Raw genomic sequence first — 72,089 nt, 5'->3', positions numbered from 1 at the left:
AGGAAGAATGCGGGGCTGTGTTGAGAAGGAAGCCTGGTGAACACCGATTTCATGAAGCTGCATTGTTGAGAGGGATGTAGTCTGAGTAAGTCACTATCAGGCATATAAGTCTTCTGTTGTCAGGGAGTATGTCCTCCGAGCAAGGCACGGGATAGAGTGTTGCGTACAAAATTGAATGAATTCACTGTTGTATGAAAATGTCTCTCTGACCATGTTATTATAAGTTCTGTTCCTGATGAATTTAGAAGTTGTACTGATTTTCTGAAACTTACAAACTCCTGCTTTTCCTTTTTTTTCCCCCTTTTACTCTAATTAAGCTAAATAGAAAAAAGTAAAAAAAAAAAAAAAAGGATAATCTGGGAAAGGAGAAGGAAGATGGGAGGTCAATCATTTATCTGAGAAAGAGAAAAATTAAGGGTGTGGGGTAATACCATCAATATAATTTTTAATTAACACATCTTGTAAGTGCTCTGAGGAGAATACAGGTAGTTTATTTTCTTTTAAAGTTTATTTATTTTGAGAGAGAGAAAGGGAGAGAGAGAGAGAGAGAGCACATAAGCAGGGAGGGGCAGAAAGAGGGAGAGAGAGGATCCCAAGCAGTGCACTGATAGTGTAGAGCCCGATGTGGGGCTCAAACACATGAATCAGGAGATCACGACCTGAGCTGAGATCAGGAGTTGGACACTCAACCAACTGAACTGTCCAGGCACCCGAATACAGGTAGTTTATATTACTAGGTATCCCAGTCTTTTTTTTTTTTGGTAGCATTTCAATTGTTTTGTCTTTTATTTTGAATTGGAATACTTAAAGTTATGTAGCTATGTAAGTGAGTTATTGAATGGGCTAGACCTGAGAGCATATAAATCATGAAAACCTTTTTGCCCATCGTCTTTCAGGTTTTCCATCCCAGGATGAGAGATCCCATTGCTTTTGAAGTTACTTTTAGGAATTACGTCAGTATTTGTTTTTCCTAGCTATTAAAAAATATTTAATTAAAATCAAAACCAAAATTAGGCCAGCACTCAATTCAACTGTGGCCTGACCCAGGAATGGCTTCTACTCCCCCAGCCATGAGAAGGAGTAAAGGCCTGTTGTGCAAAGGCCAGGTGTCAGCCTTCTTTGGGGTAGGTGCCCAATGATTCCTCCTTTGCCAGGTGTGTTGGTGGGTTCTTTGGGAAGGCCCTTCTGGGGATGTCCACACTGCAATTTCTTGATATGGGTGAGAGTTCCTCTGGTTCGCCTCTCAGAACTTTCCTTCTGTCTTACTACAGATGCCCACTCCAGGGGTTTCCTCCAGCTGGCTGGTAATCCTCTCCATTGGGATCCTTTCAAGCTGTCTAGAGTCTGGCTACCTTCTGCAACTTTCATTTGGCCTGAAGGAAAACTCCGGAAGTGCAGATCTCCCCCACTGCTGTGCTCTCTCCTCATCGTCTGTTATAGTTTCCAGCCAGCCTCCCATCCTTAGACTTCTCTAGCCGCCTCACTGTCTATCTCCATGCATGGCTTCCATTTCCTGAAGACACTCAACAGGCAAAGTTCTCCCCAGCCTTCTCTAAAGGGGCAGGTACCCACGAGTCTGCAGCTCAGCAAATATCCACCTGGAGGCTGAGGTGCCCATCGGATCTTAGAGAAGATGATTTCAGTCTCTATCAGAGCTTCCCTCAAGTCCCTCACTTTTAGTTTCAGAGGTGTGTGTGTTTGTGTGTGTGTGTGTGTGTGTGTGTGTGTGTGTGTGTAGGAGAGGATGCACCCCAGGAGGAGTCAAGGGAAAACATCAATTGCTTTCCATTCCTACTAATGTCTTTCAGGAAAAATCTCCTCTATTGCATCTTCAACTCCTCCAGGCTGGCGTTGGCTGATTGACTTGGTAGTTGAAGAAATCAGTTTAGCTACCTCGTAGTAAGTTCTATAGGAATGTGTCTAGGACATCTTTTTTGAATGTGGGAGATGATGGTCACCTTTGGTTCTTAGATTTGAAGCCAAACTTCTGAAACAATAGGAAAGGCTTCATTCCATCTCTTGCTACATATTTCGAGTCTTGGACAGAATTAAATAGCAACAAATAATGAACAATGCATTTAGAGAGTTCCCGATTTTTAGTTTTGAAAGGATTTTTATGTAATTCATGACTATAATAATCGGTACTTCCTTTTCTATGACCCTTTCACTATTTGAATCCTGCAAGACTCTCATTTCAGTTTATTACCACAAAAAAATATGGCCTATCCCTTCCTTGCCTTACAGCTTCCCTTTTTTTCTTAATTTTTTTTCCTTCCTCCCTCGTTCCCTCCATCCTTCCCATCCTTCTTTTCCCCCCATCTGTTTCCCATCTCTTCCTCCTCCATTCTCTCTTTACCTGATATCTCCTTTTGGTAACAACTGAGGTATTTTACAATGAGATATAACATAAATTATAAGTAGTCGAGAAAAGAAAAAGCAATCTAGGAAGGTGGATAGCATGGAACTAAGAACAAACCAAGTTGAAAAAAAAACACATCCCATAAAAGCCTCCACAGTTTGCACAAAAGGACTGTGAATCTGGTACTAATTGGCATCCTAGCAGCCAGGAAGAAAGAGAAAGCTGCTTGATCACTTACACAACTTATAGCAGCCATGGCATAAAGAGAGACTAATTGGACAGGAAAAACCAAAGTATTGTAATAAGGACAGGCAGGAATTTCTCCCGAGGGAATAATGTGACGAACAACAAACCCAACAAACTACCTCTTAGTGGGCATAAGAGTGGGTTTTGTGGGGCTGTTTTCAGAGGGCAACCCTCCATGTGAGTGGATGGCATCTTGCCAAAACTCAGTTTAGTAACGAGTTGGTGAGCCATAGTCACTGCTCTGCCTTTTCTTATCCGCTGGGTAGACAAGGGTGTGACTCAAAAAGCGCAGGAGAGGAAATGAAAGCGGACGGTTTAGGCATCCTAGTTGGACCAGAGGCAAACACCTATAGGTCCTCACCTACATGAAATGTGAGCTAACAGTCATACTCGACCCAGAGAGGAAGAAAGCAGGTCTGGAAAATTGAGCTCCAGAGAAGATAAATCAGCATGTGATGTATTTTTGTGCCATCTTTCCTCAAGACCAGCACCCCAGGTGATAAATAATGGCCAGAGTGTAGCTGGACCCTTCTGAGATGTGGAAAGGCCAGGTCCAGCCTGGAGTAGTCCTACGTTTAAGTTCAAAGAATATACTTAAAAAAAATTTTTTTTTACATTTTTTTTTTGAGAGACAGAGCACAAGTGGGGGAGGGGCAGAGAGAGCAAGAGACACAGAATCCGGAGCAGGTTCCAGGCTCTGAGCTGTCAGCACAGAGCCCGACGAGGGGCTCGAACTCACACACTGTGAGATCATGACCTGAGCCAAAGTCAGATGCTTAGCCGACTGAGGCCACCCAGGCACCCCAAAGAATATACTTTTAATTCAATAACATCAAGAAAACTTTCCAAGAAATAAAGTTATGTTTTTGATGGCAGCTGTTAGGCAGGAAAGAGTTTCTAAAACATTTTAGGTGTGTTGTTTATTTTTTAAATCTCTTTAGGATGTCTCATTACCAGAGCCTCAAATTCCTAAGTTCAACGTCTCAATATGACATTTTATTTGTGGTGTCTTTCTCCTTGGTATTCTTGATCTGTTTCTTAGTCTTGATTGGAAAAGAGATTCTGATTTGGGCAGTGTTTTTCAAAACATCTGTGGCCGGGATCAGAGTATTTCCCCCTTCCCCCTGTCTGTCATGAACTCATATTTTTATAAAATCCAATGAAAATGAATGACTAGAAAAATGATCATGTAGTTGGATATCATGGCAACAGCAAATTGTAAAAAAAAAAAAAATCTAAATGCTTACTCTCAGTTTCTGTATTTGCTTCTTGGAGGATTAACAGTTTGCAGATGGGCTTGACATGTCTGGGCTCTATATTTGGAGGACCATGGATCCAAGGTACCTGATACTGTTCAAAGTCAAATTCTAGTTGGCGTGTGATCAAGCTGAGATGCTGTTTGGCTTAATATCTTATGACAGTTTTAACTCACCTTCCTGTCCATTTAGAAGGTATTATGCTGACTAGCACATAAGACGATGGATATAAGGCAGCTACTGGGGCCAGCAATGGCTACATAATGTGTGGGGCTCAGTGCGAAATGAAAATACTCCTTATTTTGACTCCTTATTCAAAATTATTAAGAATTTCAAGATAGTGACAACAGAGCATTAAACTAAGTGCGGAGCTGTTCTGAAGGCAGGGACTTCAGGTCACATACCTATGATGCTGTCCCTGAAGAGGGTCCTTAAACTGCTGTCACTGAACTTGACACCTTAGTAAGACGTCAGGTGCCTGCCCTACGGATGCTCTAAGAGGCATCCTAGTGCAGCTGATCCTGGTGTCTACTGGGCCCCACGTGGTATATAAACTCAAAGGTGCTGTTGCTGACAGAGTGGTCCCTTAATACATGTGCACGACGTAAAAAATAAACAAACACAAAAACCAAAAAAAAAAAAAACATGATCAGCAGTCATTTACACATTGAGTTCCCATGAAGTCAGGTCCACTTTAGAGCCTATTGTTAATATCATTCCAGCTTCTTAGCCCTTTAGAGAGCTTTTGGCTTTTATCTTTCTCTGCTATCTGAATGCCGGGGCAACAAGGATAAATAAAAATGATTATCTTGGTGGCAAGATAAAAATGAGTTTTAGGGAACAGACTGTTTTCTTTCTTTCTTTCTTTCTTTCTTTCTTTCTTTCTTTCTTTCTGACCAAAGTTAAATGGGTCACTAGGATGTGAAAAAACAGAGACCTGCTTTCAGTCTGGAAGGTCAGGACAGAAAAAAAAAAAGGTCTTTAATGTACACGGGCATTTACAATTCAATTTTGAGTTGTTTTAATGGCTATAAGGCAGACTTGCTCCATTCATCTTTTTGAACCTCTAATAAAGTCAGTTAGACACATACATATCTCGTGTCATAATCTTTTCTTTTTTTGGTCTATCAAATAAAGGGGTTGTTCCATTTCCAAGTCCGTGAAGTAGACAATAGACGCAATGCATGCAAGACAGGGCAACATTACGTCAGCAAAACTCCGTGGATGAGAACGCGGGCTCTAGAACCAAGCTGTCTGGGCTTGAACCTCACACCAGCACTCACCAGCACTGCTTTCTCAGGAGGCTATTACCTTCTCTGTGTTTCCGTTTCCTCTGGTAATAGTAATACCACCCACACCCCCCACCAAGGTTGTTATGAACAGTAAATGAGTTAGTTTGTAAAGCTCAGAGAAGAGTACCTAGCTCAAAGTAAGTAGTATGTGTGTTAGCTATTATCATGAATCCATAAACTCCATTAATTTGATGAGGACCATAGCGACATAAATCTACTGGAAAGACATGGAAATCTTAACAGGGCATTGAGCCATGAGAATTTAGTTTATATCACTCTCATCTAGATCTTTTACTTTAATAATTTTTTTAAAAGTTTATTTTACCTTTTTGGAGGGAAAGAGAGAGAGAGAGAGAGAGCACAGGAGGGACAGAGAGAGGAAGAGAGAGAGAGAGAATCCCCAGCAGGCTCTGCACTGTCAGCACAGAGTCCGATGTGGGACTCGAACTCAGACACCATGAGATCATGACCTGGGCCAAAACCGAGTCAGTCATTTAACCAACTGAGCTAACCAATCTCATCTGAATCTTAAGAGACCAGGTAATGGCAGTGGCCCTTGTGATTGTTCTAGCTCAGATTCTTCCTTACTTTGTCCTCGTTGAGTCTATAATATCTTAGCACGGCAAGAGTATTTGATGAGGCCCTTTTGACAAGGCAGTTTGGTCACAGACTAAAACAAATCATTGAACTTCCCTACTTTTTAAATGTACTGAAGTGATGGTGCCATCTTTGATTCCTGACATTCATCTGGTCATCCCTGATCCTCCCTCCTTCTTTATTACTCTTTCATTTGTAGAAAATATCCTGTTTGGGTCTCCAAAGCTAGACTGAGCGGCTTACTTTTGTTTTCCTATACAGCTTATTTCTTCAATGTGTCTTTACAACTTTTCCCTTAGCTGTTTGTCATCCATCATTCATCTCCCACTTCCCCAATAACTGAACGTCTGTTTGAATAAGTCTCCTGTTCTCAGCATCGTGTCCAGCAAGGCTGGTTCACAACATCCTTTTCACACTGCACCTGTGAGGAGAGGCTGTTATCACTGGCTCTATTAGGCTAGACAGTGAAGAACCATGTGTAGAGCCTACCTTGGGGTTGAGAGTTTACTATCATTGCGACAAGTACAAAAACTTCCCCACAAAAAGAATTTAAGAGCAGTTAATGGCATCAAAGTTCAGTGGTCCCAACATAGTTTTTAAATGATGCTCATGAACCATTTCAAAAAGCTGAATATCTATAATGCTAGCAATGGGAATGATAATAAACTAATATTTAGTAGCCACATATGTGCCAGGCTTTGTTTTCAGCATTTTATATTAGTTGTCATAGCACTCTTGTAAAGTAGGTATTGCTATCCCATTTTTAGATGACTGAACTCTTGATTCCTGAAGTTGGGCTCCGTGTTTGTGAAATGAGAGGGCCTCTCAACTCAGAATGATCTGGCCGGAGAATACAGTGGCACTGTACTCTAAATCAGTGGTCCTTAAACTTTGGTTTGCATCAGAATCACTTAGAGGGCTTGTTAAAAGATTGCCTGGCCCCACTGCCAGAGTTGCTGTTTCTGTGGGTCTGGGTGGTGCCTTAAGAATTTGCATTTCTTTTAAGTTCCCAGGAGATGCTTTTACTGCATTGGGCTCGGCCCAGTAATGGGGGATTGTGATGTCATTCAAAACCAGGGAGAACTAAGGCAGAAATCCATGGCTATGGGATCACTTCTCATGTAAATGAGTATGTTGCAAGACTAGTGATATATATACATAGTTCTGTTTATTCCACTGGAATGAGGAAAACATTATTTACTTCTTTGTCAACCTAGGAGCACATTTAGTTTCATCATGCCAGTATGTTAAAAAAAAAAAAAAGAAAGACTTTTTTAAAAGCAATTTTAACTTCATGGCAAAATTGAGTAGAATGTACAGAGTTCCCATTACCCCTTGCCCCCAAATGCACACAGCATCCGCCTCTATCCACATCCCCCAGCAGAATAGCACATTTGTTATGTCTGATGAACTATATTGATGTATCATTATCAGCCACAGTCCATAGTTTATATTAGGACTTGCTCTTGGTGTTGTGCATTCTTTAGATTTTGACAACTATATAACGCTTGTATCCAAAATCCTGTCTTAAAAAAAAAAAATTATTTTTAGCTACTGTTAAGTAGTCAAAATGTCTTTGCTTTTATGGGATGTACTGTAGTTCTTCTCAGAGGTAAAATAATATTCATTTTGCTGGAAGAATCCATCTGCTTCACCCCTCCATCCTCACTCTCCCAAACACACAGACACACACACACACACACACACACACACACACACACACTTTTTTTTTGAACGTTAAGGAAGGAGCAAAAAGAAAATCTTATTGGCTAATTTAAATTTTTTTTTCAAAGTTAGGAAATTCCTGGTAAACGACGCTCGGCTTCTGATTTCAATGGCGAATCAGTCATGGGCTTAAGTGGATTATTGTAAAAAGCCTTCTCAAAAAGAGAAAGAAAATCCAGTCATTTTATTCCGAGTGAATGTGTCTGTGATTTCAATGACCCTGACGGTACCAGTATGAAAGAGCCACCGCACAAATGGATGGTAACAGCTGTACTATACCACCGGGGAAGACGGCGATTGTCCACGCAGTGCACAGCTCTGAAAGGCTTCTTGTCACTATGTAATTCCCTGTATTGTAGGTGGTAGGGATGTCCTTTCAACAAAACTTCACTCGAGTCTATTAGCCATATTTGAAAGGCAACGTGGGATGGTGGAGAGAGCTGCAAGGTTTTCAATTCATCAGGTCTGGGTGTGACTCAACTTCAAAACTGGGGAAGTTTTTTCCTTCTCTCAGAGACCATTGGAATGGTGGTCATAAATGACAAAACTTACCTTCTCAGGTTGCTGTGAAGGTTAGCAGGGTGCGAAAAAAATGCCAATAAATGGGCACTATTATCTATTCTCATTTTGCCAAAGGCGCTTTGTTAAAGCAATCATTCAGCTTTCTACAAAGATGATTATTCATAAGGTCTTTTATGGATTCATTGGTTCGCTCCTTCGCTCTTTCATTCATTTTTTATGGAACACTTGTGTAAATGCTCTGCACGAGGCATTGGAGCGTGTCGACTGCTTCCTTCTTCATAATGGCATGGAGGTATTCTTGACGATATTGACGTGAAATATTTTCGATGCTTATGAAAATATAGATGGAGCATGATATTTTACTTTTAAGTTTCACGAGTTAGGGAGATAGAGATAAGGACCATCTCTAAATGTTACGGTGGTTTTCTAGGGAAGTGAGAGCATGCATATTTTACATTTTCTTCTTTGTGTTTACTGACATTTTCTAACAGTTTTCACATGAAGTTTAGATCATTCGGGAGTGAGGAAAAGGACATCAGTTTTTTAAAAAAATTTTGAAAAGTGGTTAATTCTGATCATCATCATTAACAATAATCATTCCTTGGTTCCCCTTGTTCGTAGAACTTTGAGTTATGCATCAGGGGATAGAGGGTAAGAGACCAGACCAGTGCTTAACAGTCTTTCAAAAAAGTTATAAAGGGAGATGTTTCTCATATATTTGTAATATGGTTACAGAACCTGAATGATATGTCATGAATCAGTTATATTACTATTTTTGTTGCTTGCCACAGCTAGCTTGATCAATGATATCCCACTATCTTAATCAATTTTTAAAAGGACAAAGGATAAAGTTTAAATTTAGAAATAAAGGACAACCACAATAATGAGAGAAGATAACAAACATCTTTCCTAGAGAAAAAAAATCCTCTTAAAAAATTCTTAGGAACCGTCCTGATGTTCCAAAGTTAAATATTACACATGTTTACCATCTTAGGATAAGGAGTTTTACAAATTTAGTTTCATTTTATCCAGGTTAACGTGCACGTCAATAGGCTTGTCCATTCTAAGAGTATTTATCCTGTCATCGATGATGTCATTTACCATGTCCGAGTGATTACGGGAAGAAATCCAAACTAGACAGGAGATGAAATCATATTGGAGTTTTCCACTGTTACTAAGCCTGTGATAAATGGAGGGTTGCTCTGTATAAAACATCTTGCTGTTTCGTACCACATGTCAAATGTCAGTTGCTCTGAAATCACAAATATAAAAATAACCTGAGTTTAACAAGAACATTTTCTTAGGGACAAACCAGTTAGTTCAGCAGCCAGAGTCACAGATTACTTCAGAATGTTGAGGGGACTTCCTGGGGATGGGGAAGCCTTGGCAGAGTTGTAGATTCTGGAGACACAATATTATAGTTGTGGTTTTTGCCAGTAACTGGAATATTTCTACCTATTCTTGCTACTGGACACCTGAATCACTCAGAACTTATATTTGTAGTTTGAGACCTGAGAAGGCCTGATAAGAGCTCATGCTTTTTTCCAATATGAAACCCAGTTATATTTCAAGGGCTTATATCAGCAAAAATTATTATATATTTTTCAAACTTGATTCAAATCACTATCACCACTGTCAGGCCTACAGTGGGAAAAAAAAGTTACATAGGAGATTACTATTATTTTTTAAAGGAAAATAAAATGAGATGAATACCATTTACTTCCCAATTCCCTATCTTTGAAGAAAAATTTCGTATAAACAGTATGACTCTTACCAGCTTAAAGTGATTTTATGATGGATTTGATTAGTCAATTAAAATAAGAAGAAGAGGAAAATTCATTCCATTGAGTGCAAATATGCTTGTGGTTGGAAAGAATGCTCGTGGCAGTTTCAGGTAAAATGGCCAGCAGGTGATCAGTTAGTGGTTCATGGTGGTCAAAGGTGGGTAATGTGGTGAACATGCATGCACTTGGGCTCAGGGATGCAGTGGGTAAGAGAACAGTGATGGTTCTAACCCTGGGTACTGGAAAAGCTTGAGGCCCATCGATCACAATGCAATTCATTCCACAAACATCTTTTGGGCTCTCTGAGCCAGGCACCACACTTTATTGGGTCTACAAAATCATCGAGGCACATCTGTATTTTTGAGGAGCTCCTAGAACAGGGTGGAGGTCGGATAGATATCAAAATCCTGGTAGACGGTACTGGGGGAGCCTTGAGTAGGGAGCTCCAAGGTTCCTAGGGTGGTGGGGAGAAGGTTTTTGTTTTTCTTCATATCGCTGCTGTTGTTGTTTTCTTTTAGAAAGAAAGAATATTGAGGCTTAGCGAGGCCATGTAATCAAAAAGTGACAGAGCTTGGACTCGAAGCCCATGTCCTTTCTGCATACTATGCCAACTTCTCTGAGGGTAGCAAGGTCTTGCTGAGGATTAGATGGAAGCAGTGGGACAGAGACAAATTGAAAAATTTTAAGGGATAAGATGGGGGACTGATTGAATATTGAATGTGACTTAGGGGAACATGCCTAGATGACCCTTGGGTGGAACCCTGGCTTGGACAACTAGAGAGATAGTGACACCATTTACCAGGGAAGGGGAAACAGCAAATAGGAAACAGAGCAGGCATGGTAGTAATCACAACTTTAGATCTCCACGCTGCTATTGCTTATGCGTCTAGTTGATATTTGGAGCCCACAGGAGAGGAGTGTGAACAGGCAAATATGTTGTGGAAATCCTTGGCATACAGGTGGTGGTTGAAGTTGTGTGGAGAATGGCATTTCCCAGGAAGAATGTGTCGGGAAAAAAACTGATTTGAAGCTAGGATCCTATGAAACATGGGCGGGAAGAGGAAAGGCAGCCAATGACGAGTTAATGAAGAGATGACCTGCAAAGTGGACAGGGGACTAAAAGTATCCAGTGGTAAAGAAGTAAGGGACATTGGGTTCAAGAATGGTGATGGTCGTTAACAAAGGCTTATGGTTGCACATTGTATGCTAAGCCTTGTTCTAGACACTTTATACAATTCTTCTTTTTAAGAAATGTTTATTTATTTATTTTGAGAGAGAGAGAGTGCATGCATGCACATGCATGAGTGGGGTAGGGAGAGAGAGAGAGAGAGAGAGAGAGAGAGAGAGAGAATCCCAAGAAGGCTCCATGTTGTCAGAGAAGAGCCTGATGGCAGGCTCAGTCTCCCAAGCCCATGAGATCATGACCTGAACTGAAATCAAGAGTCAGACACTTAAACAGCTGAGCCACCCAGGTGCCTCTACACTTTAGACAATTCTTATTTGGGTCTCACAACAACTCCATGAGGTAGGTGCCATTTTATAGACATTTTATCTCCATTTTATAGCTGTAGCTTCACAAGAGTCATGCAGTTAGAAGATAGTAAAAGTGGGATTTGGACCCAGGCAGTCTGCTCCAGAGCTCATGCATTACATTACATTATACCAAGAATTTGGCCTAAAAAGTTTCCAAAGAAGCTACAAAATGGGATGGTTTCTTTTTTTTTTTTTTAATTTTTTTTTCAACGTTTTTTATTTATTTTTGGGACAGAGAGAGACAGAGCATGAACGGGGGAGGGGCAGAGAGAGAGGGAGACACAGAATCGGAAACAGGCTCCAGGCTCTGAGCCATCAGCCCAGAGCCTGACGCGGGGCTCGAACTCATGGACCGCGAGATCGTGACCTGGCTGAAGTCGGACGCTTAACCGACTGTGCCACCCAGGCGCCCCCAAAATGGGATGGTTTCTTTATCCGACTTTTTGCTTTTTAAATTGATTGTCCCTTTCAAGGTTAGCCTTGAAATTCTTTTAAGCCCATTTTTTTTCTACGAAAATTCCCATAGGAGTGATTTTTTTAGAGAGCCTACTGCTTTGGGGACCTCGGCTTTCATCATTCTCCTGGCATAAGCTCAAACAGGAGTATTTAACATGATATCTGGTCCATAACAAATGCTTGTTGAATGAAAAACTGATGTCTCATCTGGGAACGACTTGTGGTGTTTCCAACATATTCCTTGAGTATCCATACGATACCATACCATACCATAGCCAGTTTCCAAGATAGCTAAAATGACCCTTGTCTCCTGGTACGCATGCCCTTCCATAATCCCTTACTTTATAGTGTAAGCTAAGCTTACGGTCTTGCTTCCAACAAATAGACTAAAGCAGGAGTTAGGTTGTATGTGTTGGAGACTAGGCCATAAAATGCAGTGTGGCATCATTTTCTCTGAGGGAAGCTGAGTTATAAGCTTGCTCTATGGAGAGGAATACATAGAAAAGAACTAAAGCTTCCTGCCAACAACCGTGTGAGTAAAATTGGAAGCGGATCCTCTAACCCCAGTCATTTTTAGAGATTACAGGCCCAAATGACACTTGATTTATGGGAACCAACTGTCTAGGTTTTTCAGGGACTTTTTCAGTGCTAGCACTGACATTCTGTTTCCTGGGAAACTCCTCTGCCGTGGGCAAACTGGGACTATTGGTCACTCTAACTTGACTGGAACCTCATGAGACCCTCTGAGCTAGAACTATTCAGCAAAACCCCTGTCAGGTTCCCGACTTTCCAGAAACTGTATGTGGGGGTAATTTGTAACCAGCAATGAGTAAGTAATGCATATAACATATCATATTGTACCAAGAAGCCAGGTTCTGTCCCTACCAAAAAGGATGTTGAACAAGGAAAATACAAGGGAATAGGCTGTAATTTTCTATACTTCAGCTTAGAATTTTCCAGGTCCTACTTTCCTGTATGGCAGAGAATGTTTTGGTTTTTTTCCTGGTACCTTAATTTTTATTTCAACTGCTATGGAGAAATATTATTAGAAGATTTTCTCACTGGATTAGTAAGAATGCCCTACATGAAAATTAATGAAATTACTGCCTGGAAATATCCTAAGACAAAAAGAACTGCTTAAACCAAATAAAATATAAAGTACTGATGCCTTTTCTTCTATCTTTTGCTTTTTGTCTCTATAGCTCACGGAGAACAGTCTGGAGTAAGGGTTCCATGATAGAGTCAGCTGATTTAGGTATCAAGAGGATGTTATATTTATAACATTTACAGGTGTGTTTATAGTTTAGAAATAAAAAAAAAACCACTGTTTTGCATAATAAGCAGATGAATTTAGGATTCTACAACGTGGCAATACATTTGGTTCTCCAATACCATGCTCTCCCCCCCCCCCCCCCCATTCTAAGCCTAAAACATTTGTGGATTATAGGTTATTATGTGTAAGGCTTTGGCTTCCAGTATATAAAATGACTTGGCGATACTAAATTTTAAAGATGTTGTCTAAATGTTCTAAAGATATAGCTTTTATTAATGGTACACATATATTGTGTTATTCCAAATTATTAATCCAACCCCATAGAACAGGCTTTACAAGATCAGACCAAACACATCTGCATTTAATCTAAAATAATATGTGCATGTATTTTTCTATTATCTCATTTACCAGAGGGACAAAACTAAACTCTTTAAATAAACTTTATTCTGTTATGAAAACTTGAATCTTTAAAAACTATCACTTAGGAAACTTAGGGCATCCTTAATGGCTGAGCTGGGAGTCAAACGCCTTTGGGGAAAGGGCACGGAAAATTAGCTCTTTCTGTCAGTTGAAGGGATACATGAGCCCGGAGAGTTTTTGGATCCTTTGAATGGAGGATACCCAATGGATGACAGTGGAATATAAATCTCCAAATGGCTGATACTGCAATATCAGAAAATAAACCAGTGTCGGTGGAATAATCTAATGAGTTGTATCTTATCTAGAATCAGATACTTAAGACAATTTTTAAAATCTTTATTTTAAGGTTTTAATGAAAATTAGTGAAATGTAACGTAAGATTTAACTAAAGAAACACTTTGAGGGAAAGAACTAAATACTTTCTGGTCGATACAACTGGAAAACTTTTTGACCAAAAGGACTATTATTCTCCCTCCCAGTATTTCCTTGTTCCCCATCATCCCCCAAAGGATGTTCAATGCATCATCCACAGTCACTGCTGCGTATCTTCGGACATTTTTTTTTAAGTTTAAAAACTCTGTCTCTTAATTTTTCCCTTTCTGTCATTGTTAACACTGACTTATTTTGTTATGTCTTGAAGCCTCTTGGTTTCTTTTTCAGGTATCTTCTGATAGTTCTGTTATCTTCGTTTCTTTGCTCTTGTCTTAAAAAGTATTCACGTCCTATTCCCTGAAACTTCCAGTTTCCACATGCTTAATCACTCCCTGTGAAACCTGCCGGTTGTAACCTTCCTCGCCTCTGACCTGCAGCACCCAGATGCTTCCTGTGAGACAAAGCCCAGGCGCTGACTTATGAGTTACAGGAAGCATTGTTCTTTTTTGCTGGAGTCAAAAATGCTAAAATAGTGTAAAAATGCACTATGTTATCTCTTGGTTATTGGAAGGGTGGTTCCCATGCCTTTAGATTTTCCTTCTCTTCTTTTTGGTGACCAACTTTAACCAAGTTAAATTACCACCCCTGCATTGGTGGCTGGATAGAAAGTAGACACACAGGTGAAACTTAGTCCTACTTGTTGGTGTCTCCTATGAAAAATTTGTAATAGGACATGAAACCTATAGGCAATCTTTGACCATGTCCTCTCTTGGAGGAAACTTGTCACACTTTCCACAATGGAAGCTATTTTAAAATTATTACTTTTGAAACGTAAGTTGATGGCCACATTTAGATCTGGATGTGTTTGATCTTCCACTAGCCTATAATATTTCAAACAAAATCATAAAGCTGAACTGTTAAAAGGAAATGTGATAAAATCATTTGTCATATTCTTCTCTGTCTCCTCTACAATGGAAAGAAATGACGTCATATATTAGACTGATACAATGCTAAAAGCCCAGTCAGCAGGACGCCAGCCTGTTATTCCACATTCATTCATTCAAAAAACATTCATGAGAGCCAGTTCTTGTCAGGCATTATACTGAATACTGAGGATGAGTATGCAGAGGGAGATATACAAGACATCTGAGGTCTTGGAGGAGAGAAGTTCAACTACCCTGGGGTGGAAAAGAGGGTGTTGCTGTCAGAAAAGCTTTAGGAGATTATATTTAGCTCATTCTCAAAGGATGAGTAGAAGCTAGACAGGTGGGGGGTGTTGGCCATGGTGAGTGGAAGATAAGAAGAGATAGGAAGGCAGATGAGCAAAGTATGAAAGCAAGACATTGAATGCTGTGTGGGAAACTACAGGCATTTGAATTTTCTGAAGTATGAAGTGTGGGACTGCGTGCTAAAAAATTAAAAGAGTGAGATTGAGTGGCAAGAAATGAGGGCATGGAGGTGGGCAAGGGGCTGTGTTCCCTGTAAAGGAGCTTGGTTTTCATTCTGGGGAGATAGGGAGCCATTAAAGAGATAGACACTTTAGATCGAACTTTAGCGGGTAGTGGAAGATGAAAAGAATGTAAATTAGATAATTGAGGATGTTACACTGTGTAAGCAGAGACAAGAGCCTTAGTTATAACACTAGTAGTTGGGGTAATAAACGAAACATTTTAGAAGAAAAATAACCTAGAGTTTGTGATTTCATTGATTATATCTAAGGATTGAGGGAGGTAGCAATGGAGAATGACACCCAGGTTTCTAGATTAAACATTTGTTTGAATGACAGTACCATAAACTAAATAGAAAATACAGGAATAGGGGCAAATTTCTGGGAGAATTTGATAATTTCAGCTTTGGAAATATTGAATTTGAAGTTTTATTGGTTATTCTCGTGGAGTTATTCTGCCTATTGTTCAGCATGAGAATCTCAGTCTCCGGCAGGAGATCTGGACCAAGGATTTGAACTTGGAAGCTCTTAGCAAACATACAGCTCTTGAACTACAAGGGTAGATAGAACCACAGCGGGATGGAACATAGATGGGAAATGGTGAGATAAAGTTCTATATGCCTGGGCAATATTGACTGGCTGTGCAGAGAAAACCGGCAAAAGGAAGACTTACGTAAATATAAGGAAAACCCTGGTAGCGTGGAGGCCAAGGGAGTGGAGCTTTAAGAAGCAGGAGGTAATCGAGAGTATTAAAACCAAGCTGGCTTCCCCAGGTAAAGACTGAAAAATATCCTTTGGAGGTGGTAACTTAGGAGTTCTTATGACTTTAGAAGGAACAATAAGAGCAATTTCAATCGAGTACTGAAGCAGATGCCAGATTTCACTTGTTTGTCAAGCAAATGGGAATGTAGGTTGCACTTCCGACGAATTTGAAGAAGGGAATAAAAAAATTTAAATGGTAGTCCAAGAGATAGAATGGGATCAAAGAAGAAGGTTTTGTTTTGTTTTGTTTTGTTTTGTTTTTAATGATTATGGGAGAATCTTGTACATGTTTGAAGACTATTGGAAGAGAGCAGGGACAGCAGAAGAAGCCAGAAATGAACCCAAGCTTCCAGTGTCTCCAATATATTTCCCTAACCTACAGAGCTTCGCTGAGGACAGAAATTCAGAAACCCGGACGTTGGCAGAGCAGAGTCTGGTTGATCCAGTTCTGCAAACTGCAGTTACTCACTACTGAAATAGGTTGTCTTTCTGGTTAGCACATTGCTTGCGGGGGGGGGGGGGGGGGGGGGGGGAGTTGGGTAATTCGATGGGTTAGTTAAAGAGGTGTGATCTAACTCCTTCATGTCTGCAGAATACCACGGAGGTCTTAGAAGACAAAAATTGGATGAAAATTTAGGAAGAAGAATTGGTGAAGTTATTAACAAGGAATGAAAACCGATATTTACCATGAACAAATGAATTAAAAAGTAGAATGTGGTATCTAAAATAAAAGTGTCTTGGGGCGCCTGGGTGGTGCAGTCGGTTAAGCATCCGACTTCAGCCAGGTCACGATCTCGCGGTCCGTGAGTTCGAGCCCCGAGTCAGGCTCTGGGCTGATGGCTCGGAGCCTGGAGCCTGTTTCCGATTCTGTGTCTCCCTCTCTCTCTGCCCCTCCCCCGTTCATGCTCTGTCTCTCTCTGTCCCAAAAATAAATAAAAAACGTTGAAAAAAAAATTAAAAAAAAAAAGTATCTGGATTAAGTAAACTAATCTTGCCCCTTATTAACATGGATTACTGAGGGCTGCTTCTACTCTCCTTTCACCCTATTTTCCAAATAAATATTTGACCTTACGACTCCCTCTCGGCACTGCTTTCTTTCTTTTACGTGTAAGAAAGAGAGTTTATCTTAAAAACAAAAACAAACAAACAAGAAATGATTCTGTATACCTCTAGTTGTCAAGTTCCAGCAACTAGAATGCAAAAGACACTGGATATTGGGTGTCACATGTTTGGATAGAACTTTAACAGAACTTGGGAAAAAATGAGGCCATTTTCTTCTTTGTGAGCAAGATTAATATTTGGCATTTTTTCTTTCTTTTTTTTTTTAATTTTTTTTTCAATGTTTATTTATTTTTGGGACAGAGAGAGACAGAGCATGAACGGGGGAGGGGCAGAGAGAGAGGGAGACACAGAATCGGAAACAGGCTCCAGGCTCTGAGCCATCAGCCCAGAGCCCGACGCGGGGCTCGAACTCACGGACCGCGAGATCGTGACCTGGCTGAAGTCGGACGCTTAACCGACTGCGCCACCCAGGCGCCCCTGGCATTTTTTCTTATGCTTTCCAAGCAGGCCTTTAGACTTTTAAGGATATTCTTCCTGTGCTATTCTTCTGCAGAGATACCATATTTTACCGGTGATAGATGTGTTCCTGAAAATTGGTAAATAAAATCTCATTCAAATGCGGTAAAAGAGCTATTTAAAGAAATCCTATAGCAAATATTTTCATGTCTCCAAAGAGCATTTTTAAATGGATCCATTTAAAAGGTTGGTATGTGTGTGAATCAGGCTTTGTCAGGTGGGAGTGTAACAGTATCTACAGTAGACGAAATCCTACCAGAGACAAAGCCAGAGAACTTTAATCAGAGTCACCTCCAAATTCACTTCAGCAAATGAAGCCCTGATCAGCAGTAATAGATCCTGAAAGTCAGGACTCAGGTCTTTTTTATCCAAGTGTAATTCTCCTGAGCTATCGGAGGATATAGAAAGCAAGATGCTTGTGGAATGTTAGTAAGGTGAACTGAACTAGGACAAATATAGTCCAGAGCACAGAAGAGCCTCTCCTGGATGTAGACAATAAACTAGCACACCGAGCATTTAAAATATAATCACTAGAATGGATCTTGGGCCAAAGGTTCAAAGTGATCCCACAACCCCAAGGCATGTGTAGTAAGTGGGGACAGGTTCTGCAAACATCAGGTAGACCTGAAAAGTTCTTTGATTTATACAACTCCTGAATGTCACTCTTACTATGTTATCTTGGAGAAGTCAGATATCATATACCCTAACAGCTTTATGGCTAGATTTTATGAGCACAGTTATATTTCGTTCATTATCATCTCTGTACCAACTCCTTTGTTTTCTCAGGTTTTCTAGTCTCCCTTTCTTTTATCCTTGGCTTTAATAACATCTTCTGTCAGATATCATCTTGACATATGTTTTGTCAACTCACTCTCTTTTGGACAAGGTTTTTCTTATTTTTCCCCCTCGACATGAGGTATAGAGCGCTTTGAGAGAAATGCTACACATCTTATTCATACATTCAGATGCAGACATTTGGTGATATCCTGTTCTATGCACTCATTTTGATTTTTCTGTTTTTAAGAATAACAAAAAATATTTTGCCATGCTTAAAATTAATAAAGGACTTTCACATTCACTAGTCTATTTACCTTTCACAACTATCCCACGAGGAAATATTATGAATTTTGTTCTTCAGAGGAGAAAACTGATGCTTTGAAAGGTCAAGCCACTTAGAGTGGGTGGACCAAGAACCATATGTGCCTTGGATATTCTCTTAGGGAATCACTTAGGCCATTCCCTCAAGTGGCTTTAAGAAATTCCCATAATTAGTTTGAGATAACTGGAAAGCAAGTGACTTCAGGAAGAATAAAAAGCAGCAGCAGCACTAGTCACAGCTGCATCTTGGGCTGCCAACAAGCTCCCAAGGCAGATGCTTGTTGACTGCAAGGTATGGAACCCAGAGAAAATAGAAGACTAATCCAGGGAATATGATGGTCAAATCATGCATTTATTAGCTTTGAATGCGACATATATATATATATATATATATGTATATATACACACACATACACACATATATAAATACATATGCATACATATATACATATACATATATATACACATACATATATATACACACACATATATAAATATGTGTATATATAAATAAATTTATATATAAATATATATACATACATATATACATATGTACACATACATATATATATACATATGGCATACATACATATGGCAGAGTATACATATACATATATACACATACATATATACATATACATACATACGGCAGAGTATACACATACATATATACGCATACATATATATATATACACACATACACACACATATATATAAATATGTGTATATATAAATAAATTTATATATAAATATATATACATACATATATACATATGTACACATACATATATATATGCATACATATATACACATGGCATACATACATATGGCAGAGTATACATATACATATATACATATACATATATACGCATACATATATACATATACATACATACATACATATGGCAGAGTAAAGGGAAACCTAAGATGTATTTTGTTGGTATGGGAAGATTCCAATGAAGGGGTGGTGTCTGTTTAATCAATGAGGAAACAAATTCTCAAGAAATAATCACCTCCTTGAATCTCACCACCTTCCAACTGGTGATTCGGGCCGGGGTCAAGCTGGTTACCAAATATTCAGTTGAGGTAAAGAGCATCGTGGCTGTGTCATCTGCACTGTTGCATGTTTGAGGTGTGTTGAGGGGCAGAGGGGGCTCAAGTGACTCTATCTCCTGATGTGGCATTTCTCTGGCTCTAGCTATGGGGCTGCTCCAGAACCTATTTGAGCTCCGGGCCAGCAGGGAGCTTCTCCGCGCAGGCTCCGCCTCTGGGAAACCTCGGTATCTCGGCCACTGGTTTGGCTCTGCCCGGCCCCCCTTGCCAACCATGAAGTTCCAGGCAGGGTGGTAACACTTTTATCTCCCTAACTTTAAAAGGCTGCAACGAGAGAGTCAGTGAATGTGTGAAATCACAAACTATCCTTCAACGTGAGGGATTCTGAAAATGAGCAATCAAGCAATAAAAACGTCAAGACAAAAGGAAAAAACTTGTCCTTCAGGCGTGCACAGCAGCAACAGCCCACGTAGAGAAACGCCATTAGGATGAAAGTTCCAGGCTTTTATTGTACTTTCTTTTTCTGATATTTGAAAAGGAAAACCTATGTAGAGCTTCTAGTGTTTAGAAGCCTATAAGCCTGTAAGAATCATAGTTGTACTGACATAATGTTATGTCAGTTATGTCTCAATTAAAAAAATTATTGTTTAACCTAAACACAAAAATTATGTTATGATTGCCATATGACTGGATTCGGTTGGCTCATGGATTTTCGGGAACTCAATGGAAAGACAAGGAAATACCACCACATACCTTTCTGTATGTGAAACAATTGGAACTCTCGTCTTTTTTTTTTTTAATTTTTTTTAATGTTTATTTATTTTTGACAGAGAGACACAGAGCATGAGCGGGGTAGGGACAGAGAGAGAGGGAGACACCGAATCCGAAGCAGTCTCCAGGCTCTGAGCTGTCAGTACAGAGCCTGACGCAGGGCTTGAACCCATGAGCTGTGAGATCATGACCTGAGCCGGAGTCGGATACTCAACCGACTGAGCCACCCAGGCGCCCCGGAATGCTTGTTTTTTGTTGGTGAGAATATAAAATGGCATTTTACTTTATAGAACTGTTTGGAAGGTTCTAATAAGAAGACATTTACCGTACAGCCAGCCCATTTCATTTTTAGGCATACATCCAAAAAAGACAAGAATATTCATGGTGGCATTGTTCATAATAGGCCTCGAATGAAAACAACCCAAAAATCCATTGACAGAAGAAGAATGGAAAAACCAACTGTGGCACACATATATTTAATTATTACTCAGCAATAAAAAGGAATAAACTACTAAAGCAGTCAAAAATTTTTTTGAGCAAAGGAATCCTGAAACAAAAAGTAAACGTGTGATCCTAGCTACATAAAATTCAAGAAGAGGTCAAAGTCATCTACGGTTATAGAATTTTGAATAGTGGTTACCTTAGAGGTAGGAGGAATGTGAGGGTTATTGACTGTGAAAAGAAGGAAGAAACTTTCTGGAGTTGTGGAAATATTTTCTATTCTGAATAGGCCACCCTATTTATATATAGGGTGTACAAAATTTCATCAAGCTGCACACCTTAGGTTTTGATTAGACTGCAAGGAAAATATACTTCAGGAGAACACCATGAGCATAAATTAAAGAAAAGTCATAAGATGCGGTAGAGACATACATAAAGTTGTAAGGTAAATTCGTGTTGGTCCTCAGTGAGGACAACCTGAAGACGTGGTTTGGGCGGTGTTGAGATATCAGTTTAACCTACTTTATGGTTTTTGTGGGGAGACAGCTTGTTCATCGTTCCTAGGAGGGGATGGAGGATAGAAATAAAGACAAGTGATGGTGGCACAGTGATTCAGATCTCTAGCTTACAGAGGGTGTGAACGCAGCTGTATTTCAGTGTGTTGAGGGCCATGTAACGTCAATGTATCAGGAGACAGCACCTTTAGCAAGACTGGGTCATCTAGAAATAGTGGAAATAGTGGTAGAGACGGATGCTCCCGATCATGCTGGTTTTCCATCAGAGAACCTGGGAAAAGTTATACTATGTCCAGTAGATTAGACCTGTTCCAGAATGCACAGGAGGTCCTTGCTGGGGATACTTCCCAAATACATCTTGGGAGAAGAGATGTCAGGTTAAAGAAGGCTGAAATTTTACACGAAGAAGTGAGAGATGAGCCAGAGACACTGGGTGTAAAAATTACTGCGACTTCAGGTATACTCGGGACCGGTGAGCAGCCAAGGGCTAATTCAGGGGCTCTATGCTGCCTTAAAAAGGAAATAGTATATGTTATATTCATGTGTGTGCTCTAGGGCCCCAAGGTCAAAACTTAATGAGCTTGACTAGGTTTGATCATCAATCTTACTGCTATAACCGTGAGCCATTAGGAACTAACTTTCAGTTTCCAGACTTTCAAAATAGTACAGGTGAGCTTGCCAGGAATTTTCTATGATCCTATAGAAAGTCCAGTAGCAGCTGCCAAGAGTTTGAGTCTCCATGGCAGCAAATAGCTACGCCCAGTAGGAGAGGATCCCCATTTCTTTAGGAAAGGCTTCCTGATAGGTCTGAGCCATCTCAATACTAGGACTGAGAGGTCCCCACCCATGGAGTGGCTTAATAATACCTTGCCAAGACAAATACAGAGACTTTAAAAGAGCCTTTCTCCTCACCCACAGAAATGGTTCACAAATAAGAGGTAACACACACCCGTGAACTCCATGAATCTTCCCAAAGCAAAAAGGCAAGGGATCCACTTGGTGATAAAGTGAACCCAACACATGAAATCTTAGCGAGACGTCAGTCAGGAGGCATGAGTGACAATTGCCAGGGTATTAGATTAGATCTTCAAAATTACTTGTGGTAGGGGCGCCTGGGTGGCGCAGTCGGTTAAGCGTCCGACTTCAGCCAGGTCACGATCTCGCGGTCCGTGAGTTCGAGCCCCGCGTCAGGCTCTGGGCTGATGGCTCGGAGCCTGGAGCCTGTTTCCGATTCTGTGTCTCCCTCTCTCTCTGCCCCTCCCCCGTTCATGCTCTGTCTCTCTCTGTCCCAAAAATAAATAAACGTTGAAAAAAAAAATTCAAAATTACTTGTGGTATAATAGAAGATATAGACATCACGGGGAAACAAAACACTGGTTATTTCAGTTTTGCATTTACAAAACATCCTTGGCCCACAGAAGCTATTGTTTTATTATGCATTCTTTCTCAGCATACAAATAAATTTCATCCAAAAACTGAAAACATAAAGTAGAGTGATGCAGTGGAAAGAACATGGACACTGGAGCCAGACAAACTTGGGTTTGAATTTTGTCCTCAGCAGTTGCTAGAGAGTCTTAGCAGAGGTTAGGTTAGGATATACAGCTGCCAGGTCTCGGTAGTTTACAATAAAGATTTATTGTTCACTCACATTACATGTTTTATTGGGTTGGCTGTGTTTTTCTCCCTGGTGTCTTTATTCCAGAAACTAAAATAAAGACACAGCCTGTATCTTGTTATTGAGGACCTCGTTGGCCTCATGGGAGAGGGAGAAGAGAAGGCTCATGGTGAACAATGTGATATTTCTGCTCATTGACCTAAACAAGGCCCAAGGCCAAGCTGGATTGTAGAACTCTGTGTAGGGAAGGGCCCACTGGAAGTAAAACATTTGGAGAGTACTTGGAATATAATTTACTTCAGTGATTTTAGTGAAGTTACTTCTCCAAATCTCAACCCCCTCAAACTGGAAAGCAAGGTTAACAATCCCTGTCTTATACAATAGCTCCTAGTAAACAAATGTGAATTATCTGACATGCAGTATGGTCTGAACGAACAGCTCTTTTCTTTCTTCTTTTCTAATGTCTATGAATGAGCACTGATTTGCATTACTGTGAATTTCAGAGCTCAAAAATTAATCAATGCTTCTAAATCATAATTTCTTAACAACTATGTGTTGGCCATGTTTCACTGTGTGCACTGGAATTCACTAAATGGGCAGAAATAGAAGACATCATCATTTTTTCTTTAAAATTTCACTAGCCTACGGAAGGAAACTAATACTAACAATCGGAGTGCAAAGTAGAAGAGTGTTTTCATTAAGCTTCACACATGAGGATCTGAGAGGGGAAATAGTATTGTTAGTGGCATTTTATAGTTAAACGAGTTCAATAACAATTTTTAAAAAATTCATCAGTCCACTAATTAGCCAAGATTTGAGACTTTTTTTCTTCTGGCTATTAAGCAGAAATGAATGTACGTTATAGAAACTTAAAATACAGAAAAGGACTTGCAAGAAAAATAATCATGCATAATCTCACTCCAAGAATATTCATGGTTAACATTTTATTATATTTTCAGTCTTTTTGTGTGTATGTTTATAATATTGTACAACTGGAATGATAATGCATAGAGCTTTTTAAAACTTGATTTATTCACTTAATAGTATGTTTTCCTTTCCTGTCCACAAAACACCATTTTGCAAGAATGCTTAATATCCATCTATCATATATCATATGATATATTCATATACATTTAGCTTCTATCATTGGATACTTCATGAATTACTCAGCCCTCTGCTCTTGATGGCTATTTGGATTGTGTCTTTTTTTTGTTTTGTTTTGCTTTGTTTGTTTTGTTTTGCAGTTAAGAAAACTCTGGATTAAACATCTTTGCACATATATTCTTGTGTGCATTTGAAATTATTTATTAAGATTAGGGTTCTAAAAGAATAATTCTGTCAAAGAATATTTTCTTTTTAAAGCACTTGATACGTATTGTTACTTTGTTTTCCAGAAATTTTTGGCGAACATTTTAACAAACATTCTTTATTTTATTTTTAAGTTTGTTTACTTATTTTCAGAGACAGAGAGAGTGTGCGAGCGAGTGAGCGGGGTGGGGGAGCAGTGACAGAGGGAAAGAGGATCCCGAGTAGGTCCTGCGCCCTTAGCACAAAGCCCCACGCCGGGCTTGAACTCATGAGCCATGAGCTCAAAGTCACAAACCGTGAGATCACGACCTGAGCCAAAATCCAGAGTCGGATGTTTAACCGACTGAGCCAACCAGACGCCCTAAACTTTTTTTATTTTTTAACTGCATGCATAATTGTGGAGGGGTGGGATTGGGAATAGGTGGGGATAAGGAGTTGGGTTGGAAGGTGGGATGTGAACCTGAATAAGACCATATTTATATATATATACATACACACACATATATATGTATATATGTATACACACATATATATGTATGTGTATGTGTATATATATATATATATATGTATGTATGTATTTGGAATGTGCAAAGAATTAATTGAGTGTGGGCTAAATCTAAGAGCAGCAGGTGAAAGTACTAAATGGGAAAAGCAGTAGCATTTGAAAATCCTACCCCAAAAGAAGGGTTTTGTGTCCTAGATGGTTTGGAGGGCAGGAGACAGACTAGTCAGCAGAGTTAGACAGGTTTAGCTCTTCCCCAAGGTCACAGAGCTAGTTAATGACGTAGGATATGGGTCTTTGATCTCACGGTGAGTACATTTTGCAATGCACCACCCTGCCTCGCAAGAAAAGGCATACGTTAAAGAGTCACATTACTACACCGGGTATGGTGCAATTAAATGACAAAATGGACACCATAAACACGTGCTTCCTGAGGCAGTCGTTCTCTATCCAGGGACTCAGGGTTGGGTCAGGTGGATTTCAAAACAATTGCTGAAAATGTGTTCTGTCTTAGTTTCCATGACTTCCTACAAATTGTTGTTGTTGTTGTTTTATTTCTGTTCATTTTAATTCTGATCCAAAGTGTCCATGTGGGGATTTTAACAGACTGTTATATGTTCCAAATTAGTATTTCTCTTGATGTTCCCTTTCCCCTGACCTCTGGCAAATGTTTTGGATATACCCTGTGTAGTGGACAGCTTAGTATTTATTATTATTAGTTTAAAAATGATTGAGCATTACTCTGCACTCATACTGTTCTAGCTCCTGGAGGTAAAGATATGAACAACAAAGATATGGCTCTTCAGAGGTTATTTACATTTTAATGAGGAGAGACAGACAACACTAAAAAAGTTAACTGGCCCAGGAATTTCAGAGGGTAATATATGTTATAAAGAAAGTAAAATGTGATGTTTTGATAGTTATGGGGCCTTGGCTTTACTTAGGGTAATGGACAGGGAGATACTCATTAAGGCAAGGTCTTTGAGTTAAGACCAGAAGGGCAAGAAGGCACCAGCCTTATGAAGACTGGGGTAGAGTATTCTGTACAGAAGGAATATCAGTGGCAAAGGCTCCCAATCAGGAACAAGTGTGCCATGTTCAAGAAATGGTAAGAAGCCTGTGTAGCTGTGAGTGTGAGAGAGAAAGGGAAAAGAGGATCTTAAAAACAGAAAAGGATTAGCTCCTGGGGGTCAGGTAGGCTATGGTACGTTTCGATTTTGTATCAGTTTTAGTAGGGAGATATCAGAATGCTAAAGAGACCACAATGAATGTGTCTGTCTAAACCTAATAATAATTGGCGACAACAGCAGACGTGAAAAAATGATGAAAAATGATTTCTATCTTTTCTCCACATCCCTCACCCTCTTTCATATGAGATAAAGAGATTAGAGGGCCAGGGACGGAAGATAACAGCAAAGAGGCAGAGACTGGTGTAGGGCCCCGAGCACCGGCCGGGTTTGGCCAGGTGGCTAACAAGGGGTTGGTTGTGCCAATCACCAAAAGAGGCAGTCTGGAGAAGGAACAGGCTCCTGAGAAAGGGTGATGGAGATTACAGATTCATTTTGGACATTTTAGGCGTGAGATGTCTGTGGAGTAAATACCCAGGTGGATTCTTCAGCACGTCTGGCAAGACAGTCTGAAACTGTTATGGAGAATTTGAGCTGGAATTGTAGAGCTGTAGATGTGGGAGCCCCAACCATATGTAGTGATCGGCATAGACTTTTTGCAGGTTGTGGATTACATGTGGTTTAAAAAATATTAAACAGTTTATTAACTGAAAAAATAAAATGTCCATGAGGCAGCATTTAGAAGATATATATCATCTGGATGCTACAATAGCTTACATAGTGGTTATAACAGTTTGGGAACCCCGCTTTCTTACCAAACGGACGTGAGGCTATGAGGCAGGCCTGGGAGAACTGTCATTCTGTGGGTGTGAACACAAATTGCAAATCATGTTTTTTGAGGCCAGAAAGTTGTGTTTTTATTAAATTAATTTTTTTAAGTTTATTTATTCATCGAGAAAGAAAGAGACTGGGGGAGGGGCAGAGAGAGAGAGGGAGAGAGAGAATCCCAGGCAGGCTCTGTGCTGTCAATGCAGAGCTTGATGCGGGGCTCCATCCCATGAACCTCGAGATCGCGACCTGAGCCTAAACCAACAGTCTGACTCTTAACTGACTGAGCCACCCAGACATCCTGTTTTTGTTTTTGTTTTTAATGAGTATTTTGACTATACTATATGTGAACTCGGGTATGGGGCTCTGAAAGAAGAAAACATGATTTGGAGAGAAGGAAAATGGCAGTGACAGTGAAGGGTAGGGGTCAACCAGCAACAATGAGTTTACCCGTGGAGGTGGGCTTTACGAGACCAGCGTACAGCTGGACCATTTAAAAGGTGAAGAGGAGAAGTTTCTCAGAGTGAAACGGATGGTGTGCAGTCTTTGTTTTCATATCTGAACAAAGGAAGAGCTGAGCTCTGACAGACAGCAACATGAGAAAGATGGCTTTGACCAATTTTCTTTAAATAATGTAATTTTAAACCACTGGACTTTTGAATGATGTCTCTAGAAGAGTAATATGTCCCTGAATATGTAAAATAAGTCTTTATAAATAAGTTGGCTTTCAAAGTATTTTGCAGTATATTTCACCTATTTATATTCTCTCCATGACACGATTGTCCCAGGTTTCTTCTCCTGTTGTGTTGGCTAACCTCAAGTTGATAATGGATAGTAAGCAGTTATGGAAATGGATAGAATTACACAAGGCAACTCTATAGAGCAGTGGTTCTTAGATCTAGTTGTGCACCAGAATCACCAGTGAGATTTATTTTATTTTATTTTACTTTATCTTATTTTAATATTGATGTACAAACTTACCCCAGATCAAATAAATCAAAATCTCTGGGAATGGGAACGAGGCATCAATAATTACAAGTAAGTCTTGGAGGTAATTCCAATGTGCAATTAAGGTTGGAAACTATATAATATAAAAGGAAGAGAATTGAGGACATGGTCCTGGGAAATACCTAGGAAGAGGGAACAAGACAGGGCCAAAAAAAAACCAGGATGGCTGGAGAGACAGACAAAAAACCAGAAGGGGTGGGTTTTCAGAAACTGGGAGAGATACAGAAAATAGCCAACAGTGTTAGGTACTGAAATCAGCAAAGACAAGGACTAAATATTCTTCTGGATGTCATTTGTGTCTTTTGCATGAGCCACTCCAATGAAGCCAAGCGTTCTGAAGTCGGTTTGCAGTGAGAGACAATAAGTATGGGAATAAAGAAATTGAACAGAGTATTAGTATGGCTGTAAGTGGATACAAATATGTGGCCATAGATGAATGAGACATAGAATCGGGGAGAGCTTCATCAAAAAAATATGGGTATCTTACAGCATGTTCATAAGCTTAGAGAAAAGAGTGGTAGAGAGTGAGAAACTGAAAGTATAGGAAGGAAAGGGAAAAAGAACAAGGTTTTTGAGGAATCAGAGGAGGGTAATATATAATATGATGTATATAACATGATTAGATTTCATTAGAAAAAGAAATTCATTCATTGGGATTGAAGAAAAGCAATAATATAGGAATGAATAAATGTATTGGGAGAAGGGAGGCCTGATGTTATGAGAGATGAGGCAAAATAGCTTCTATTTCCTCTGTGAATTAGAAGGTAAATCTCCGTTGTGAGTGAGAGGAGTATTGGTGGAGTTCCTAGAAGAGAGTGGAAACATTTTGGAAAGATTGCAGGGCAAAGTGGGAGAAGCAGGTGACTGGGGTTAAATGGAAAGATGGCAGAGCCTTGTTGTGACAGGAGACTGTGGTGCTGGTGTTCAAGGGGCGTCAGCAATCTGGACACAGTAGTCGGGGTTGGATGGTTGGATGAATTGAGGCTGGACGTTTCACTGGGTCGTCATTTTGAACTAGAAAGAAGCTGATGGTGTTAACAGCAGTAGGGTCTAAGAGGTGGACCTCCATAAGATCCAGACTGGCTAGACAAGGAAACAAAAAGAAGTGACTGATAAATTGAGAGAAAATGGAGGGAAGGATGAGGCAACAAAGGTGAAGCAGGAGAACATTTATGGTGGGAAGAAGGGGAAGAGAAATGAGGGGCATAGAGAGGATTGTTGTCAGAGAGGAAGGTTTTGGAGATCGTGTTACAGAGTAGTGATGGAGAGGGAGGAGGTACACAAAAGCGGAGGAAAGGATTTTAGCTACATTGAGTTCACAATTCGAATTGGAGGCTAAATACAAAGACAAATAAGAAATAGAATAAAGGTGACGTTTGCCAGCACTGAAAGAGTGATATGCACAATGCCTGCTCTGGAGGTTCAAATACGACATCATCATAAGGAAGAATTACCAATGGACTTCATGGTGGAGAAGAAATGCCACCTGTGTCTTGAGGGTGAACACAATCCAGAAAAATAGGAGTCAAGAAGGGATTTTAGGCAAACGGTAGGGTAGCCTTGAATATAGAAGGAAATAAAATTATATTTGAATAGAGCAGTTTGACTAGACAAGGACTTGTGCAGAGAAGGTTGCATAAAAGGGAAGTAACACTGGAAGGCTTAGGATGGCCTTCGATGTACGGCTAACGAGTTTTGATAATGTGATAGCATTCCTTAACAGTATCTCAGGTAAATAGAATTTCTGCCAAAATGAAAGCAGAAAATCATACCTAAAGGTTAGCTTTTCAGCAGCCTTCTTCTTCACCTGATTCGTTAAATCAGGATCCATCTTTTCTGGAGATTGCTCGGAACCCTGACATTCTTCAGGGCCCAATGTTTCTGGGACATGACCTTCTTTTGTCTCCTCCACCCTGCCCTCTGACTGCCAGATTTGCCACCTTCCAGCCAAATCATCTGATATTTCCCAGTGGAATCTCATCCCCACCCAGTGAAGCTCACCCCGGAAGTTAACAAGAGGGATCCTTTCCCAGCTCCGGCCCCGCGAGGTTGTGCATTTTAACTGTCAGCCTCGGGTGACAAGATGGTCACATTCCTCGTGTCACCCAAGGCAGAGATTGCAACAGCGGAGCCTTCAAGATGCTCCCCCTCCTAAGATGAGTCAGACCGTATACAGAGAAAAATGGTGATGCAGGATGAAGGCCCTCAACTTCTGGTCCCTCACCCCAATTACATTTACCTTTGCAGCCACTCAGTGCTTCCCCCTCCCCTCTCAGGACAAGTGGTGGCCTTCTCTCTATTTAACTCCAAATCTGTTCCCTACACCCTCTTCACCCATTCTGTACAGTTTTCTCAGAGACCTCACCCATTTATGATTTCCTCTAACGTATACTGTCCAGTCGTTATTTTAGTGCCTCTTTCCTCTTGGAAGATAAACATCTTCTATCATAAAACAGTACAATAAAATCACTGTGGCATAGCCTCATTTCTCTTCCGGTGGCATTCATTCTTTCTCCGTTCCCTCTTGGTCTTGCTTCGTTGTCCACATTCTCTGCCTCTGCCTTTGATTCACTGTTCTAGACTCTAATCTTATTTATTTATTTGTTTAATGTTTATTTATTCTTGAGAGAGAGAGAGAGAGAGAGAAAGCAAGAGAGAGAGAGAGCACATGTGAGTGGGGCAGGGGTACAGAGAGAGGGGAAAACACAGAATACAAAGCAGGCTCCAGGCTCTGAGCTGTCAGCACAGAGCCTGACACAGGGCTCGAACCCAAGATCATGACCTGAGCCGAAGCTGGACGCTTAACTGATTGAGCCGCCCGGGCACCTCTAGACTCTTAATCTAGCTGCTGTCCATATGCAGCACTGAAATTCTCTTCTGAAGTCACTAATGAACTCCTTGTTGCTATTTTAAAGGATCACTGTTCAGTCCTTGCTTCTCCCCCAGACTAACCCAATTTATTCTCCTCTGTAGGTGGATTTCCTCTACTCTTCCCCTGAATGTTGGCCTTCCTCAGAGTTCTGTTCTCAGGCTACCTCTGCGCTCCCTGGGCAACTTTCCAGATTGATCTCTTTCTCCCTCACATCTTCACCTGCCAACTGTATGCGGAGGTTTCCCGAATCTACATCTCCAGCCCTCAGCTGTCTTTCCAGTCCAGACTCACATCCCCTCACCCAGGGGAAACCTCTGTTGGAGGATCCACAAGCACCTCCAACTTAAGATGAAAAAATATGAGCTCAGCATCTAACCCTTCTCCCTACCTTCCCCACGTCTCTACGTCTTCCTGTTACATTTAGCAAAGCCGCCATCATTCATGTTGTTTCTCTAACGGAAAATTGCCAGTCATCCCTGATTCCTTCCTTGCATCCTCCACCCCTCCTTTTTTCCTCCTGGAAGCCCCCCCGCTTTGTGGAGCCTTATCAGGGCTGTCTATATGATACAGATAGTCTTCTAACCTTTTCCTTGACTTCACATTTCCTCTCTCTGTAATCCCTCCTATTTGCTTTCTCTCAAACCATTCAGAGCTACCTGCCCCCGCACCAAACTTGCCATGCTTGTTTTTGCATTTGCACCCATGTTTCTCTCTGCCACGTACACCTGGTCTTTCTTGCCTGCTTTTTTACATCTCTGTCAACGCCTCTTCTGTCGTGAGAGATGGAGCTGGCTGCCCGCCCTGTGCTCTAGCCCTCTGCCCCTGCAAGGATCAGAGCTTCTGTCACGCATAGTATATCTTACACGTTCAGTTCCCTCATTGGTATGGGAGCTCCAGCAGGTAGGGTCTGAGTCTGACTTGCCTATCTATTCTCAGAATTAGGATGAGGCCAGCGCTGGGCATGTGCTCTATGAACATGGGAAAGAGGTGCATCTCTATCGTGGGTCCTGATAGGTGATTCATCTGGGCTGGAGGGACCCTGAGGTGCTTCTGAGCCCTCCTCTGATTTGGAGGGCCGTGACAACTCCGTGGTCTCAGGAAATGTACTCAAACAACTATTGTAGTATCAGCCATGGTTTACATGAGAAGATACTAAAAATCTCCCTGGTATCAAGTGATTCCTCTAGACATAGAAGAGGTTAAGTAAATATTTGATACATTAATGATTGAACAAATTGGTGACTCAAATATTAATTCTTTCTGTTCCAAAATAGCCCTGGCAAGGAGATTGCCTTATTAAAGAATGAAATGTCACCTTTATTGTCTAGGGTAAAGGCGGAGTTGATTGTTTTCAAGTTCTTATAGCAAAGTCAGAATTTATTTGATATTTGGAGATTATTCCCGTTGAACCTGAAACAACTGTTTGTTTAAACTTTTCTCAGGACACTTTACATACAGATCCTAAATGTAGCGTGTGTTGGGGGGGGTGGGGGGGGGGATGGGGAAGGTGCGTGTGTGCGCGCTTGCGCGCCCATGCACGTCTGCTGCTTGTTTGTTTTCTTAGGTTTGTGGAAAGGAAATACTGTATTTACATCGTGCTTCGGCTTTCTCAGCACTCCCTTCCTTTAGTCCCAGGAACATGCATCACGCCGAACTTAACTATTTCTTGACAAACCCAGAGCATATGTTCGCACAGACAAGGAAGTCAGAATGACAACACTATCGGAGGTAAACACGTCTGCACTGAGCTATTATTTCCTCAGAATTCGGGCGTCTTTTGTGGCTAATTTTGTCACATCTCCATGGTGGACTTGAAAACATTCAAATATTGGCTAAACTGATCTCAGAAAAATGCTCTGAGAAAAATTAGGGCAAAATCAGCTTATTGATCCATAAACTTAAGAATTTGATGAAATGTAGTGTAATGATCTATTCAAAAATTCATCACAAAAAGGGGAAGATGTGCTGGATATAATTGAGTTTGCCATCACTTCTGGAGATTTATTGAAAACAATCAATGACTGAAGCTTTGTGAAGGATGCCTTCATTCGTATTATGACTTGGATGTTATGTGAAAATTGAAAAGTTATGACTAGTTCTCTGAAACTGGAAGAATAAAGAGACATTCATCTTGTATATATTATGAAAACCATAATTCTTGTCAAACGAAATGCATCTCTTCTGCATAAAACACTCAAGTGTGTTAGTGAATGCGGTGTTTCCTTTTTCCTCCCATAGTTTACTGTCAAGCAAAACTGACGATGTTTTGCGGATACATATTCCAAATCAAGATCTCTCTTCGCATGTAGATATATAAGATTTGTGATTAGTATTTGGTAATCTTGACCGAAAGAAAACTGCCATATCCAAGACTGAAGAGTAGGAGGAAGCAAAAACAAGGGGAATTCTGAAAATACAAATTCATGAGCCTTGGTCAGTACCATAGGCATGGACCTGGGTCTATATTGTTTTTTTGAGTTCTCTAGGTAGTGCTGAAGCATGGCCAGGTTTGGGAAGCACTAGCAAGAACCCAGTTCTCTCCGCCTGGATTAATTTTCACATCTGTCAGAATGCTCTCCTGAACTAGATGTGGGTATGAAATAGTGTCTCTAGCTGGTGGCAAGGGAAAGGGAACAGGTGCTTGCCTCTTCTTTCCCTTCTGTGATAGCAAGTACGTCTATGGTACGTACGCTAGCTGGCCGCAACACCTCCCTTGCCCTGCTGGAATCATCAGTTGACAGAGCTGGTGGGAAACGCAGAGATTACTTTAGAGGAATTACATTTTGTAGTTGAGGACACATTTATATAGATATTAAGTTACTTGGGAGATCACATAGATAGTTCCAGAAAGATTTGAGACGAGAACTCAGATCTTCTGAGACCACATGCTTTTCTAATTTTAAAAAAAGGAGGGGGGAAAAAAGCTATTTACAATCAGACTTCAATCTAATTTCTCATCCTCATTTCCTATCACTTCACTCTCAACACTCTGTTCACTTTTTCTCAGAACTCTGGGTATTTCATAATACAGTAGACATCAGTTGTAATGCCAGCTCAGTGTCCCTTCTTCCTTATTTTGGTAAAAGTTCTTGACTTGTCATTGTGAAACCACTTATCCATCATTCTCATCTGATTTGAGTGGGTTCACCCCAGCCCCTGGCTTGGGGAACAGGATATGACTTAAACCAGGGCAACTGCAGGCCGAGCGATTGGTTCAAGAAGGACAGGGATTCATCCAGGCCAACGAGAGTCAGTCAGATAAATTTTTTGGAAGCATTAGGAAAGAGCCGCTTTCTCCACTGTGGTCCTCATGAGCAGGAAGGAAACTATTGCAGCTGATGGCCTGGTTTGACAGCAGTTAGGGAGTCCCTGCCTGAGAATAAGGTCAACACAAAAGTCATGTGGAAAAAGAGAGACTGATTCTTGGTGTTCCACCTAGAGTATATGGATCCAGTCATGCCATTTCCATGTCGGTTCCTGGGTTTTCCACTTATGCAGCCAATAAATCACCTTTCGGCTTCGGCCGGTTTGACTGGGTTTTTGTTACTGTGCAGCTATCCTACCATTTCCTTGTAATATCCATTTTCTATTTTTCCTCCTACAAAGCTATTTATTAGAGAAGGCATGAAAGTCAAGTTTAACTGTTAAAAATAAACAAGAAAGGGCACGGAAGAGTGTCCTGCAGGTGTTCTATTCTCGGCACAAACCAACTGCCTGGTTAATGGCCTTGACTTGATGACCGTCGGGGCAAGCATGTGGGAAACTGATTTCATTACTTTTAGAACACTGGCCTAGGCCTATGAAATGTCATTGGACAAAGATTCATGCTTTTGTGGGGTTTATCTTTTTATGCAGGGAGAGATAATTTTTTTAAAAAACATGAAAAACTAAACATGTAAATTATTCTGTGGCTAGTAAGTGACAAGTGTTGTGTTAAAAACACGACCAACAGCAAAGAAATCAGAGAAGGGGGTTCTTTTAGGGTTTTAGGACTTCCTTCCAGTGTAGGGGGAGATTCCCCCCAACAAAACACTAAGCAATTCTTGGACACCCCGCTGGTGTCAACTCAATTCTGATACTATTTACTAGGAGATAGCATCAGATTCCACAGGTTAAGGGTTCAGTATTGTAGGACTGCCTCATTCCCCAATCCCACCTCCCCACTTCAGAGACCAGGCACAAGCCCCAGGCTGTTACCTGCCAGTCTAGGCAACCAGCTATAGATTGGAGCTTCCAATGATCTCCTCCTTAGGTTCCTTTAATTTGCTAAAGCAACTCACTGGACTCAGGGAAACACCTCTGTTTACCAGTTCATTAAAGGATATGATAAAGGATATGAATCAACAACCAGATGAAGAGATGTAGAGGGTGAAGGATGTGGAAAGGGCACAGAACTTTCCTGACCTCTCTAGGCACACCACTCTCCCTGGATCTACAAGTGTTCACCAACCTGGAAGCTCTCCAAACTCTGCCCTTTTGGACTTTTATGGAAGCTTTGCTATATCGGCACAATTGATTAACTCGTCAACTATTGGCTAATTCATCCTGTAGCCCCTCTCCGGTTCTAGAGTGGGGGTGAGGTTAGCGGAACTGAAAGTTCCAAACCTTTAAATCACACAGCCGGTTCTTCTGGCAGCCAGCCCCTACCATTAGGTGGGGTCCAAAAGTCACCCCATTAACATAATAAAGGACACCTTATTTGCTGTCATCACAGGAAATTCCAAGAGTTTTAGGAGCAGTTGAGTGAAGAACTATGGACAAAGACCAAACACATCTAGTCAACCGAGTGACCAAAATATATATTTCTTCTGAATCACAATATTGCATGGGTACTAGAAATGCTGGGGATGGGATTTAACATTAAAATTTAAATTTAAAATAAAATTTCATTAGAAAAGTAATAACTAAGAAAAGACAGTGGTGAGGGTGACCACGTGGGGAAAGAGTGTTTTAGGCTTTTAGAACAACCAGGGCCAAGGGCAAAAGGAGACGGACAGGTGTCCCAGGAGCAGGAGGCCAGGTTAGCTGCCACAGAGCTAAGTCAGAAAGACCACAGAGGTTAGATCACATTCTATTTGTAGCCATCTGTGAGCATTTTGGCTTTTATTCAGTGAAATAGAGAGCAAATAGGGTTTGTTTTATTTTTCTCTATTCTAGCAGAGGAGTGACATCTAATTTTCAGTTTTAAAAAGTGCCTCTGGGTGCAATGGTGAGAATAATCAAGGGGATAAGGGGGAAGCAGGGAGATGAGTTAGTAGGCTGTGGCAGATAGCGTCCACAGATGCTCAGCTCCACTCTCAGGCTTCTAAACTCTCCTCTGTGTACCATGAGTCTGGAAGCTTGCAGACCATTATTCCTAGGCTCTCTTGCCAGCTGGCTTTCACGTAAAATCTGCCAATGGAAAGCATGGTGGGAGGAGGAGTGTAGGAGGAAGAGACAAGCCAGTTTTTCTGCTTCTGATGGCACTTCTAGTCGCATGGTGGTAGGGGCAGTGGGTGACTGGGCACCTGGAGAACAGAAAAGCCATGAACCGATGGGAAGATGGGTGCAAATGGGACACGTTTGGGGCAGAAGTAAGTGGATGAATAGGGAAGAGAGGAGGAGTTCAATTTTGGATATAGGAAGTTTGAGATGCCTAGTAGCTATCCAAATGGGGAGATCAATAAGTGACTAGATAGTTTGGAGCTGGCTGTAGATATAAATCTGAAAGTTAGTGATGTCGTTTGAAAGCCATGAGATTAGGTGAGCTCACTGAGGAATAGAGAAAAAGAGGACCACCCCCGAATCCAGGCTGTCTGACATGAAAACTCAGGGAGGAGAAGAGAAACTGACAAAAACAGATTGAAAAAGAGGGATCAGTGTCGTAGGAGGAAGATCTCAGAGAAGAGACAGGGACCGACTTTGTCAGATGGGCTGCTGTGTCAAAACCGCATGGACGCTGAATGGACGGCTGGCTTCAGCAACATAAAGGTAATTGGTGACCCTGACAAAAGTAGTTTTTATAGGGTGTGGGAGTGAAACTCCTGGCACTAGTTTATTCATTCACTTACTCATTTTAAAATACTCGTTGAGCACCTGCTTTGTGCCAATCACTGGGGATTTGAGGTCAATAAGGAAGACATCGCCCTTATCCTGTAGAAGTTTAGAGTATTCTACTGTAATGACAAGCTATAATTTCATGCAGAGATAAACTTCGAAACAGACTCTTATTATACGTGTGTGTGCGCATACACACACACACACTTAAAAGACTAAAGACAACAAGAAAGATACAGGCTAAGGGAAGTTTACTGTGAGGGCCATTGCACCACTGGAACAGGTACTGCCTCTGAGCTGGGACTTGCTAAATGCTGTTTATCTTGTGAGTTGAAGCATCTGGCCTCTTTAAAAAGGGATTATCGACTCTCTTTTTGTTTTTATTTGGGAAAGTATTTGAGCAGGTGCCATAATTTGATTTTAATCTGATTTTGTCTCTGTAAGACTCAGATAGTTTAATTACTGGTTTGATCCGGCACCTAGAATATGAATTGCTGGAAAAATAACACGTTGCATTCGTATCGTCAGGTTTGTTTTCACGGATTCTCTCTCCTGAATACAAGTGGTTATTCATAACTCTTCAAGGACTAGGATTTGCAAAACAGTATTTTGATCATCTAAATATCATCTGATAGAACATGCAAAGCGATCTCTGAAACCCTAAAATTTTCTGGAATGAGTTTGCCATCAGGTCCTGTGCAAATGAAAAGAATTGAAACTGAAACAAAACTTAAATTATAGATGCTCTAATGTGTGTTTCATTATGAATCCTAAATATTATTCTTCTGTAATTCTTTTGAGCAAAGTAATCACTAGTAAGACAATAAAAATGTCAGTATATCTTGGAAGTTATTTCTTTATAAAACAAGAGACCTCTTGTTTTACGGAGAAGCTTTACTCTTCCAAATATAAAGTGCATCAGTATTTTGAGTTTTCTGTTTGAATTCTATACAGTATTAATAACCTAAATACGAGTGCTTTTAGGCCATGACAAAGTCACTCTGTGATAAAGCATGTGCATTTTGTTAATTCAGACCATGAGATTGTCCTGCAAAGAATTTCCTTTCACAAGTATTGATGTGACCCATTTTGAACTAATCCTAGGAATATTATTAATAAGTAGCTGGATATAACTTACCCCCACATTCAGAAATTTGAAATGTAAATGATTTGCATGCCAAACATGGGCATTTCAAGAAAGAGATTCTTTCACTGGGAACTTTCATCAGAAAATGGGTGAATAAATGAGAAACTATAGTACAATGCTAACAAAAACAAGAAAGAAAGAAAGAAAGAAAGAAAGAAAGAAAGAAAGAAAGAAAGAAAGAAAGAAAGCTGTTAAATATTTTGATTTTGACAGAAAGCCCTGATGATCTTCATGGCCTGGTTTTGGCTCAGAGGACTTGAAATAATCAACCAACCCTCCCCGCCCCCCACCAGTCAAGGTGTTTGCCATGTTTTCTTAGATTTCAGTAATGGAAGGCTATGGGATTAGTGGTTAAAATGAAAACTTCTTCGTGTTTTGTTTTCAGTTCTGTTGACTTTTCCTCAGGGATTTTTTTTTTAATCTCCTCTATTCTTGAAATGAAGATGAAAAGTTGTTTCCAGGAGTGTTAGGCATAATTTGAGTTCATTTCTCGCCCTACATGCAATTTCAATCTAGATAGTTTATTAGCTAATGAGACATAATGCGATTCCATTTGTCAAGATTAGATTTGTGGGGAAGAATCACAGAAATATCCTCCCCTTTTACCCTTTGCATCAAAGTGATTATTAATTCACACTTGGCAGGGTGTTCTGCAAGGTCAGAAGCTTAGCAGAGCAGACTGGGAAAATGGCTCTGAGCTCGCTTGTTCACTTAGCTGACAAGATGGATGTAAATCAGGACTTGAAGAGGACTTTCCATTATTTAAATGGGAGAGAGTAATTTTCGCTGGTTGGGTCTGACTGCTTAGGAAGCATAACACATTCCTTTTTGATAAAAAAAAAAAAAACACTCTGTGAGGGCAGTTTCCAAATTTTATTTCTCAGAATCAAGGGTCTCCTGTGCAGTGAGATGCGGAGGAAAAAGAGGAGACTCGGATGCCAATTCTGGCCCCTCACTTCCAACTGCTAATTGAAGCAGTTCTCCCTTCACTTTTTTTTTTAAATGTTTATATTTGAGAGAGAGAGAGACAGACAGAATGTGATCAGGGGAGGGGCAGAGAGAGAGAGAGGGAGACACAGAATCCGAAGCAGGCTCCAGGCTCCGAGCTGTCAGCACAGAGCCTGACGCGGGGCTGGAAGTCAAGAGCTGTGAGATCATGACCTGAGCCGAAGCCGGACGCTCTACCGACTGAGCCACTCCCCTCAGCTCTTCTAAATAGTAATATGTTCCATTATGAAAACAGTACTGCGGAATAGATTAGCTGTTTTAAAAATTATTTGGACACCTGGAGAGGGAGGTCTCGTTAAATGAAGAGAACAGCATAATGAGGAGTGGGGCTCTGAACCCAGATGTAGTAGGGCCTGCTAATTGTGCCCTCAAATTCATCCTCCCTTTTTTCTTTTTAATAACAAAGCCCTGAACTGCCTGCTCTCCTCTACAATCGTGTAGCTGGTACAAGACCACCCAGCTAGAAGCTATATTTCCCAGCTTTATTTGAGCTAGCCCTGAGTCACATGACTAAGTCCAGCGCAACAAAGTATGAGCAGAAGTGATGTATGCACATCTTGTGTCAATTCTTTGGAAAAAAGAAGCTTATTGCCCTCTACTTTCTTTTGCCCCCTTTCCAGTGACTGGAACAGCCTCCTTAATCTCTAACATAGAAGCTATGCAGTGACGATATCAGACCGATCCCACCAGACCTTAACTGCTATTGAGCTATGACGTGGGTGAAAAAAACATTCCATGTAGTTGAGCCCCTATATTTTGAGTTTGTGCTTGTTTGTTTGTTTGTTTGTTTTAATAGTAGCTCAGCCTTGACCCAAAGTGATTCAACAAAGGTCATGCAAAGAGTTGTGAGGTCAGTCTCATTAGAAAGGCTGACTTTCAAGAACTTAATCTTCGATGTAATTGAGTTTAATGTCATGTTTACTATGAAATAACATGGTATAGAAGGATATCACTCCAATCACTGCTGGATAGGCCGAAAGAGGTAGATTCCAGTCATTGTTGTACTTATTATTTGAGACAGCACAGAAGAAAAGCAGGATTAAAGGCATAGGCACATCTAAACAAACAAACACGGGCAGAAATTAAGAAGTGGGAGGTGATATTGCGACACGAATGGCTGGCAGTTAGTGCCTACTCAGAGGAAAGCATGAAGTGAAGAGAAATTCAGGCAAAGTGGCAGCTAGGGGAAGTGTTCTCATTATTTATTAAGTACTTCTGTTGTATTTTTCCCTGTAAGAAGCTTCTGAGACTTAACAAAATAAGTTGTCTTACTGACACTCTGGTGTTTTACATTCCTGTTCCTTCACAGGCATCTTACTATGGTCTCTTATCCAAGGGTTTCTCAATGCTCATGATACACCATTCCTCCTACGTCCTGCCATTGCCCCAAGCTGAACACATTGGAACTTGAACTCCCTTTCTTCTCATAGAGATCGCTTCCCTTTCTACTGTTAGCTTGTCAATTTTTTTTTTTTTTTTTTTTGCCATTTCTCTCTAAGATTTTCTTTGGCTTTTCTTCCTTCTTCATTTGTTTAGCCAATGTCAACATGTCTTTCTTTTCTTCCTTTAGACTAGTTTTTAGACTCATCAATTGCTCTCTGTTCTCACACCCACCACTGGGTTTCAGACCAGAACACGTCAAACCTTGGATATAGCCCACAATCTTCTACTGGGTCTAATTGATTTAGTCATAACTAATTTCTGTTGATTCTTCCGTGTCAAGATCCGAGGAATTGCTCTAAAAGGTGCTTTTAGCATTTCACTTCCTTCCTCAAGAACCCAGAAGGGTCGACTGCATTTGCCTATTGCCAATGACCCCTGTTTACCTTCTTGCTAGGCCTTCCATAAAATGACCCTGGTAAAATCATTCTGGGGTAGTAGCTAAGAGCACAGGTTTTGGTGTCCTTATGAACCGGCTTCAAATTCTAGCTTCACTACTTATAGACTCTGTGGTATGGCCTCAATGGATTAAGCCTCAATTGACTATCTGTAACTGATGGTAATACCTCCTGGTAAGGCTTTTTGAGGTGTCTAAGATAGCTGTAAGATGTGTGGAATAGCATACAACACACAGTGGGCTTTTGATTCATTTATTTATTTTTATTGTCTGGTCATGCTCCCTCTGCCCCTGTCCTCTGTGTTATAGTCCTTGCTTTCACGCATAGTATCTGCTCTCTCTTTTTATTTTTCATTCTTTTCTATTTTTTAAAATGCTTTATTTATTTTTGAGAGACAGAGAGTGATCCGGGGAACGGCAGAGAGAGAGGGAGACACAGAACCCAAAGTAGGCTCCAGGCTCTGAGCTGTCAGCACAGATCTTGATACGGGGCTCGAACCCATGGACAGTGAGATCATGACCTGAGCCGAAGCCAGACACTTAACTGACTGAGCCACCCAGGTAGCCCAGCATCTGCTCTCTTACTTCCTTGGCACTTCAGTGCCTCCCCTTATATTCCCAGTGGTAGTCATACAGTGTTTCCTCATACAGTCTTCTCTGAATTCCCGTTGTTTCTCTCATTGCCCAATATGTTTTCATTTATTTTCTTCAGCTGCAGACAAAGTGCTTCCTGAGGGACAGGAATCATTAATGGGCTTTTTTTTTCTACTCTCTTCAGCATCTGGCTACTGTTGGTCACATATCATCTGCTCAACATCTAGTAACGAAGGTATTGAGATAGATGAATTCACAAATATCGTAATACAACAAACTCTTCAAAATTACTATACTAGGAAAAATTGTGGAGGGAACACATGTCCTAAAGTCGCCTTGTTGTTGTTGTGATCCCACTGTGCCCTTTCTTTATACTATTTCCCGTGTGACATGACTGAACTTGAGAATAATTCAGAATATGGTGAAGAAGCTATGGGAAGGCTCTTAGGTGAAGGTGACTGAGGGAGGATGTTGAACCTGGGAGTTGAAGGGAGAAAGGGGCAAAGGGCAAAAGAAAAGATACTAAATTGAGAGAAAGAAATGAAGGTAACATAAGTAAGAATAACATAGGAGACTAATTCACCATTATGCCTAACCATTGATATCAGCGGTATCATCAGACTCCAATCATAAACTTGACAAATAGGCATTAACAAGCCCTGCATAAGTAAAATCTAAGGCACTTACGAAAATCTATGTTAAATCTAAAAGCTTGCATTATGAAAGAAAGTTTATGGGCCACCATTGTCCCAGACACATCATGCTCCCGGGAGTCTTAGAAAATCTCCTGATCCCAGTCCAAAGCTGAGGTTCTCTAGGATACCCAGAGCCCTGCAGGTCTGTGAGGGCTGGATAACTCTTGAGCCCCCTCATCCTAGGACTCCAGGTTAGACTGGCATCAGTTTATCAGAGTTCCCAGCTTTGGTAGACTCTGGGCTTTGCCTCCTCCCTCTCAGTCTCTAAGGCTACCAAAAGCTCAGCTCGTTTTGCTACTGTTTTATTTTTTTCTAGATCGGCAGATGACTTTGGCGCAAAAGTGGCTTTACATCTTGGCTTTCCTTCTCAGGGATCTTGTCTTTTAGATTTTGGTCCAGTAATTCCTCAGCATCTTATTATCTCTTTGATGTTTTTAAGAAGCAATTATTGTTTTTATTATTATCATAAATACTTTGTTCAGCAAGTTTCATTTGTTCTCCATAAAAGTGTAGGTCTGAATTATTTCAATTGTAATTATTAGAAGGAAGCTTGTCATTGCATTTTATAGTTGCAGAAATTGATGTGTAAAGAGAGTTACCCATCCAGTAGAACCAGAATTTCAATCCAGTTTGTTCTCATCTTAAACCTCTTGCTCGTTTTGCTCTGTCATGTAGACTGACAAGTGAATTTGGTAAAACTTGGCTATAAGTCTAATGTATTGGGTAGAAGTTACAGGAATCAGCTATCTGCCTTTATCTCACTTTTAGCCTTGGTCTGCAACATTCCCTCCTCCAACAATATTAGTTATTAAAAAGATAAAAGAAAAAAAGATCGATAAAGCCTGCTGGCTGTTGCTAACTCTATACATTGTGCCTCAAAGAAAACTGGGGTATTTTCTTTTTTATCATGCACCCAGGTGGCAAAATGGTGGAATCTATCTCCAAAGGGCTTAAAGTGTTTAACCAACGTGATCTCATTAATCCTCACAACACGATCTTAATGTTTCTGTTTTATAATGGGTGCAATTTACCAGTTGGAAGTAATTAACTTGACTCAAATCTTGATTTTAAAAACTCTTCTTTTTGGATCTCTTGATTGTTATACACATGTCCGGGGCTGCCTCTCCATATTAACTACAGTGTGGTTTATTTAGAGTGACATTCACAAGTAAGACTTTAGGGGAACACTTCATAAAACCCAAGGTAAATGATGTTAAAGGGATGGAGTTAAAAGGATGTGTTAAAAGGATGGTGTTCGGGTGGTACTTCTAGGTTTGGGATGGACATTTCTTCTAGTCTGATACAAAAGGAAACAAAGAATTGGAGGCAACTCACCCATATATCAGGCCAACACCACAACATTACCTTTCGATAAATGTAGAAAATCGTCATTAAAGGGCTTCTGCTTCAACTATATGGACAATTAGGACTATACGGTCCTAATTCTGTGCTAGAACAAATGGTCAACTATTATACACTTGTGTGCATGATGCTTGCAAACAGAAGAATTAGACACTTCAATATTGTTTCTTATAACCATACCGAGGAGACTAGAAGCGCAATCAAAGATTGACAGAGTTCACTCGAGGGCAGAAAGTTTTTCACACTCCTGAAAAAGGTCAATGAAAATATTTTCAGCCAAGTTTAAAAATCACACACCCTCTTGTTTAAAGCTTGCTTACGTGCCTCGTATCTACACACCAGAAATGATGCATACCGGAATCAGAACTTTATCCTCGACCCCCCCTGAACTTTGGACAGGAAAGGTCACGTATCCAAAGCACGCAGAAGCAGGAAGCTCAGATTGCCTTTTTGCCACATCCTGGTAGTTGCAGAGAGAAGTTTTTGTTAGGAGAGCTGTAAGGTCACAATGGGGCAGCACTTGAACTTTGTCATGCTTATGCAGCAAGAAAAAATGACTGCTGGTCTGATTGGGGGCACCTCTAACAAAGGTGACCCGAGTGAAATATAAGGAACACAATTAGAGTAGCATGAAAACACAACAGCCAGACATTTTCTATAGCCAGAGTCCACGACGATCATGTGCTCGTCAGTATTTGTGGGCATGATAGCTTATGCTAGAGCAAAACCTCACGGTGAGATGGGGATTTAAATAGCTGCTTATGGGGCTTCATGGTTAGACTGCCATTTTATCAGGCACTGATGCCTTTTGTTTCTGTCGTCAGGGTTATGAGATGTTTCTATTCCTCAGAAAAAGCTATTTTGCTACAGGACATTTCTGAGTTCAGATAATGGCCTCTCCAAGAAGCACACGGAGAGAAAAGATGACTTCATGTCAAGACGAGGCTTTGGGAATAAGCTGAAGTCACTGCACGTTTGCATATTAATGAGGGGGAGCAGGTGAACATTAACAAATGGAAGCACAGAGGGTGGCTGGTGAAATCGCTAGGGGCTGTGCAGGCCCCAAACGATTTGCCATTAAGTACAAGCTAATGGAGTGATGCTTTAGATTCTACCAGCATAAATGATCCATAGGAAGCGAAGAGCTAGGAGTTCTCATTTTCTTTCCTCTTTATAGTATAATATTTCAGCTGGCATTACGATAGTAATCAGTGATGGGGTTATTAAAAAGAAGTAGGGCTAATTGCAGCATAAAGCAGAACAGTAAGAAGTTGCTAAAATGCTAAGAACTGTTTTGATTTTAATGCCGTTCTGTGTCAGAATCGCGTCACGAAGAGCACAGAGCTAAAACGGGCTATGGGGTCAAACAGCCTGGGTTCAAGTCGGTCTCTACTACATCCCAGCCCCGGGACTACCCGGAAGTTACTCACCTGCCCTCTCTGCAGCTCAGTTTTCTGTAAAGTGGGGGGTAATACAGTATTCTTGTCATTGTTATAGTATAATCTTAAGTAGGTAATTTTGTACTGTAAGCAATATAAAAATCTGTGTTAAAAAGACGAACTTCTGGCAGGGTGCCTGGATGGCTCAGTCGGTTAAGCCTTGGACTCTTGACCTGGGCTCAGGTCACGATCTCATGGTTTGTGAGTTCGAGCCCCAAGTCGGGCTCTGTGCTGGCCGCGTGGAGCTTACTTGGGATTCTCTCTCTCCCTCTCTCTGCCCTTCCCCCGTCTCTCTTTCTCAAAATCCATAAAATCAACAAGTCAATACATAAACATTTTTTTTAAAAGTAATTTTTACCAAGAGACTTCTAGTTTCTGTCTTTTAAGTAGCAGTTTTCTGGCACATTTAAAATATTCTCTGATACATGCAAATCTTGACTTAGGCACCTTCCAGAAAGCCTGGGGTCTGGCTTTTGTCCTCTCTCTTGTCCTATCCAAAAGCCTTAGCTCAGAGCTGGGAGTCCCTAACAGGAGACCCAGTCACTGCGGCAGAAAGGTGAGCTTTGGAAAGGGACGTTCTTCGGTTGGTTTCTGTTGGCTCCTGGGAAGCCCACATGGGAACAGAGTTACTCCACAGGAGGTGCAGATGAACCTATAAGGTAGACGTGGGTAGGCATTTGGGAACTTGAGGAGCGCCTGGAGAAATTTAACCAATCTCCTATTCTCTGATATAAAAATGATGTGGCTATATTATACGGTAGAATTCAAAATTCACCTAAAGACTTTAAAGTAATCAGGTGTTTGAGGTGGGCATAATATGAAATGTAAAATGTAGGAGTATTCCTCCCTGACATTAAGGTACTGCAAAGAAATTACAGAGAAAGACAGTTGGCTCCGTATTCCCAAGATCAGCTGCACCCCCACTCCACAATATAAGACTAATCTTAGCTTGATCAGCCTCTTGGGAGAGTCACCTTAAGTAACTAGTCTTTGACTACTTTTGCATAGGAAAAGTAAGCTTTTGCTTTTTACCAATTGTGTTTTTAAAGCTAACCTGGTCAACTGAATTGTTATTAATTACTGGTGTTATGTTTGTTAACTTAGTGGTTATAACATTACATATATAGTTTTCTCATTCTCTTCCCCCCCCTCCTCCTTTTTCATAACTACCCAAGATTTAACATTATCTTGGTATTTATGGGAAACTTAATTTGCCAGCTAAGGCTATATTAGGCAGCTTTTGCCTTTGAACCTACAATTCATGAATTTTAGACATATATTAAAGAAGAAAATTTCCTATTTGAAAAGCTACACAATTTTAATTAGACTCTACAATAGTTTTCTTAAGTTTATTTTTTTTTTTGAGGTAGAAAAAGAAAATAAAAACTGGCAAGTAAGTCAAACCCTTTGACTTGACACCTTGGATTATATTTGTACAACGTGAAATTTTTATCACATTGGACCCATTACTTTATTGAGCTATTTTTAAACAACTAGGAGCCTTGAGTTTTAAATCTATATAAAAAAATTTTATTTTAATGAATATAAATGGACTAAAGCAGGGATTAGCAAACTATAGCCTTTAGGCCAAATGTGGCTTGTTTGAGTACAGTATAAGAGTTAAAAATGGCTTTTAAATTTTAAAGTGTTGTAAGAAAAACAAAGGACAGTATGCTACAGACACTGGATGTGGTCTACAAAGCCCAGAGTATTTATTATCTGGCTTTTTACAAAAGTTTGCTGACCCCCAGTCTAAAGGATTACATGATGTATTGTTTCTAACTCCTATTAATGCTGTCCTAGTCCTTTCCAGGACTCACTGTTGTTTGATTGTCCAGCCTCTTCAAGGAGTATGGCTAGAGTTAACACACATGGAATCTGAGTTCCATAAAAAAAGCTGTGGCTTTTCCTGATTATTTCGTAGCTGAACACAGTAACACCATAAATTCAATTCCTGACCTTTACGCTAACTGGAATTAACCTTCCCTGGTCTTAAGTAGAATCTTGTTTTCTGGCCGCAATTATTCAAGAATAATTCTCATTAGTAGGTGGTAAAGGACAGCAACAAGACTGAAGTTCGGAATACTAACTAGTCTTCAAATTATATAAACACAGGGTGTAAAAAAAATCCTCTTTTTAGGGAGAAGGAAGACAGAAACTCAGGGGTTAACCAGGTGAAGAAAAAGTGTTTTTGCTTTTAAAATGGAGGTAAAGGGGCGCCTGGGTGGCGCAGTCAGTTAAGCGTCCGACTTCAGCCAGGTCACGATCTCGCGGTCCGTGAGTTCGAGCCCCGCGTCGGGCTCTGGGCTGATGGCTCAGAGCCTGGAGCCTGTTTCCGATTCTGTGTCTCCCTCTCTCTCTGCCCCTCGCCTGTTCATGCTCTGTCTCTCTCTGTCCCAAAAATAAATACACGTTGAAAAAAATAAAATAAAATAAAATGGAGGTAAAGAAAGTCAATCCAACGTTTGGGGAAGTTGTAAACTGCTACTTGTATTGCTTTTTTCTTAAGTGGAAATATACATGTGAAAAACACCATTCTCTTCCTTCAGGAAAACAGAAAACCAATTCTCAATTACGCTCTCTCTCTCTCTCTTTTTTGTGACCAGTGGTGATTTACCCCTCACAGTCCAGTACATGGGTTCCTGCTGACATTCTGGCCCCAGATATCTGACCTTAGTTTGTACCATTTCATGCATAGAATTCCTTCCATTAACTGAAAAAAGGCAAACAATCCAGTGCTGATCAAAAGCAGTAACTAAAGAGAATACGATCTAGAGCAAGGAGATTTTGGCACAAATAATAATAATAATAATAATAATAAAAGGGTCAGATTAATATTGTAAACTGTTATCGACCCCCATCACTTCTGTGAAAGATTATTTCTGGAAGTTTTCCAAAAATTTCCTTGTTTGTTTAAAAAAAAAAACAACCTAAAAATCATTTTATGTATGTGTACTATTAAGTTTTATTCAGTTATTGGTTAAAACTCAGTTCATTCCTTTTGCAGTTCTCACTGCCCAATTATGTTCTCCTTTTGACGCTGGTCTTAATGCAGAAATGAAGAAACAAAGGATTAGATTAACAGTTTTTACATGGACAGACAGAATTTGGGCAGGTTCCTTGAAATTCCCTTCAGACTTTGTGGGAATGGTACAATCAACCACAAAGCCATTCCTGGAATATTTCCTCTTGTTCAGCTTTGAGAGATTTTTGGTTGTCCCATGGCCTTGGAGAAATGCACGGTCTCGTTTCCTTGCTAAAGGGCCCCTTCCCGTGGTGCTGGCTATAGTTCCGTGCCGACCTTCGATGGAGGGTGACATCTACTTCCTGGCCGTCAGCTAGCAACATCCTCCTCCCTTCAAGAAAGCAAATCTCAGGGAATGGATAGCCAGGTGAAGGAAGTCAGGAAGAAAGGAAGAGACTGTAGCAAAATGGAAAAAAAAAAAATAAATAAATAAATAAAATAAAACGATTTTGTTACTTCAGGAAGAATACCATCAAAGCTGCAGGTTCTGATCTCTCCCATTTATTACCAGATACATTTTCAGATACGAATATTGCTACAGAATGACTGATGAGCAAACCAGCCACTCCTTTTCTTTAACACATGATGCCACGTGACGTCTAGCACGTGGAATCAAGAGATTTGGATCTGAACCGTTCAGTAGTTGTTTCAATAATAGTACCTCTGCCTGAAGATGTGTGGGATAGTCTGTTCTCTTTCAAGGTTAAGCTCACCCTTCTTTATCCTCTTCAGACATTGATGGGAAATCGGAAGTTTGGAAGTGGGGGATTTACAACAAAAGTGCTAGACGAAACCCTGCTTTTTGGGGCTCCTGGGTGGCTCAGTCGGTTGAGCATCCGGCTTCGGCTCAGGTCGTGATCTCGCGGTCGGTGAGTTCGAGCCCTGCGTCGGACTCTGTGCTGACATCTCAGAGCCTGGAGCCTGCTTCAGATTCTGTGTCTCCCTCTCTCTCTGCCCCTCTCCCACTCATGCTCTGTCTCTCTCTGTCTCAGAAATAAATAAACATTAAAAAAATTTTTTTTAAATAAAAATGAAAAAAATAATAAAAACCCTGCTTAACTTCAGTTATCCCAGCGTTCTCTAAATCTATTTAAATACCAAAGTCCCTTATAAAACAAAATAAATAAATAAGTTTAAAAAAATAAATAAATAAATACCGAAGTTCCCCTCTGCAAGTACCTCAGATATCATCTTGCAGAAGTGGAGTTCTACAGAAGACATTTTAGAAAACGCTGGCCTAATGCGATATCTGTGGAGTCCTCAGACAGAACTGAGCTTCATCCTAGAACTGCCTCCTTGTCATATGACCTGAGGGTGCTTTCAAGCTTCACTGAAGCTCTTTTTGATTTCTCTGTAACACGGTTGATTACTATACAGAGATGCCTTAGGGTGACCCTTGGTGATCTACGCCCTCGTATGATCTCCTCCTCTCGAATGTGACCGGCGTCTAACCAATAGAAAATGGCAAAGGTGATGGGTTGTTGCTCTCCTGATTCTGTTTCCTCATGCGCAGACACATCCTTTGTCTTCGCAGACTGGAGAGAGACTCTTCCGCTGACCTTGAAGGAGTAAGCTGCTACCACGTGAACAGTTGAGAGACGACCGTGTGGTTTGGCACAGTGGGCAGCTTAAAGGATCTGAGGCCTCAGTGATAAAGCAGCAAGAACATGAATCCTGCCAGTACTTTGGCGTTCCTGGCCACTCTGGCCAACTGCAGGCCCTCGTTCATGGGGGCACACCTGGTTCACACCGACCTCACAGACAAGCAGGGCAGACTGGCAGATTTTGAAGGAAGGGCATGCTCTGTTTTTTCTCTTAAGCTCACCGACAGAACGCTCCCTCTTCCTCCCAAGCAGGGGCTTGAACAGGGCCAGAATTGGGGGGAAGCCAGCGCAGGGTCAGAGTCTGTCTTGATGTAAGTAAGATTTTGATATTTTGTTCATTATAGGGTTATTTTTTTTTACATTCATTTCAATTTTGTTTTAAAAGATGTCGCATTAAAACTTTTTTGTTTTACTTGAGTGTTTTTGGCACCTTCCTAGATTTTGTACCTGAGGTGAGTGAGTCACTAGCATCACCCTAGTCCCAGCCCTGCAAGAAGCTTGCAGGATAACATTAACAAAGGCCTTTCCAGATAGAAATATAAGGAACATGGGATACATTTCTGCGTGACTGGATATTTAGTAGCTGAATCAGCCATACCCTACCGTGACTGTGCGAAGTTACTCAAATAGTCTCAGAAACATTTATTTCTTCAGTCAGTGTGTTGGATTTCTGTTATCATAAAAGGAAAAACAAAACTAGCATCAGAGGTGCTAGAAAGTGATTGTAATATTCAGTGAAGCAACGAAATAAGGTTGGTTCTAATGGTCTTCAGAACCCAGTTGTTCTCGAAGCAAATACTTGCTGTGCCTTGTTTTTTCTTCCATTAAGATGCAGAAAATATCTGGTTACATAAGAAATATGAAAAATGTAAGCACAGATTTGGATTTGCGAAGCTTAATGCATGAATGTATCCAACTAAGTCTTGAGGTTATTATGTCCATCAGAAGGATTGCCTGTTCTTTGACAAGTGTGAGCCTGCCTCTGGAATTCGCAACACATTCCAAGAAAATCATATCCTAACCGGTTTGTTGTTTACCCTGAAGAGGGCATTTTTGCACCTCATTTTTCAACTCTTTAGTTTGTTTACATTGAGGCAAAACATTCTCACACAGGAAGAGACTAGATAACTCTTTCTCACTGGAAGAAGGCTTCTCTTTTCAGGGTCAGGAACTTTATGTCTTCAAATTTAATTATCGGGAGATTGTAGACCGGTCCTCCAGGCTACATGTCTGTGTCTCTGACCTTTCCAAGGGCACAGTGCCTCTAGGCATACCACTAGATAGGCAAGGATGGAGTCTAACTTGAATAGCCTTGTTAACTTGTCTTCTGAGGCTGATACAGAGATTCTCATCAGAACGCATTTGGGTGCCTTTGAGAGAGCTCAGTTCAAAAGGTGGAATAGTCTAGCGTCAAAATCCTTACCCAATTAACTATGACATCTTAAATTCTCCCAGCCAGACCTGTAAGAGAAAGCCTTTTGCATTTACAGAAGATGTGAGCAAGTCCTTGGACCAAGTTCATCAATTTCGTAATTTTGTAAGCTCTGACAAATCGAAAACATCACTTCTGATTTACAGCTTACCTGTAAGGAAGATCTACTGTCATGGCCGTTGGGCACATTTCAGTCAATTACAAAAACTTAACAGTTTAAAAGAATTTTCCTAAGTCTCTAGCTTTGTTCTGGATGGCTTTCACTAACTGAGCATCTAGACCTGTGCTCTTTAATGTGGTAGCCATTAGCCACAGGTGACTACTGAGCACTTTCAATGACTATTCCTCTGAACTGAGATGTATTGCAAGTCTAAAATACGCATGAGATTTTAAAGACAGGAGAGGGGCACCTGGGTGGCTCAGTCGGTTAAGCATCCGACTTCGGCTCAGGTCATGATCTCGCGGTTCGTGAGTTCGAGCCCCGCGTCGGGCTCTGTGCTGACAGCTCAGAGCCTGGAGCCTGTTTCAGATTCTGTGTCTCCCTCTCTCTCTCTGACCCTCCCCCGTTCATGCTGTCTCTCCCTGTCTCAAAAATAAAAATAAACGTTAAAAAAAAAAATTTTAAAGACAGGAGAAATGATACTATTTTGAATACAAAGGACTAGATAAATATATATTATCAACATGTACTTCACCTGTTTCTTATTACTTTCTTAAATGGTGCCACTAGAAAATTAAAAATTACATACGGAGCTCACATTCCATTTCTATTAGACGGTGCTTATCTAGATGCCTTGGGAGCGAACATCATGGAAGGAGACTCAGGAATACTTTGTGCATTTATACTTCCTTTGAAGTACTCCAGAAACAGCATTCATTTACACAAAACCCCTGTGAGATGGATGGAAAAATGCCTCTTACTAGCATTTCAAGGAAAATAACTTCAAAGGATATTGTCATCATGACTATGATTCATAAGTAAGCAAAAACTTTGAGTTCATGCTTCAGAGAATAAAGCATTCGGGGTCAGCTGTTTCCCTCACTCCTAACTCTTTCTCAGGTCCAGCTGAAACCAGAAAAATCTTGGGGTGGGAGTGGGGAGTGGTGTGGATTTGGGCAGTGACGTGTAGGTAGTAATTTTCACAGGGATACCTGGCAGAGAGTAGGTTTTTAAGAAGCGTTCGTTACGTTGACAACAGGGGACTCATGAATTTGGATTAAAAGCCTCATGTTGCCAAATTGCAGCTGGCTGGCTGGAACGCCGTGGTGCGACATGGCAGTTCAACACCTTGTTGCAAGGCCAGTCATTCCTGTCCCTCTGTGGCATGGTGAGGCTGGGTCTAGTGCCAGCACAGAGTATGGGGTCCCTGGGCGAACGGCAGGCGTGCAGAGTCTGAAAACAGTACAGAGACGTAAAGTTCTGAGAGGCTAGAAAGGGTGAGGGGTCAGAGGTCGCCATACATCAGGAAAACATTAAAAATGCATCTTGTGACAAGAATTCAAAGTGTTTCCAGCAGATGAGCTTCAGATTAGTGAGAGAACTGCACCCAGAGGTCAGTGTAGAGACAACATTGAACCTGACAGAAGAGTGGGTAATGGAGCTATGGGTTAAGCCCTGCAAAGAAAAACTTGGTTCAGCCAAGTGCCTCTGATCTACTTCCTGCCGGAGCAGTGACTGGTTCCAGGTCATATGTAGGTCCGAATGTTTCAGTGCCAATCAGGGCTAATGTCACCTGATTGCAGACGGGATGATTGAGTAGCTGAATGTAGGTTCCGGGAAACTTTTTAAGGGTTTGGAATTTTGCCCTTTAAAATGTGAGCCAAGCTCCTTTAGTTGCTCTGATGGGAGGAAAAGGGCCAGAAATGAGGGGCTTTGATACTCTCCTGGCTCTTTTCACCACTGATTAAGAAAGAAAAACTCAGGTGCCTGGGTGGCTGAGTCAGTTAAGCATTTGACTTCGACTCAGGTCATGATCTCACGGCTTGTGAGTTCGAGTCCCGCATCGGGCTCTTTGCTGACAGCTCAGAGCCTGGAGCCTGCTTCAGATTCTGTGTCTTCCTTTCTCTCTGTCCCTCCCCCTCTCGCACACACTCTCTCTCCCTCTCTCTCTCTCAAAAATAAATAAACATTAAAAAAAAGAAAGCAAAACTCTCCTTTTCCAACATTACTAGGCATAAGCTACTAAATGATCTAGATGTACAGTTAAACACCCCCCCCCATTTCTTTCTAAGTTTTTTTCAATGTTTATTTATTTTTGTGAGAGACAGAGCATGAGCAGGGGAGGGGCAGAGAGAGAGGGAGACACAGAATCCAAAGCAGGCACCAGGCTCCGAGCTGTCAGCATAGAGCCTGCTGTAGGGCTTGAACACGTGAACCACGAGATCATGACCTGATCTTGAAGTAGGACACTTAACTGAGCCACCCAGTTGCCCCAACACCCTCCTTTTCTTTGTTTTCTTTGCCTACTTGGAGAAACAGAAACAAAATTAAATGTTTGGCATATAGGAAGTTATCGTATGTAAGGGCAATCTGCTTTCACTGTCATAGTCTACCAAATGAGCTTAGTTGAAATGATCTTGTCTCAGAATGGTTGTAGGATATCAAATTTGAAAGCTGGTCTTTATAACTTTGATATTATGATGTATAAATGAGGCCCAGAAGAGTAAATGCCTTTATGACCTTGTGATCCCAATCTGGGTTGAAATAATGGCTTTGGTGATGTATTGATTGATTGATTGATTGATTTTTTTAAGATTTCTTTATTTTTGAGAGAGAGTGCACAAGAGAAGGGGCCGAGAGAGAGGGGAAGAGAGAAGATACGAAGCAAAGTGGGCTCTGCACTGACAACAACAAGCCCGATGTGGGTCTCGAACCCACAAACCGTGAGATCATGACCTGAGCTGAAGTCGGTCGCTCAACCAACTGAGCCACGCAAGTGCCCCGGTGACATGTTGATTTTGAACAAATGGCACAATTGATAGTTGAAGTAGCAATTGCCTAAGAGATGTGATCACTCTGTTGCTCTGGAGAAACCCAAGGGATCTTTGTGCTATTATTATTGGTTTGAAATCAAATTGGTGACCCTAAGTAAGCCAACAGCAGCCCTGAAACCATCATTAATAATTAAGTGATGGGGTCCAAAGTATAAGTGGAATCAATGTCTTCTTTTCTCCAAGAATCGGAATCATACGGTTTTTCCTAAATAACTGCCGGACACAATTGGTTTCTCTTAAAAGATGAGCTTGTCTTTACCTCCTTACCAGTGAAGTGGTGAATCATAAAAATAGATACAGCTTTCAGATCTGACAATTTAAAATTTTTTTTTCAACATTTATTTATTTTTGGGACAGAGAGAGACAGAGCATGAACGGGGGAGGGGCAGAGAGAGGGAGACACAGAATCGGAAACAGGCTCCAGGCTCTGAGCCATCAGCCCAGAGCCTGATGCAGGGCTCGAACTCACGGACCGCGAGATTGTGACCTGGCTGAAGTCGGACGCTTAATCGACTGGGCCACCCAGGCGCCCCCAGATCTGACAATTTAATACTTTTCTTCAGTACTGGATTTACTTAGAAAATGGACATCTTCAAATTCTTGGCTACGGAACATCTGAACAAGCACAAATACTTCTACAACCCATAATTGCCAGTTTGGACCAAAAAAAAAAAAAGTATGGCTTTTTGTGGATTAAAGACTTAGATTTCAAGCAGTGACTGCCCTCCCCCCCACCCCAATCTCCCACTACCAAATCCAGCAGTCTTATAAATACAACGTAAATTTGCATGAACTATAATTACTGTGGTCAATTATGCTACAGCAAGCACATAGTTTTTCCTCAAACATTTTCATAAGCAAGGAAGAAACTGCCTTTATGACTCATTTTTAGAGATGGGCCAACAAATTTGGGTCATGTGAGAGCTGACTTGTTGTTTTTTTTGTTTTTTTTTTTTCCCTGCACACTTAAGATGTGTTCATGTTTAGGGGAATCTAACTAAATCAACTTTCTATTACTTTGATTGGGTCCAGATGAAAAGTAATTCGAAAATAGGTCAGAGTTTTTAAATCCTGAGGATATCTTTGTGATAAGCAGACCTCTTGCTTACTAAGTAGTTTATGACCATATACCTTCGGATGTAGTGTAATTATTTAAAAAAGCAGCTTTATGGGAGTATAATTTATGTCCCATAGCATTCACCCATTGTAAGTAGATAATTCAAAGATTTTTGTGAATGTATATAGCAATGTAACCTTTACCGTATTTCAGTTTTAGAACATTTCCATCACCCCTGAAATTTCTCTTGTGCACTTTATATAGGCCTTCTTGCTTCTACTTCCAGCTCCCAGCAACCATCGATTTGCATTTTCTCTCTACAAATTTTTTTTTTCTGGACATTTCATGTAAGTGAATTAAATGGTAATTATGCCTCTTGTGTCTTACTGTGTTTTGGGGATCGATCTAGGTTGCAGCATGCATCGGTTGTACTATCCTTTGATTGCTGAATAATATTCCGTTTTATGGATATGTCACATTTAAAAAAAAAATCCATTTACCAGTTGATGGACATTTAAATTGTTTCCAGTTTGGGGCCATTATGTCTAATGCTGCTACGAAGATGCATTGACGTGTCTGTGTGGACATATGCTTTCATTTGTCTTGCATAGATTCCTGAGAATTGAATTGCTTTATTATATAGGAAGTTTCTGTTTAAATTTTTAAGACAGTGTTAAATGTTTTCCAAAGCATCCATGCCATTTTACATTTCCACCAACAATATATGAGATTTCCCATTCCTCCACACCATCATCGATACTTGGTATTGCATTGTCTGTCTTTTTGATTATAGTGATATTAGATGTAAAGTGGCATGCCATTATGGTTTCAATGTGCATTTTCCTAATGACAAATGATGTTTAGCATCTTCTCATGTGCTTAATCAACTATGTGCATATCTTCTTTGGTGACATGACTAAAAATATTTTGCCCATTTTTTTTTTTACATTTATTTTTTTTGTTGAGAGACAGAGAGAGACAGAGCATGAGCAGGGGAGGGGCCGAGAGAGGGAGACACAGAATCTGAAACAGGCTCCAGGCTCTGAGCTCTCAGCACAGAGCCCGACGTGGGGCTTGAACCAATGAACTGTGAGATCATAACCTGAGTGGAAATTGGACACTTAACCGACTGAGCCACCCAGGTGCCCCATTTTGCCCACTTTTAAATTGGGATGTTTGTTTTATCACTGAGTCATAAGCGTGTGTTACGTGATTTGCAAATATTTTCTTCTGGTCTATGACTTGCCTTTTTATTAAAAAAAAACGGGGTGCAAATGTTTTTAATATTCTAAATTTTAATGGAGTCCAATTTGCCAGGTTAGCAGCTTAAAATTATTCATGGACTCTCTATAAACCACAAGGGCATAGTCAAGAATCCATAGCACCACATACAAAATCACAGAAAGACATACAAAGTCAGATCTGACTTCCATGCATCTCTGCACGACTTTAGCCCTTGACCAGATTTTGTCTCTCATTCCATGTTTTAATCAGAATGTTATCTCCTGCACCCTCTTAATTGACCATGTCACTTCTGCTCCCTATGCTTTTGCTCTGATTCGTCTTTCTACTCGGACCAATGTCGCACATCCCTTTCCCTCTCTGGCTAAATTCTTCTCTTTCTAACTCCTTTATAACTAAGATCCTCTGGAAAACCTCTGCTATTCCTCCCTCCCAGGCTGGGTTGGGTGCTCTTCCTAAATGTCTATCTCAGTCTTCACCTATTTCTTTCTTTTTTTTTTTTAATTTTTTTTAACGTTTATTTATTTTTGAGACAGAGAGAGACAGAGCATGAACGGGGGAGGGTCAGAGAGAGGGAGACACAGAATCTGAAACAGGCTCTGGGCTCTGAGCTGTCAGCACAGAGCCCGACGCGGGGCTTGAACTCACTGACCGCGAGATTGTGACCTGAGCTGAAGTCGGCCGCTGAACCGACTGAGCCACCCAGGCGCCCCTCACCTATTTCAGTCTTAGCATATCTCACAGTATTCTGTAATTTTTGTTATATTGTCTTCCTTATCCAAGAATAAAGTTGTTTAGATAAAGTGCTAGTTTTTAGGTAACGGGTTAGTTTTTCTTTGTATTTCTAGTGCCTAGCATAACTGCAGTTTTATTATAAGTACTTAATAAATATCGACTGAATATATGCTGTGTTTCAAAAAGTCATGAAGAGCCTGACTTTTAGGAAAGCAAATCTATTCAGTGGATTATAACCAATCAGAGATAAGCATTCACCAAACCTACATGTTCAGAGAAATAAGATTATCAGAAGGATTCTGGATTCAGCATCAAACCATTTGTTCAGTTTTATTCTATAAAGACACTGTTGTATTCTATAAAGAACTATCTGCTTTACAAGAGTTTTCTCTAATACTCACAACACCCTCATGTAAGAGAGGTAACTGTTGATGTCCCTGTTTTATAGGAAAGAAAACTCAGTAAGTGCCTTGACTGAGGCCATCTAGCCATTTGTAATGGGAAAGAGAACAGGTCATTTATAAACTTAGCATGATAAGAAATCATGGCTTTGAGGAATGCACTTAATAAATGTTCAGTGAACACACACTATGTGTCAGACAATATTCTAGGAGCTACGAATTTAAAAGGAAAAGGGGAAACAACATTTTTTTTTGCAGTCATGGAGTTTATGATCTAGGTGGTCATGCCATTTCCACTAAAACAATGGATGCTACTCTAACCAACATGTTAAGAGAGAAAAACTGAGCTTTCAATTCACTTGAGATAGTAAAGACAGAAAACGATAAAAAATTTGAGTCATACAGACATGAGAATGCTTGTTTCTCCCTCATTTTTCTTTTCTAAGTGGGAGTTGAGAAATGAATGGATTTTCATATACACAGGGGTTTGCCAGCAACATAAACATCATAACCTGGCCCTGGCCCCGCCCCTGGCCCTGGAATGGCCGACTATTTGGCCATGATATCTGTCAGAGAGACCAGGCAATGCCTATGTATGCAGTGCTGTGTTTAGGAAAGAGTCAGAAGAGAAAGGATAATTGGAAAAGGTGGGAAGGAGGTAGGAAAATTGAAAATGCAGTGGGGAAGAGAGAGAACAAGGACATAATCATTGTCAAGACCAACGTCTGTGGGTCTTCTCTCTGTATCCTGAGGGTAGGGCCCTGCCCGTACTGGTAATTATTATATGACTTGGGACTTAGCACAAGGCCTCTCCCTTGGTTAGTGTTCACTAAGTGTATTAGAAATATGATTTATTGAAATAAGTTTATTCATCAAATTAAAAAAAAATTTGTTGATCGCTCTGGGATCCTAACCATAGTGTGAGGTGTTGGTCCCTGCCCTCAAGGGATACACACGGTATTTAGGGAAAGAAACAAAATCGAATTATTGAAAGGAAAGTATGATAAATACTGTAACAGAGAGGTGAATAAAGTGCTATGAAAATGCTAGAAAGAGATACTTGCGCCGTCTCAGGATTAGGGGAAAGCTTCGTGGAGCGTCTGACATTGGAGCTGGGAAGGTTACTTAGGGCACGGTCTGGAGTGACTGGCCGGTTCAGGATCCAATGGGAATGTCACAGTGGCTAGAGAGAAAACACGTAGACAGAAGAGACCGAGGACATGTGAAATTTACAAGGCCAGGCTAGCCAACTGGATGACCGTCTGGGGCATCCGGCGGGCAGTAGGGGCACACGTTAGTTCACCCGCTGTGCCGTCAGGGCTATCTTTTTAAAAATATGTTTTGTGATGTTAATACCGTTCTCAAAGCCACAAAGCCACTCATCCATCACGAAGAATTGTGTAACATGGGTTTCCACAGGCTGATGAGGCCTCTAGATAGACATGCACACGAAAGTCTAATTGTGGAAGCACTAGTCCACATAAGTCACTGAACCTTCGTGGCCTTAGCCCTACTTCCTGGTATCCATGCCCTGGTATAACCCTCACTAACACTGAGTTAGTGCAGGTCTATGTATCAAACAGAACACAGAGGAAAGGATGGTTTGCCACTTCTAAGGCTAGGTCCTAACATATACTGGGGCATCGCCTGTTTCGTTCTCTCTTCATTTACGTGCTCTGGGGAAAGCCAGTCGCTATGTCATAAGGACATTCCAGAAGCCTGTGGATTGCCCCGTGTGGGAAGGAACTGAGGCCTCCTGGTGACTGCCATGTGAGTGAGCCGTCTTGGAGGCAGACTCTTCAGCTTCTGTCAAGCCTTCTGATGGCTGCAGCCCCAAGCAGGAATCCCGAGGGACTTCTGAGTCAGAGCCACTAGCTAAGCCGCTCCCAAATACCAGACCCATAAAAAGTTTTAGATAATAAGTGTTTGTGGTTGTAAGCCACTGAATTTTAAGATGATTCTTTAGGCAGCAATTGATAATTCATACATCACTGATCATGTAAAGTCAGAGTTAAAAGGGACTCCAGTGATTAAGCAAGGCAGGCACTGATAGCTGGGTTCACCCTTTCCCATGAAGCCTGAAGAGATTTGATCAGAACTGGCACATGTTGAGACCCCTTTACAATCCCTGACTCTAAGAGATGCGGGGCTTCGTCCAAGTTTGCGTGTGTAATTAATGAGAAGAACTCCATTTCCTGATTGCAAGTCCAGATCTTTGTCACTATATTGTGCTACCGTCCATAAAAATGACTTAATTTAACCTTTTTAGTTTTTAGGAGATACCCATTCACTTGCTGAACATCAGTCACTCAGCTTGTTAAGAATTACTCATCTGGGAAGAAGGTACCATAGGGTTTAAGGAAGTGGAAGATAGTTTGATTCGTGGCAGGCTAGATAACGGCCCCCAGAGATATCCAGGTCCTAATTCCTGGAATCTACACATGCCACCTTATATGGTAAAAGTGATTTTTCAGATGTAATTAAGTTGAGGATCTTGGGATGGGGAGATTATCCTGGATTTTCTGGGTAGAATAGAATCTAAATGTAATCACAACTGTCCTCTTAGGTGGGAAGCAGAGAGCAATTTGATAAAGAAAAGGAGAAGGCATTGTGATGCAGGATAAGAAGAGAAAAGATTATGTGATGCAGGGCCATGAGCCAAGGAATGAGGACAACATCCTTCCTGGAAAAGACAAAGAAACAGATTCTTCCCTGGAGCCTCCAGAAGGAGCCAGCCCAGATGACCCTTTGATTTTAGCTCACTGAGACTGATTTCACATTTCTGACCTCCAGAACTATAAAAGAATCAATTTGTGTACCAATCCATCTCCCCATCTTGTTAGTTTGTGCGAGACCATCTTTCCAAGACTTTGTTGTGTCCTCTGTAAAATGGGAAAAATAAAATACCTATTTCACAGAGTTGCTGTTAGATTATGATCATTCATGTAAAATGCTCAGGATAGGACTTGGCTCGTGGAAGGTTCTTTATAAAGTTGGCTACTGATTTGGTCTAGACAGGAAGATTGCAACATTTTTTGCCTCCTTTCGACTAACTCAAGTAGAGTACTAAGTAGCTCTTGGAATACAGAAAGGGTTGCATATTTATTAACTGTTCGAATGTCACTATCCTATCAGGCACTCCGACCCTATTGGCTTCATCTGCTCTGATCGTCTTTTCTCAAGAGTTGACTGCAAGATACAGAAAAGGCAAATGGATGGAATGACTGGAAAATAACCCCTGAATGAGAGAACTAAAGAGGGTCTTGAAGGGATTTCTTTGCCTATTATCTGCGTTCAGGGAAAGTCACACAAAACAGGTGAAAGGTTATCCTGTTTGTAAAGATCTCTAGCGAGGGAGTGCCCACAACCTTTCCTAGTAAGGTCCCTTGGTGCAGATGAAGACAGTTCTTGATTTTCAAAGAAGACTGCACTGATGTCTGTAAGTCTCCTCTGTGGAAAGAAATAGAACGGTTTTGTTTTTGAGAACGGCTTAATACACAGTGCCGCTCAAAAGAGTCTGTTGTGAAAGTGGCCACGTGTTAGTTACTTGGCCGTGTCTCTGTTTCGGTTTCAGGACCACTGAAGGTAAGAGGCAGCAGAGTTGTACAGAGATTTTCTTTTCCTTATCCTGGATTACACTTCAAAATGTCACGAATGAAAAAGAAAACGTATAATAAATCTATTTACTTACGTTATTCATCCCTACAACTCTGTTTTCTGTAGACTCTTGTATTTTCTATTTTTCGCTTCGTGGATTCGGCATTTGTATTCTGTTGTTTATAGGGACTGGTTACATCTGCATAGATGAAGTGCTCTGTGGTTTCCACCGTGAGCCCTTGGGGGGCAGGAACAGCTTCTACACCTTTCTCTTGTATAGTGTTTGGCGGAACTTCTTGTGCCCCAGGGCTGTTTTATGATGACAGAGATGTCACTATAAAACGAAGCTAAAGGAACATTGTTTACTTTTATTTTAATATTTATTTATTTATTTACTTATTTTTAAAGAACATTAACATTTTTTTTAGCTTATTTATTTTGAGAGACAGAGAGAGAGAGAGAGAGAGAGAGAGAATATGAGAATGAGTGGGGTAGGGGCAGAGAGAGAAGAAGGTAGAATTTCAAGCAGGCTCCACGTTGTCCGTGCAGTGCACGACGCAGGGCTCGATCCCATGAACCGTGATGGAGTCAGACGTTTAACTGACTGAGCCACCCAGACACTCCTCAAAGGACTATTTTTTTTTTTAAATAGGGTCTTTTGCTGTTGGGTCTTTAGGGGGTGTCTCTCTATTTACAGAGTAAAGAACTGAGGAAGAAGTGCTGTACCATCATGACAAGCAACTGTGGCCAAATGGCCCAGGCCAGTGATTTTCTAAAGGCCTGCAAAATCCTGGTCCTGTTGGAGATGGCCGTGGAAACAAATGAATCTGGTTCACTGACCTGGCCTCTGATGCCAGACGAAGGTTTAGCCTAAGGATGAAAGACCAAGTTCCCTTCTATCTCTGAACATGTCTCAACCCTGGACGTTGTCCTTCTCCATCACTGAATCCCATGTTTGCCCACCCCCGTGGTTAGCAGCTCATTAGAGGGGGGTGCATTTTTCCTAATTTAGCCTGGAATGGCTGATGCTTGTTGGGCTAACAGGGTGTGATGCCTGGTGCAGGAACAAAGTCAGTCTGAAGTCAGTTGACCAGGATGTCGTTCTCTCCGATGCAGACTCAACTACCCAAACTGGTAATGGAGGCAGACATCTTTTAATTGAAGCGGCCTTATTTAGCCAACAGAGATTGACGGCCGAGGTGGCATTAGGTTTGCTGCCTCACAGGTGCCATCTGATGGTGGCAGTTGAGCAAAACCTTAGTAGGTCTTTCGTGACAGCTTTGTAAGACGCTGACTCTAAGCCACGCACAAATTACTTTTTCATATTTAAACATTTTTTAATCTTCAGTTTTCAGAGAGCGAGAGACAGAGACAGAGCATGAGCGGGGGAGGAACAGAGAGACAGGGAGACACAGAATCCCAATCTGGCTCCAGGCTCTGAGCTGTCAGCACAGAGCCCAATGTGCTTCTCCTACCCACAAACTGTGAGATCGTGACCTGAGCCGAAGCCGGACGCGTAACCTACTGAGCCACCCAGGTGCCCCTCTTTTTCATATTTAGATGCTCTGATTGTACAAGGTAGGCGAGGAATGAACAAAGGCACATCCAGAGGGTGACGCTCAACCTCTCTCCAGATAAGAAGCTCAAATCAGCTTTTGCTTTTGTGGGGAATCAAAATTTAATATATAATCTAAAATCCCCCCAGCTTATGGAACTCAGTTCACAGGTGCTAGGAGAGAAGATGAAACTTTCATTTACCTTTACCCTATACGTGGAGAGATTCTGTGCATAACCGCTTAAACCAACAGCTGGTAGATTTTGATGCATTTTTATCTGCTTACACAAGATCAACTCCCACCATAAACACTGAATTCTGTTTATAACAGAAGGGCAGGATCCGCGGGTAGCATAACCAGAGTGCTCCAGGCTCTTTTTCCCCCCCTTTTCTCAGAGACTCCAGAGGAATGTGCCTTTGTACCGCCTCACTAGCATCCCTAAATCATGATTAATTTAAAGCCTTTTCTCTCCTTAGTTAGGCCTGACACAAGCAACCGCTTTTCTGTCACATCGATTTTTCTGTCCTTGCAGATTCGAAGCCAGGGTTGAGTCCTCCTAACAGGGCGAGTTCTCTGACAAGGAAGTTTTGCAAGCAAATTTACAGCTGGAGTCAAGCTCGTCAGTGAGGGCCAGAGGGGAACTGTCGCAATCCACTGGGTAAGTATGCATTTAATAGTGTTTATCCAAGCAAGTTTGTGATTTCTTCACTCTATGCAACAAATATGTTATTTGTAATACCTATCTTCTCTAATCTAGGTGTTTGAAAAATGCCTCTAACGTGTGTGGGCTAGAATACATTTTGTTTTTCTGTGGGCATATTCATTTAACAAGGGCAGCCTTTGAGGAACGATCAAAAACTGTTTGTCATTTTTCCAAATCATCTCCCTCTGCGGTGACCATGACTTAATCCTGAAGGAAAACAAGGTAATCTTTTCAAATAAACATTCTCAAGGATGTTTAGAGGGAACCCAGTCGCTAGTATGCAGAACCCTCCCCGTGACTGAAAATAGTTATATTGAAGGAATCCAATGACAGTGAGTTGGAGGGTTTGGAAGCATTTGGTATTTTCAGATGATTGACAATAATAAGCTAAATTGCGAGCAAAGGTGTGTGTGTGTGTGTGTGTGTGTGTGTGTCTGTGTGTTGGAAGAGTCACTTAGGATCTTGTTTCTCAGTGCTGTTGGTGGAAAATGAGGCACAGGGTGGTTAACCACTTTCCTTAGGTAAGGGAGCTGGTGAGGAACATTGGTGATATTTAGAACCTAAGCCCATCAGCTTTCCTGGGGCTCACCTGCTTCTGGTCAGAGTGACTAAGGGATGAAGAAACATTTGATCATGATGTAAAACCACAGCTCTGAAACCACAGCAATTGGTTAGTAAGCAATGCAGCTTAGTAGTACACGATTCCTAGTGTCAAGGAACTTGGCATGAAATAAAAAGAGGAAAGGCTCAGTATGTATTGAATAAACAAAACTTACTTGGATGATAGAATTAATTAAATCAATACAGACCAGGGGCATGAGAGTTTATCATATTACTGACAACATTATTTTCATTACTTTTTTTTTTTTTTTGCCAGTCTTTTCCCTTCTGGTCTCTGTGCTCTTGAAGGACATTTGGGCCTGAATTCCCAGGACTTAAGGCTGATCCCGGCACAGATGAGGACAGGAAGAGGTGAGTGAATAAATTTGGTCTTGAATTTGATATTTTTATCTCCCATTGTTTGTGGGCCTGATGTTCTCTAATTTACCGTTTGCTATTTAAGATGCCCATACATTCAAGGCATCTTTTTAAATATGTCCCCACCTATACATGACATAATTACATTATTACCTTGTTAAAAATCTTATAGCTGTGCTGTGCAGCAGAAACACAATGTGAGTTTTAAATTTGCTAATGGGCACATTAAAAAAGTAAAAAGAATAGTATAGTTCATTTAACTCAACATATCTAAAGCCTTGCCATTTCAGCAAGTCAATTAATATTATTAATTAACAGAATTACTAATGAGATAACTTACGTTATTTTTTCATAGTAGGTTTCTAAAATCCAGTGTGCATTTTAACTTAATGGGCATCTCAGTTCAGACCTACTTTTTTTTTTTTTTTTTAACTTTTTTTAATGTTTATTTATTTTTGAGAGAGAAAGACAGAGCACAAGCTGGGAAGGGGCAGGGAGAGAGGGAGACACAGAATCTGAAGCAGGCTCCAGGCTCCGAGCTGTCAGCATAGAGCCCGACACAGGGCTAGAACCCGCAAGCAGTGAGATCATGACCTGAGCCGAAGTCGGACACTTAACCGAATGAGCCCCCCCAGGTGCCCCATTTCAGACCTACTTTTGACTATGATGTAGATTACTGCATTTCAAGTCAACAATGTGCACTTGCAACCGCTGTATTTAGCACAGAGCTAGAGTTCACATGTAGGTGTAGGCAGCGTTTTCCCTGCCATTATGCACGTTCTCAACCCCTGTAGTTCAGAAATAATCCCATCCTCAGTCCCCTGTATGAAAGCTGGGTGACCAACCATCCTGATTTACCCAAGCGTTTTCTGGGACACAGGACTTGCAACTGTAAAGCCAACACAATCTCAAGCAAAACCGAACGGCTCGTCATCCCACATGTAAACCATGCCTGTCCATCCACACATTTTATCCTCTTGGCCGCAGTGAATGGATCAGATTTAGAACATATACACCTGCTGCCACTCATGAGATTTTGTGGGAACCACTGGGGAAAAGACCCTCACTTTCTGCAGTAGTTATTATATTGAGCTTCAGCTAACCTTCTTTACATCATGAGGAGAGAGCCTGGTTGACAGTAGTTCTTCAGAGAAAACCAGAGGTAGGGAAAAACTGAGTCTTGGTGACTTTTTATTTTGTATTTTTTTAGTTCCTGGATCCAGCCTTGCGTGAAGCTACTCTGCCCTTAAACTTTTCAGTAAGACAAAAAAGGGTTATTTTTTTTAAGTAGGAAGCAATGGAGATCTGCTGTTTGTTCCTCTCCTGTCTCTTTCTCTCTAGCTCTCAGACCTTTGCCTTTGCTCATGTTTGCGAGTGCTTTGCTCCATTGTAGTGACTCTCACGACTGATCGTAAGTCTCATTCTAGATATTGGAACAATCTAAAGTTCGTGAGATCTCCAACCCATGGGCTAGGGACCCTTGGGAGATTGTGGAGTTGTAAGGTCAGCATCTGAAAACCCGTCCATCCATTTATGTCTTCTTAATCAATGAATACTAAAAGTGAAATCATTAGCATGTGGAAAGATAACACTTTTCGACAGCTCCAGGAGAAGACTGAGTAGGCATTCAATAGATATCATCGAGCGACTACTATATAACTTGACAAGGTTAAGTGCCCTATATGAAGCATTTAACACATATTATAGCATAGTATTTAGACTGGACTATTATCCTTGTTGTTTTGACATAGAAAAATAAATTTATATATATATATATATTCTTTATTCACTATTCATTTAACAAATTTATTTTTTAAACTATTATGTTCTCAATGACTTTAACATGTGGTAAAGAAAATAAGCTTACAAATATAGCCTACGAAACCACGCATGAGTAAATAAAGAACTAGGAGACGCCACTGCAGAGGAGAGGACGAGAAGCACCTGAGGGCAGAGGTGGGAATGGGTGCAGAAGGGACTCTGACACAATCGGAGAAGCTCCCACAAGCATGGTGCCTGATGCCTGACACAGCAAAGTGTATCTGCTCTATTGCAAACGTCTTTACCTTTTTCAGATGAGAGTTCCATTATTTCACAATGACAAATTTTACTTTGTTTTTCTGCATCATGGTGACATAAGGTCATGTTCCCAGGGTTGTGGGATCGAGCCCCGCATCAGGCTCCTCGCTGAGTGTCGAGTCTGCTTAAGATTCTGTCTCTCTCTCCCTCTGCCTTTCCCCAACTCGAGTGTATGCTCTCTCTTTCTCTCTGTCTCAAAAAAACAATAGTATTTGAGGCTGGAGTTTCCTTACCTGTGAAGTAAGGCAGATCAACCAATTCATCCAGAAGAGCATCCCTTTCAAAGTTTAGACACTACAAAGACTTCAAATAGCATCCTCTGTTTCTACATTTACTGGCCTTCTGTTAAGACAACATGTCCTACAAACCACAGTCCAGAAGCCAGGCATTGCAGCTTGGCATCAGCTCAGCCTACGAGAGAAAAATTCCATCTCGTTTTATTTATTTTTAAATGTTTGTTTAATGTGAGAGAGAGAGAGAGAGCAGGGGAGGGGCAGAGAGAGGGGGAGAGAGAGAATCCCAAGCAGGCTCCGCACTGTCAGCACAGGGCCTGAGGCAGGGCTCAATCCCACGAACTGGAAGTTCACGACCTGAGCCGAGGTCAAGAGTCGGATGCTTCACCCACTGAGCCACCCAGGGGTCCGTCACCTCATTTTATTTTTACAGAAGTCACAAGATCATCCCTTTGTAGCTGTAACATTTCTTCACTTAAATATAGCCTAGGACAGACTGGTGAGGATTTTGTTACTGGTGGCAGGTTACTGATGGCAGAAAGAGTGTCAGCAAATGCTTCAATCTAGCGTTACTAGATTTGCAAGTCAGTAACAGTGAGTTTCATCCAACGTATAATAAATATCCTGAACTTTCCCTGTCCAGAAGCAAAACAAAATTGAAAGAACTCAAACCTTTTCCTATGGACCTAAGTTGGAAGCATATCAAATTCTTCATCTTAAAATTTAGACTTTTCGAGAAATCTGCTTTCTTGTTATGTTTAATTTGACTACGCCTGGGAATGCATTTGTGTGCGTAGTTATGATGTCAGGTAGAGGGAGAAAGAGACAGACAAAGGGCGGGGGCGGGGAGGGTGGGGAGGGGGGAGACTGTTGTGCTGTGTTCCCCAGAGGTTTAGTGTAGGTCTACAGCTTAAAGATCAGCATCATCTTGAAGATGACATGAGAAAAGGAGAAGATAGAAAGGGCATAAGTGTTTATGGACCACATTGGTGCACTTAGCCTCTGACACTGGATTCTTTTGATTTCAAAACAGTTTTTAATGTTAGTTTCATTGTTTTGATGTAAATGAAAATATCTCCTGCTTTATGAACAAATGTGTCAATTAATACGCGCTGTATCTTAATGAAGTAATATACATTCACCTTAACAACCTTGGAAGACCCTATTCTGACTTTTACGAACTGAACGTTTTTCCCTCACTGCAGGTTGAAATTGACATTTTACTTCTCTGCAGGTGAGCATGTGACAGTTTTGGCTACATGGTAACTCAACACAAGGGTTGTATACTGGCTATTACCATGCTCTTCCAGATTTTCTGTGCCTTTTCTTTTTTGAGAGAGAGAGAGAGGGCACAAGTGAGCAAAAGGCAGAGAGAGAGAGAGAGAGAGAGCGAGAGAAGCCGGGATCACCCCAAGCTGGGCTCAGTTCACCCGAGGCAGGGCACCAGCTCACAAATCACAAGATCATGACTTGGGCTGAAGTCAGATGCTTAACTGACTGAGCCACCCAGGTGCCCCCAGATTGTAATACTTCTTAAAAGGACATCGTTGCAGGATTAAACCCAGAATACTTACTGTGGTGCACCTGGAGTCATCCTATTCATGAGATCCGAGTCACAAACCTTGTGACACTCATCCAAGGCCACGGCATCCGATATCTGTGTTTCTAATTATTGGGTAACACTAGCGTGAAAATCTCTGAGATTTTCCCCCTAACCTCTGCTACCTTAAATGTAGCCAGCATGCCTTCATCCTGCATCGTGATTGGCAGATAAAGGCCAATGGAAGGTGTCACTGAGCATTATTAACAGAAACTGGCACCAGCAACTTCCTGTTTAATGTGACTGTAACTCCTGCTATTGCCATTACCATGACCATTTATTAAGCATTCAGGGCCTTCACCGTATCAGAAGCAGGTGTATCTCTAAGTTTGACGTTCCCTCCATCTCTTGTGTCCCCTTTGTGTCCCTTTTCGCCTCACTGTCCTCACAGTTTGGGCTTCGCTTGCTCAGGTTGTGGCTGTGGCTTCAAGGGGGCCCATTTTTATCTGGCTGTAAAGCCGAGCCAACTAAACTTGCAAAACTGTTCTGCCACACATTGGAGCCTCTTCCTGCTTGGAATTTATATATTAACAACTTGCAAAGTCTTCGAAACCGAGCTTTGGCACAAAGCTGCTTCCCGACTGTGGTGCACCATGCTGCTAAATTTCCACACCAGTGTCACCTCCTTGTCACCTAACCCACAAGGCAGAAAGTAACCCACAGCCAGAATTTTAGGTTTCTTTCTTCCTTCATCCAAGGGAAAATACCAGGCTGTTGTGTAAAAAAATGTGGCTCGGAGGTATGGTAGCATGAGCCAGGGGGTTATTGGCTATGGAGATCCTACTGCCAATCCTGTAGGACGTTTGCCTCTTCTACCTTCTGTCTGTTCTCTCTTGAATACTTTCTGCCCTCCAGCACGTCACTTCTGCCAAACCAGAGAAGCAGTGAAAGGCCATATTGTTTAGCTCACTCATCTGGAGGCTGGTATAGAGGGACGAGTCAAGCTTGCCCTGAGTTCTGCTCTGTCGGTCCCTGTCCCTGTCCCCATTGTCCAACAGCACACCCTGACCCATTTATTCTTTTTCTTTTTTTTTTTTTAAATGTTTCTTTATTTTTGAGAGACAGAGTGTGAGCGGGGGAGAGGCAGAGAGAGATGGAGACACAGAATCTGAGGCAGGGTCCAGGCTCTGAGCTGTCAGCACAGAGCCCAACGTGGGGCTCGAACTCACAAACCATGAGATCATGACCTGAGCTGAAGTCCAATGCTTAGCCGATTGAGCCACCCAGGCACCCCACCCTGACCCACCTCTTAAGCAACATGGCAAGAGAGAGCAGGATAACCTCCTTTGTTTGTCTGTCATTCATTCATTTGAGGTAAAGTGCAGTTTACCTCCTAGCTGCAAAGCACCGAGCTCTGGTTCTGAGCATTGTGAAGGAATACAACATCTGGTTCCCGTTCTGTATGGCCCTTCCAGTATGCCCCCCCAGCCCCCTGACTTACAATATAAATAGTTAAGCTGCAGAAGGCCCTTCCTCCTTTGGCAATATCTACTGGATTATCAAAACTGGAGGAATTGAATTTAGCAACTTTTCTAGATTTGCTTTCTTTTGTTCCCCAAAGCAAACCTCACATAGCAACCAACCTGCACTGTTTAGCATCCCCTGAACCCAACCTGCCCTTGCCAGCCTGCAAAACTCGTTGAAGCCTTGCCTTCTGTACCCAGCACCCCGCACTGCCCCCTATCACTGGGAAACACATCTTTCTTTTTCAAAGCACATTTCAAATATGCCTTCCTTTCCTCCGGCTAAAATTCTCTTTCGCCTGTGGACTCAGAGAAAATGCCAGAGAAAACACTAAACTTTGGAATCTAAAGGATCTCTGCCCTTGGGCTTCACTGCTTACTAATCATGTCCCACTGGAAAAGTCACTAGGATTCTCTGAGCCTCAGTTTCCTCATCTGCAAAACAGAGATGATAATACTGCAAAAGAGGTATAGCTTTTTGATGAGGGTAGTTTAAATAAATGGCCTAACTCCGTATCTGGCTCTTGGCACTCCCCAAATGTTAGCGAACATCCCTTCTTGGAAACCTCCACTATTAAATTTCTGCTTAGATAGCTGTTTGCAGGATTAGGCCCTGTGTTCGATTCCAAGTCACTTAAGAATAGGCATCATAGCTTATCCATGTGGGGTTCCCTGTAGCCTTGCACCATGCTTTATTCCTAACAGATGCTCAGGAACCTTGGACACACCAAGGTGTTACTGTAAAAATACAAATGATCATGGATGTGTGAAGAGCCAGGAACAGTGGGTGAAAAGCAGATCTGGGTACGAAGCCCAGTTCCTTTAAAGCCTTTGCTGAGCTTGGCAGGGTTCTTAAGGGTAAGGTAGTTGCAGGGAGAAAGTGGCAGTCTCTGTGTGCAGGCTCATATTATTTAGGGCCCCAGGGTGACCTCTCCCTGGGATCACGGGCAAGATGAATCAGGAGAAGAGAGAACAGAGATGGGGCCAGCTGTTCTCAGATCTTAAGACATCCCAAACAAGAGGGAGAGACTCGGTTTTTCCAGATTAATCTTTGGTGATTTATTCCTTGGACATCATTTAAAAGGAACATTTTAAAGTAAATTAATTGAACTCCCATGACCTTTTAGCCTACTTGTATCATCAAAAGAAACTAGATCTTGAAATTAAAAAAAAAATGCTTGATTTATTTTCTGTGACTTACAAACTACCGCGGGATGTCAGTTTTTCAAAATTCTAAATAAAAACCCCAGCCTTTTCAGCAGTGCGTTGAAGCAGCCCAAGTTTGAAACATCCCAATGTTAGCAAATGAATGTTGAGTGAGGGGTGTTGTATGTGTGGGCAAATGATAAATATATAATCTAAGACACACAAAAATGAGAAAGTATTGGCTGTCTTTAAAAGAGTCATTTCCCCTTTCACCATACTGACTCGATGATATTCTTGAGTTCACCTCTCTCTGACAATACTTGAGTAAATTCTAATTAGTAGAAGCCAGTGTTTTTTGAAGTGCAGGTAACAGTCAGTCTACTAGGGAGCTGCAAAACCAATTTAGTGGGTTTTTTGTTTGTTTTTGATTAAAGGAGTAGAGTAGTATAGAGAATAAAATAAAATAGAAAATATCTGAACGCATCACATAGTAAGGATGTATTTTATTTTGTAAAACTTTCGTTCGCATTTTATATATGAATTATGAAATGTGTTTATGCATGTAGTGAGTTGGGATGTACAATGTAATTTTCACTGTGGACATATCTCACAAGTGTTGGAAGCCTCTAAATGTATCTGGCTTCATGGTGGTTTGTTTACAAATTATTCGGTGATGGTGATAAAGCTCTGGCCAATGAAATGTCAAGGGAAGTCTGGTGGGAAAGTCTGGGGTACAGGTGTGGGGTATGGGAAAAGATTCTTCACTCAAATCATGGTGCACCGTATAGCTGCTGTCTTTACTTTTATTGGATATGGTTGTACCTGTACATGCTTTCTGGAACTGAGGTACTGTCTTGGAACCACAGAGGGAGTTCACATGAGATCATGTTGAATAGAGCAAAGTGGAGGGAAGATGGAGGAAATCTGGGTCTTAGGATTATTGTTCAAATGTGATATTAAATGCTTCTGGAACTATTTTAGCTCTGGACTTGTTACATGAGATAATAAATCCCCTTACTGTTTAAGCCACTTGAGTTAGTATTTTGTTATTCATAGCTGAAAGAATCCTGAAGGATAAAGAAAGCTTATGTTAGGAAGTGCAAGTAAATCAAATACTGATATATAGGTCTGGCAGAAGGAAAGCTTGAATAGGTAGAGGGGGTCAGATCATGAAGGATTTTGAATTTCAAGTCCAAGCATTGATATGGAGATAGCACAGGCTTGTGGTTATGAATACAGACTCAGGAGTAGATTGGGCTCAAATCTGTGTCCTACTCATTAGGTGGGTTGCCTTGGGAAAGTAATAATTTTTTTAATATTTATTTGTTTTTGAGAGACAGAGACAGAGTGAGCACAAGCAGCAGAGGAACACAGAGAGAGGGGGAGAGAGAGAATCCCAATCAGGCTCCTTGCTGTCAGCGTGGAG

General features: G+C 41.1%; 1 long non-coding RNA gene across 2 annotated transcripts; it reads left to right on the top strand.

Annotated features, from left to right (window-relative positions):
- The first annotated feature begins 36,159 nt into the window (after positions 1–36,159).
- Positions 36,160–64,135, top strand: LOC122489884. 2 transcript variants are annotated; one of them, XR_006299032.1, is made up of 4 exons: positions 36,160–36,670; positions 62,994–63,119; positions 63,219–63,386; positions 64,042–64,135. It is a non-coding gene; the product is annotated as an uncharacterized LOC122489884 (long non-coding RNA). The 2 variants fall into 2 exon arrangements; XR_006299031.1 differs by lacking the exon at positions 36,160–36,670 and having other exon boundaries at positions 62,450–63,119.
- The last annotated feature ends 7,954 nt before the right edge of the window (positions 64,136–72,089 follow it).

Source organism: Prionailurus bengalensis, chromosome B2 (genome assembly GCF_016509475.1).
Source record: "Prionailurus bengalensis isolate Pbe53 chromosome B2, Fcat_Pben_1.1_paternal_pri, whole genome shotgun sequence".
Taxonomy (NCBI): Eukaryota; Metazoa; Chordata; class Mammalia; order Carnivora; family Felidae; genus Prionailurus; species Prionailurus bengalensis.
Note: the sequence above shows the minus strand (reverse complement) of the source record. Positions and strands in the feature narration are given on the sequence as shown.